Genomic DNA, 60,948 nt, shown 5'->3' on the forward strand with positions numbered 1-60,948 from the left:
TTTGCTGCAATATTGGAATAGCCAGGCTTCACTTAAAATATGATAAATCACCCTATGATCCTTGAATTGCATTGTCTCCAAGCTACTTTGCACAACCTTTGTAACACTTTCTGACTCTGCTACCATTTAGTAATACATTTGTTAGAAATAGCGCATTATTATTTCCTTCTACTTTGGGAGGAACCAAATGAAAACTATGCACAGTCCCAAAATAGGTTTATATAGTTTTGAAAGGGAATCCGATCCAATCCCTTGATGACCAAAGATGAAACCCAGAAACTCCCTATTTGGTCCATGTCTCTAAAATGTCTCCGTTCCTTCTGAATCTTTCACACAACCACAGTAGTCCTTAGCCTTCACTGGCTACAACCTAGGGCCTGCCTCCCCCAAAAGCTTGCTCACTGCTTGTTTAAATAGAAATACAAGTTAAGAAAATAAGAATGTTAGAGCTATGCCAGCACAGGTAAAAGACTTATTTAGCCTAGCCTGTCCTAAACTTATCCAAACAAGAGGCTTATGAAGTAGAATAATCCGCTCCTATCGTATTCTCCAGGAACTGATATTAAAAGGTGCCCAACAAAAGCATGACATACTAAACGCAGAGCTAATATCACTACAGAGATTCCCACTCAACTGTTAGGAACAGAGACGGCAGGTCTGTGTCCTTTGTCCATGTCTCTCTTCCATAGCTTCCTAATTTTTTTTTTAATTAAAAGTTTTTAAAATTTTACAATAAAATACTCCCCACCCCACCCCCCGCCCCCCTGGTTCCCAGAGCTGAATACAGTGTTAAAAATAACAAAAAACATACAACTTAGATGAACATCAAACAATTATACATACATCCAAAAAACAAAATTTAAATACTTTAACTCCAATACATAAAAGCCAAGATTCTAACCATTACCCTTAAACATAGATTATTCAAAAGGTCTGTGTCCTTTGTCCATGTCTCTCTTCCACAGCTTCCTAATTTTTTTTTTAATTAAAAGTTTTTAAAATTTTACAATAAAATACTCCCCCCCTCCCACCCCCCTGGTTCCCAGAGCTGAATACAGTGTTAAAAATAACAAAAAACATACAACTTAGATGAACATCAAACAATTATACATACATCCAAAAAACAAAATTTAAATACTTTAACTCCAATACATAAAAGCCAAGATTCTAACCATCACCCTTAAACATAGATTATTCAAAAGGTCTGTGTCCTTTGTCCATGTCTCTCTTCCATAGCTTCCTAATTTTAACATCTATTCATTGATCTCGGCCAGATACATGGGCCTATTACATTACTGAAGTTGAGCCAGTTATCAGCCAAGTGTCCTTCAGAAGAGTTGGAAGCAGAGTTCCCCAAATCCCAATAGATATACCAGCTATGCTCTCTGCGACAATTTGTTCCAACATATCTGAAGGGCTGTTTGTTGGGGGAAGGCTGGACTGAATAAATGATAAGCAGCTCAGAGTAAGGATGGGTAAAGAGGTTCTCTCCTTGATTAGTTTCCATCCATTGCTTCCTGTCCTGCCTTCAGGTGCTTTGGAGAATAGGTTGACCTCCTCTTCTAAGGGGCTGCCACAAAGGGGAGGGGGGGGCAACCTATTTTCCAAAGCACCAGAAAGCAGGACAGGAAGCAACGGATGGAAACTAATGCAGGAGAGAAGCAACCTGGAACCCAAGAGAAATTTCTTGACAGTGAGAACAGTTAACCAGTGGAGCAGCTTTCCTTCAGAAGCTGTGGGCGCTCCATCACTGGAGGTTTTGCAGATGAGACTGGACAGCCCTTTGTCTGAAATGGTATAGGGTCTTCTGCTTGAGCAGGGGGTTGACTAGAAGACCTCCAAGGTCCCTTCCAACTCTGTTATTCTGTTAGATCAGTGGTTCTCAACCTGTGGGTCGGGACCCCATTTGGGGTCGAACGACCATTTCACGGGGGTCACCAAACAATGCAGTCCACCATTTTTCCCCCTTTTTCTTAGCTGTGCTCCTCCCTTTTATTCTACTGGCTTTTGAAAGCCAATAGAATAGACTCTCTTGAATAGAGTCTAATTCTATTGGCTTTCAAAAGCCAATGGGAATTGTCCAGGCTGTCTCTGCCCTGCTGAGCCCGCCAAAAGTCCCATTCTGCAAACGGTGCTGCACCAGTTGAGTAGTCCTCGACTTACGACCGGTTGAGTAGTCCTCAACTTACGACCGGTTGGGGGTCGCGGCATTAAAAAGGTTGAGAACCACTGTGTTAGATGGATGACAGTTGTTCTCAGTCCTTTCCAACTCTGTTATTCTATAATTCAATTTAAGCTTTAAACCTTATTCAAGGAAGAGCAGGATGGAACCTCAGAAAATAATAATGTCTCGTTTATTTTCCTGTCAATCAACAATCAAGTCTTGAACAATGCGGTGCTGGTTTCTAATTGCTCCAACGCTGAGCTATGTTCCAGCAGGATGGCAGGAGTGCTTAATGTCTCCTCTCAAAGTTATTTGCCTCCTTCTGCTGTTTCCACTGCAGCTACCCTAGAGACAAGCAGTGGCGTTAATTAAGACATCACAATCTTAATGTTCACCCACCGGCTTCACTATATATTCAATTCCCAAAATAGATAAGCAGTTGCAAAAATTTCCATGCATTTACATGATGTCTTTCCAAGCTGTTCACTTTCCATTATTATCGTTTACATGGCCATAATTTAAGGTATCCTCCAGGAAAATAATGCTTTTTTATTTTATTTTATTTTTGATGCAAGGAAAAACATCCATGTTACTAGAGAAGGTAGACTATTGACACTTGACAGAAAAAGCTCAGGAATCAAAGAAACGCCATTATTCTGGGTGGGGATAAAGTCAGAATGTTGAATCTTTTACAATCTCAAAGTATCCAGGTAATCCTTGATTTATGACCACAATTAGCAGCATTTCTGTGGCTAAACAAGGCGGTGCTTAAGTGAGTTTTGCTCCATTTTACAACTTCTCTTGCCACAGTTGTGAATCACTGCAGTTGTTAAGCTAATATCAGGGTTCTGAAGTTAATCTGGATTTTACAATCTTTTTTGCCATGTCTGGTTAAGCAAACCACTCTGGGGGTTTGGTCACAAAATGAAATCCAGCTTCTCGTATTGACTTTGCTTGTCAGAAGCCAGCTGGGGAGGTCTAAAATGGTGATTGGCGCAACTGTCACAAATATATGCTGGTTGCCGAGTGTCTGAATTTTAATCAGCTGACGGTAGGATGTGATCATGGTTGTAAGTCGAGGATCACTTGTAAGTCCCTTTTTTAAGAGTTGTTGCAACTTTGTTGTTGCAAATGGTTGTGAGTCAAGGGCTACCTCTAAAAGCAGAGAAGATCTGCACTTGTTCTCCCTAGCTTCGTCTTTTAAATGGGCCTTTTTGATTCAGACCACAGAAGGGGACACTGAGCCTATTAAGATACCGTAGCAATAGCACTTAGACTTATATACCGCTTCACAGTCCTCCCTAACTGGTTTAGCGTATTTGCCCCCAACAATCTGGGTCCTCATTTTACCCACTTCGGAAAGGATGGAAGGCTGAGTCACTCTTGAGTTGGTCAGGATCAAACTCCAGGCTGTGGACAAAATCAGTCAGCAATATTGCATTTTAACTGGAAGGAAGGAAGGAAGGAAGGAAGGAAGGAAGGAAGGAAGGAAGGAAGGAAGGAAGGAAGGAAGGAAGGAAGGAAGAACAATAACACTAGCATTTAGACTCATATACCACTTCACAGTGTTTTACAGCCCTCTCTAAGCAGTTTACAGAGTCAGAATATTTGCCCCCAACAATCTGGGTCCTCATTTTGCCCACCTCAGAAGGATGGAAGGCTGAGTCAACCTTGAGCTGGTCAGGATCGAACTGCTGACAGTGAACAGTGATACTGCATTCTAACCACTGTGCCATCACGGCTCTTAATTCTTTGTATCTCATTCAAGGAATCCTAAATTGCAATTGGTGAGTCCATACTTCAGGACCTTCCTCCAGCACCTCATCCCATTTCTGAACCAGGAAAAAAAAAATCCTCTTTCTTTCCTTTACAATAAAGTTTATGACATGTTCAATGTATCAAGTGCGATATTAAACAGAATTCAGCATGGTTTGAATTGTGCTTTTTTTTTCATGAATGATGGCTGGATGAATGGACTCACGGAAACAAATCCAGAGCCAGAAATGTATAGCGCGACTATATATAGCTCAGTGCAAAATATTATGACTACCTTTAGATAAAATGTACACCTGCTGTTTTATGCCATACGCGTTTCATATACACTGAGTACTGCAGTCCAAACTCTGCAGGTGGAAAGAACTGAGGGAGAGAAAAGAAATCAAAAGCAGCTCAGTTTTTTTTACAGTTGCTGTAAAACTATACAGTAACTGAAGAGCATAACAAAAAACTTCGGAACTGACCTTATCTGGACGTAGCCCGGGTGCAGACAACCTGCTGCCCTTATAACATTCATTTGCAAGTTATAATCAAGTCTCTAGTAAAAGTAATTTGCTGTTTCTTCAGCCACCTGCTGGGGATGAGGCAGGGCAGAGACATCAAAAAGGATAACAAGAATGAAATAATCAAGGACAACAGAATGCTAGAGATAAAATAGATCTCTCCACCTGCCAGTCTTCCCAGGTAGGCCATATCAGATTAAACTAGTTCTAGCTTGTTATAAGACTACATTAACAGATGCTTGATAATACAAATTTCCCATCCTCTCTTTTACAGCCTGAGAAATTGGGAAGTTTCCTTTCTGAGTTGCTTTCTCTGCCCATTATGCAGCTGTGGGCTATGTTGTCCCTTATCCGACCACTGACTGACTTTTCCACCCCCCACCCCACTTCCAAGGTCGTTCCCACACCCTGTAGGAGATGACCAGGCTGAGCCCTGAGGGAGAGGTCAAATGTGTCATTAGTCTCGAATCCCTTCGTGCCCACAAAAGATCGAAGTCCAGCCTACTTTGAATTCTATTGACTCTTTTTATCTACTGCCAATTTGCTTTGACCATTAGTAGTTCAGATTCTTGTTGGGAGCTTTAGAGTACAATAAATCTATATATTCATTTGAACCGCCTGGATTCCTGATTTCCTGTGCTTGATGCATCCCATTACATCTCCCACCTGTTTCAGCACCACAATTGTCAGCTCTAGTAGCCTTTGAAAATCTATTTCTGCGGGAGTATTGTTTATTCTTAATTAAGTCTAGCAGTCCCTTATCAATAGTCCCTGAGATATCTCTCAGAATCTCAGGAGGATGACATGAACAACGTAGCTTTTTCCCATGGCTTGTCCCTCATAGCTAAGATTCAAAGGCGGCTTGCCTTTGTACATAGAGAACTTGGGGCCACTTGGTGTTAATTAGTTATTCTTCCTTGAATTTTTCTAATCTTTTCTTTAAAAAAAAAAAACACCACTCATAGCCAAGATCATCAGTAGAACTTTTGGCAGTGTATTCTGAAAGTCAAGTAGATATCATACAAGCATTCATTGAATCAAATCACAGAATATTTCATTAAAATGAAAAGAACTGCACCATCATCAGTTTCCTGGGGACCAAAAAGCAGGCGAGAGATTTAAAAAAAATCGATAGGGAAGAAACCGCTTTCTCTTGAAAATAAAGATGGAACTCGTCTAACATTAGGTGCTATTATGTTTGGTTATTGTGTTTCTAGAGCCAAACTTTTCACCGATATGGAAGAAAAATCTCTCTCTCTCTCTCTCTCTCTCTCTCTCTCTCTCTCTGTGTGTGTGTGTGTGTGTGTCTTGCATAGAGAGATAGAGATAGAGAGAGATAGAGATACAGATACAGATACAGATACAGATAGAGAGACAGCAGGATCACTATATACAGAGATAGATACAGAGTGAGAAAGCAACAGAAAGAGAGAAAGATGATAGATAGATAGATAGATAGATAGATAGATAGATAGATAGATAGATAGATAGATAGATAGATAGATAGATAGATAGATAGAAGATAGATGGGTGGGTGGGTGGGTGGGTGGATGGATAGATAGATGGATGGATGGACGGACGGACGGACGGACGGACAGACCGACGGAAGGACAGACAGACAGACAGACAGATAGATAGATGTCCCATCACATCGGTTTGGCTTTGATTGGAGTTGAAATCCAGATGGAAATTGGGAATATAATGCAGAGACTGTAATGCAAAGAATGCAACGAAACCTCCTCGGTTTGTGTTCAGCCATCAGAATAAGGAAGAGAAGAGAGGAGAGGGAGAGGGAGCTGGGGAGAGGGAGGTGGGGAGAGGGAAAAGGGGAGGAAAGGAGGAAGTAGGAAAAGGAGGAAAAGGGGAAGGGGAGGGGGAGAGGAAAGGAAAGGAAAGGAAAGGAAAGGAAAGGAAAGGAAAGGAACATCACCACCAATATTTTCTTTATACGTCTAAAAGATTGGCTGATAGAAAAAAGGTGATAACTTGCTTGCCATTCCTCTGGAATTTTACCTTGAACTTTCCCTACATCCAATTTTCCACGCCAACGTTCTGGGTTGAGATCTTTGAGAACTAGCAAGCCAGAGCGTGCCTCCACATGCAGCTGCCGCCTGCATGCTGACTCCCAGCTGAGCACGGAGGCACCTCACCTTTTAAAACCCACTGAAGCAAGATTGCTGGCCACAAACCCATATCTCAGCATTTTCCCACTTGACAGCCAGGCTCTGATATTTATGAAGAGGCTCTTGGTTGGCGGATGTTTCTCTCCTGCTGCAGGATGCTTGGATGGTTATTTTTTGCATAGCAGCTAGTCAATATGTTTCCCTTTAAGTGATATAGTAAGTATTAGGAAGCAAATAACTGCAGGCAACTCTCTATAATAACTTGGGTAATAACAATATTGTCGGCTTGAAAAAAAACACTTTGAGCCTGGAGCTGATTGTTTAATCATAACAAAAGGCGGGGGGGGGAAGGGGACATAGATTTGCCAGGGTCTGGAGCTCGCTTCCCCATTTCTAATTAAATTGCTAGTCGCAGAAACAGATGACCGCAAAGACGGGTTGCAGAAACGCTACTGTTCAGAGGAGCATGCTAAGCCTGACAATATGGGAGTCGTCCTAATTTCACTTTTCAGACCCTCCCATCAGAACAGGGCTCAGTCTGGGTCTGAGTTTTGCAGAGAAGGTGCAAATTGCCCGGCTGAAGCCCCTCCAATTTTTCCTCTGCCTCCCGTTAGCGCTGAGAAGAAAGATTCTCCAGTTGTGCCCTTCTTTGAATTGGTAGGTAAACAAAATAAAGCCCTCAAGTTATCGCTTGCCCTACACATCTCTTCCTAGTTTTGCACGCCAACTTTGGAGTCTCAGATTGCTCGGGAAAGGTTCCCAAATCTTGGCAGATTTAAGGCATCTGGACTCTCAGAATTGCTCACCCAGGCTGAGAAACAAGGTTCTAGATTACTGTTTCCCAACCCTGACAATTTCCAAACGTGTGGACTTCAAATCCCAGAATTCCACAGCTGGCCTGGCCATTGATGAGAATTTGGGGAGTTGAAGTCCACATATATGGACATTTCCAAGGATGGGAAACACTATTCTAGAGAGTTCCTTTTCTCTGCAACAGAGCCATCCCTCTGCAGTTTTTCTGGATGCTTGTTGTGGTGCCTTTGTTCTAGAGTGAGATCTATCCATGCATCTTCTCAGTTATTTTGCCAGCCAGGCTGAAGGTAAGCGACCACCCAGTGGTGGGATTCAAATATGTGAACAACTGGTTCTCTGTGTGGATGCCACTTCTGGAAGTCCATTCTGGGCCTGGGCAACAAAAAATTAGCTACCGGTTCTGCCAAACTGGTGCGAACTGGTTGAATCCCACCACTGTGGCCAACCAATTGGCCTTCTATCCCTTGATAGTGTGCATCTACCATCCTGTCCAGTCTCTTCTTAAAAACCTCCAGTGATGGAGCACCCACAACTTCTGAAAGCAAGCCATCAGTTAATTGTTGTCACCGTTAGGAAGTTCTAGGCTGCTAAAGGCATTTTGGCACAGCATTATTTTAAATACAGTGCAGCATTCCAGACACTCTCCCTGACAATTTTATCAAGTCCCTCTCAGCTGGATCTGAATGAGGAATTATACAGATATTTAATGCATACATTAGGCATAAAGTACGGAATCTTGGAACCTGAGAGAGATTCCAGTCTTCATTTACTAGTCAGTTCATTTAGGCACTGAATTATTTGAATCTCTTCTTTCCAGCCTGGGCTGAAAAAGCTTTAGAAGGTAAATCACTAAGAAACTTCTCTCTTATCTTTGGATTGTATTACATCCCTTTCCCAGTCCCTCTCAAATTTCTCACAAACTTAGATGCTTCTGATAAAACACCCCGGCTTTCTAAACAGAGGTTCCTCCACTATTTTATCTCATGCATCTCAATGCTACCTCATTCATAGCTTTTCTGTTGGCAATTAGGAATCTTCAGCATTACTATAACCATTGCTCAAGGTCTTTCTGGCTCTCCAGTAGGACAAAGACCTTGTTGATGTCCAGAGAACTGCACAGAATCCCTGTAGATGTACCTCATATGATTGGCTCCTAAAGGCTGCAGTCAAAATCACAGAATTTGAAAATAGTGTGTAATCTCTCCTCTTGAAGCCGTGTCCGATGTAGTCCCATCACACAAGGAAAGTAGCTCCTGATACTTTACTATAATGAGCACAAGATGACTATGTAGCTGTACTGCCTAATCACATCCCAAGTCATTCATGTGCAAGAAGCCATGTTGTACTTGTAATCCTTAAAACATATTCCAAGCATGATATGAAATCAGGAGATAGTTGTCTTTGTCACAAGAACAGAACAGAATAGAATAACAGAGTTGGAAGGGGGGTCTTCTAGTCCAACCCCCTGCTCAGGCAGGAGAACCTATACTATTTCAGATAAATGGTTGTCCAGTCTCTTCTTAAAAACCTCCAGTGATGGAGCACCCACAACTTCTGGTGGCAAGCCGTACCACTGGTTAATTGTTCCAACTGTCAGGAATTTCTCATTGGTTCTAGGTTGCTTCTCTCCTTGATTAGTTTCCACCCATTGCTTCAGGTGCCTTGGAGAATAGGTCAACTCCCTCCTCTTTGTGGCAGCCCCTTAGATATTGGAACACCTCTATCATGTCACCCCTAGGTGACACCCCCTTGTCAAATAGTCTTAGGTGACACCCCTTTGTCAAACAGCTGAATATCACAAGGACCAGTGTTTTACTACTAAACAACTGAGGATGGGACACAACACAGCCCAGGGCTTGAGGAAGGGAAAGAAATGATGCTTGGGCATAGATGTACGGGTTCTATCCTGATTCACCCATGTGCCTATTTGTCATACGAGACTCCCTGATTATCAACTAGCAGATTGGAGGTGAAAACTCATATTCTTCCTCCTCTTCCACAAAGGTGCAAAGTTTGAGGAAGCAGGATGCACAAGCTGTTTACAGCTACAAAATGTGATCCAAACCAAGAAGAAGGAAATCCCTCCCTGGAGAAAAAAAAAATCTACAACAGGAAGAATGATTTGACTGTCCCTCAACCAGTGGTCTACAAAGGTCTCCTGCTTCTCTTTCTGCACCTGGAAGATGCATAGTTGCTGAAACATAACTAACACTCAATAAAAGGCAGCAGGGAGGCGCTAGTTGATTAAAAGCGAGGCTTTCCGTTCCCCATCATCAGCATCCTATGTTTTAATTTATCTGCCCCTGGGCCAGGGAAATACGCGCTTGTGTAGACAGAGGTGCCCAGGATACTGACAATGTTGATACGGGAGATGACATAATGGGCCATAGGGGAACCGGTAGAAAGAAAACTATCAAGAGTCTATTTCCTCCATGTGAAGTAGCCATCCATTCTGAGAGTTAATGAAAACTCCCACTCAGATCCAGCCTTGCATCAGCAGAGCCATTTATTTTCAGATTCCCAAACAGTCAGGGGCAGTCCTATTTTTGTTGCTGGCTCAGCTCCAAAAGTGATCCATTACTGAGGGGGGGAGGAGGGGGAGGAGGGGGAGGAGGAGGGGGAGGAGGACATCCTTGGTGCTCTCTGAGCTTGGCTGTTTTCTTGCAGATGTTTCATTACCCAAACTAGGGAGGAGGAGGAGGAGGAGGAGGAAAGGAAGGAAGGAAGGAAGGAAGGAAGGAAGGAAGGAAGGAAGGAAGGAAGGAAGGAAGGAAGGAAGGAAGGAAGGAGGTCACATGAGCTGAGATATTATACCTATTATTTAGGAATTGAAAGGAATTCTAGAAGCCATGTTTGGCATGCTTTAACTGTGTCCTTCCTTGCTTCTTTCTTTCTTTCTTTCTTTCTTTCTTTCTTTCTTTCTTTCTTTCTTTCTTTCTTTCTTTCTTTCTTTCCTTCCTTTCTTTCTTCCTTCCTTCCATCCTTCCTTCCTTTTCAAAAAAGACATGAGATCATGTGAAGTCATCATGCATGGCTCCGAACACGCTATTCATCAAGTGACTTTTTTCCCCCAAGCACTTGATCATGGAACACAAAATCTCTGGGACGGATCAGTCATGCAAACGTTGTGGTCCCCATGCAATATTACTGTTAAATAGAAAGAATGGTGACTTCGTACTGTGATAACCCAGCCTACGCCTAAGGCCTGATTTCAGCAGACAGATAGCCTGAGAGCTGGACTGTAGCATTCAGCCTCCTGGAGAAATCTCATTATATAACACTTATAGAATACATGAAGTGCATATCCTAATCCCAGGAAAATAGGATGTGAGAGAAAAGATGATAAGTCAGTTTCTGGAGACCTCCAAAGTTTCCATAAAACAGTTGTAGGAGAAGAGCAGACAGAGTTGGAGGGCGGCGTTAAATGGGTCATCAGCTTAGAGTCATTGCGGTCCCACAAGCGCTCTAAGTTCAACTGTTCCCGAATTCCCTTGACTTTTATCTGGCACCAGTTTAGTGCTGAACTTTAGTTGACCAGATTCTTGTGTATAGACTTGGACTAAATCTTCTATGCTGCAATCTTATAAGTGGCCTTGATTCTTTGCTCCTAACAGAAACTTCTGCTGTCTTGATTGCAAGTGAAGGTCATGGGAAGAGCTACCAATAATTTGCAACCTAACAGTCTTCCGCCCTCACCGTCTGATGTTGCCTAATTCCTGAAGAGTTACATGTTGCCCAGATAGGATTAATCCAAGTCAAGTTGCCACAGCCTGTTCTTCTCCTCTCTACAAAAGCTAACTGCATCCACAGTTGAGTCTGTCTTCAGCACCAGGGATGAGAGAGCAGCCTACATCATAGTTGAAAGCAGAGCTGCTGGACAGACGCAGGTCTTTCCCTTCTCCAATCCTATTCTGCCTGATCCATGAGAAAGGTATTGTAGCAGTGAGCCCACCTGTGTACCCAGAAACTCAGAAGTGGACTCAATAAAGGACACTCAGCCACTGCAAGGCAGCAATAGTGCTGATCTCACTGATGGTTGCAAAACTCAGAAACAGTTCCCGAGTGGACCACCTTCCTTTCAAGGTTTATGTCCTACCACCACTGTCCTCAAGATTTACTTTCAACTGGCAAGCTGCAGATAGCCATCCTGACATGATACGCAGGAACCGACTGAACCCATTTTAAAGATTGCCCTTCACCAGAAATCAGTGAGGCTAACTGTAGGGCCTTTTTAAAAAGAGGCAGATTCTCAGCCTCACCCACTGCAACGATAAGCACAGATGCAGAATAATGGACGGAGAGCAGTTACGTCTGACTTCACCAACATCTGCAACTTTACTAGAAGCTTTTCACCCAACAAAACTGGCATCTGCTTTTCTTCTGTACTCCTTGGGTGCTTAAACTTTCTTTCATGGCTCTTTTTAGCTTCCTTTATTCTTGGAAGTGGCAGATGCCCTCGGTGCTGCTATTTGCTGTTGCAGAGTTTCTGCAGCCTCTTTAGCTGTCTACACTTCCAGACCTGAAAAAGTCTCTCAGGGAGAATTCCCTCCAGATCTGTTGCCTTGAGATTTAATTGCTGCATTGGAAGCCAGAGATCCTGCAGACCACTGGAGAGATGATGGTAACAATGAGGGGGGGGAAAGCCTTCACACACAGCCTTCAGCCTCTTGCAACTAAAACTCTACAAGAACACTATTTTATATCTATTTCTCATTGCCTTCCCACCCAATTTGAAAAAATAACCGCAATTGCAATAGCACAGACTTATATACAGCTTCACAGTGCTTTACAGCCCTCTCTAAATGGTTTACAGAGTCAGTATATTGTCCCGAACAATTTGGGACCTCATTTTATCGATTTTGGAAGGATGGAAAGCTGAGTCAATCTTGAACCAGTCAAGAGCAAACTGTTAGTGGTGAGCAAAGTTAGCCTGCAATGCTGCATTCTAACCACTGCGCCACCACAGCTCTCACAAGTAAGGAAGTTGTGAAGTGCTCATAGAAATGCACTTAAGATCTCCACTAAAAACAAGATTAAAATGTCGGCTAAGGGATGCATCCCATCAGTCTTAGCAATAGCACTTAGATTTATATACTGTTCCATAATGCTGTACAGCATTCTCTGAGCAGTTTTCAGTGTCAGCATATTTGCCCCCAACAATCTGGGTCCTCATTTTACCAAGCTCAGAAGGATGGAAGGCTTAAGAAGAACTGAAACAATATCGGCCACTAAATGTGGATCCTCATGGATGGAGGAATTCCAGGTGCTGAGTGTCCATTGAATGATGAGGTTGGATCACAGTTATGTTCTGTGCTCCAGCCACATTGTTATAGAGCAGAGGTCCCCAACCTTTTGGGCATCAGGGAGCGGTTCCATGGAGAAAGAGTGTGTGGTTTTGTGTGCTGCTTGCATCCCACGGATGGCGCTTTGTTTGTGCGGACTGGTTGCTGGCATGCCGCGGCCCAGTATCGGTCCACAGCCGGGGGTTGGGGACCCCTGTTATAGAGTTCCCTCCAGTCCAGATTAGAGCCTGTTTTCTCTTGAGCCATCATCCTTTCTTTCTGCATGGCCAGATTTTATTTTCCTGCTATTTTGTGATGGGAACCTGTACATCTGAAAGATTACTCTTCCACGCAGTGAGGACCCACTAAATCCAGAAAGTGTCTGTCCAATCAAATTTGTAGCAGTGACCCTCTCTCCCCATATCCCCCCAAACCACCAAGCATGGGGTTTATTTGTTCAAGAGCTGCCTAGCTATGCCCAGTGGATTAACCCCACCCCCCCCACCCCCACCCCCGCCAAGGCTTCCAAGGTTTTTCAGGATGCAGCTGGAGTTTGCAACCCCTCCCATGCGTAGAGTGAATGTGTGCAACACTCTTCAATTAGCAAGTGGATTGATCAGTTTTCTGCATTCAAACAATACACAGAATGTTAAAGAAATGCAACGTGCTGGTTTGCACCAGGTGCTAATGCAGAGACAGACGGAAGGACTTCTACCCAAAGTCCAGCTTAATCATGCCTGGCCTAATGGGGGGCTAGCATAATGTTGTGGCAAGGGGCTTTTTGCCTCCAAATCCTAGATCCAGAGTATTGTGATGTATTTCTTAGGAGCAATCATGACATCAAAACAAGAGAGGTTATGAGTTTTTGAGCCCTTTGGGCTTATCCTGCTATCCTAGTCCTTCCGCCTTTCCTTTCCTTTCCTCCTTCCATCTATCTATCTATCTATCTATCTATCTATCTATCTATCTATCTATCTATCTATCTATCTATCTATCTATCATCTATCCCTTCCTTCCTTCCTCTTTCTTTCTTTCTTTCTTTCTTTCTTTCTTTCTTTCTTTCTTTCTTTCTGATATCCTAGTCCTTCCTCCTTTCCTTTCCTTTCCTCTATCTATCTATCTATCTATCTATCTATCTATCTATCTATCTATCTATCTATCACCTATCCCTTCCTTCCTTTCTCTTTCTTTCTTTCTTTCTTTCTTTCTTTCTTTCTTTCTTTCTTTCTTTCTGATATCCTAATCCTTCCTCCTTTCCTTTCCTTTCCTCCTTCCCTCTATCTATCTATCTATCTATCTATCTATCTATCTATCTATCTATCTATCTATCATCTTTCTTTCTTTCTTTCTTTCTTTCTTTCTTTCTTTCTTTCTTTCTTTCTTTCTTTCTTTCTTTCTTTCTTTCTTTCTTTCTTTCCCCACCTTCTCCTTGAAGCATCCACAGGGACTGAGCAACAACAGGAGGGGGAGATAAGACCGGTTAGTTCTCTGAGAAAGAAGGAAAGAGAGATTCCAAACGCCCCCTGCCCACATTCCGCAATTCAAGAGGAGGGCACCGGGTGAGTATCCCGTCCCCCCCCCCTCCCACGCCCCCGCGCCCTCTCCAAATTCCCTTTATGGAGGATGGAGAAACGGAGACGCAAACATCCCCCTTCGCTCTCCAGGCCCAGCAGCAGCAGCAGCCCTTCACCCAAAGCCGGAAATCGATCTTGAACTGAATCAACTAGTCTTTCTCCCGTTCGCTCCCCGCTCCGCCATCACCCCCCCCCCCGGCAGCATCACTCACTCACCACCGCCTCCTGTCTTCTCGGCCTCAGTGCCAGCTCCGGCACCCCTTCTCCGGCCTTTCCAATGCAGACTTGCAGCTGGGGGGGGGGGGGGACTGGGAGAGGGTTTCTCCCCTTCCCTCTATCTCCCCCTCCCTTTCTTGCTTCCTCAGCTGCTCTAGACTAGAAGACCCCGCTTCCTGCCTTTGAACCATAGGGGCAATATTTGGGTTTTGGGGGAGGGCGGGGGGGGCATCTGATTGACCGCCGGACCACCTAAATCTCCCTCCTTTCTCCCCTCCCTGTTTCCCCCCCACACACACACACACGCCGGTTCATTTTCCTTTCCTTTTAAAATCCCTTCCCCCCCCCTTTATTTTTTTTCCCCGGGGTCTCTCCGGGTCATGAATGGCTTTATATATATATAAAAAAAAGCAGGCAGGAGAAAGGGAAAGTGACGGCCACTATTGCTGGGGGACGGAGGGGGGGGTGGATGGGTTGTGGGGGGGGGGCATCTCGCCCTGCAGCCGGGATGCCAGTGCGTTTGCAAGAAGTGGGGGGGGGGAGGTCCACGCGTCGGAGGCTCCCTGGCATGTAGAAAAAAGGGGGCGGGATTTGAGAGAAGGGTCTTAGCTTGAGAATAACAAACACACACACACACACACACACACACGCTCACGCTCACGCCCCGTTTATTTCTTGTTTTGCACAAACTTGAAGCCCAGTTGCGCTTTGCGGGGGGGGGAAAGCAGGGGGATCCACCCAAAGACCCGCCGCCGCCGCCGCCGCCCCCCCACTAGGATGTTAGCCCGGCTCGCTCGGGAAAAGCTTTGCAAAAAGGAAGGGGGCTCCGTTGCACAGCCGACGCCCCCCCCTCCCCAGCCCCTTGCTCCCCAGTTGGGACAAGGCTGGCGCGAGACGAACGTGGGGAAGCGCACTTCGGGGACGCTGGTGTCTCGCGGGAGGCGCTTCCCCACCGGCTACTCTCCCCCCCCTTCACACACACACACACACACACACACACACACACAGGTTCCCTCTTCCTCCGACCCCCACCCCCACCCCCAGCCTCTTCCCTCCAGCTTCCTCTAAGCCTTTTCGACCAGACGACCGAGCAGGCAAGCAAAAAACGCCTCCGTGGCGGACAGTTCGGGTCTGCCTTTCCTTTTACCCCACCCCCACCTCCCACCAACCCCCTCCCCACTTTGGATGGCGCGAGGGGATGCTGGGGTGTCTGTGGTGGGGGGGGCGTGTCGCTTTCAAACGCGATCCTTTGGTTTCGGGGAGCCACAGTTTTCATTTTCTTTCCTTCCTTCCTTCCTTCCTTCTTTCCTTCCTTCCTTCCCTCCCTCCCTCCCTCCCTCTCTCTCTTCCTCCCCCCTAACCCCACCCCCGCCGCCTTCTTTTCGGAACCGGCCTCGCTCCGGAACGTCAGCTGGCCAAGTCACCCCGCCTGGATTGAGCAGTGTGTTCGTTGGAGACCCGAAGCGAGGGGGTTAAAAGAAAAAAGAAGAAGAAGAAGAAGAAGGAATCCAGCCCTTTGATTTCTGCTTTTAATTCGGACCTTGCATCGCTAAGGAGGTGGGGGGGGAGAGAGAGAGAGAGAGAGAGAGAGAGAGAGAGAGAGAGAGAGAGAGAGAGAGAGAGAGAGGTTTCAGATCTGACTGCTGGCAGGCGCAAAGCAGAGCGGAAGAGAAAGAGGAATATTGCAGAGATAACGCGTCTCCTTTGGAAGAAAAAAAAAAAACCCTAGAGAGGGCGGAGGGGGGGGGGAAGCCAAAGCATCTTAGGTCTCCCTCGAAGATACGACCTCAGATGGGTCTAGCCAGCCGCTTCTGGCTTTCTTCCTTCTCTTTGGACGCCAGGAAACCCCATCCGACACAAGGAAGTTGAAGCGGGGGCTTCGCCCTAGGCAAAGCGGAGACGGGAGAAAGAAGCCGATCAGATTTACCCTTCTGTTCTCGGGATCCAAGCTTCCAGACCTCATGACCATTGGATTTCCTTGGGGCCACCTGGATGTGGATTTAATTCGAGCTTCCAGAAGCAAAGGAGGGGGGAGGCGAACACCACACTGTTGAGCCGGCTGGACTTGGAAGGGGGTCTTCATTTTTATTTTTAGAAGCCGTCTCTGGTTTTGTTTTGATGATGATGATGATGATGATGATGATTTAACAAAATCCCGGACCGGTTCGGTCGCCACCTCTCCGTCTAGCTCTACAGTTTGCCATGGGATTGAAGATTTCCTAGCCTGGCGGTGAGGACCACTCCTCCAATTTTTTTCCCCTCTTGTTCATTTGCACCTTAAAGGATACATATATGAGATGGAAAATCGAGGGCTGTTCAGTGCCCTGTGTTACTTGATGCTCCATGCTCCCTTGATGGTCCTAGTCCAGGGTAAGTGGCCAACTTCTCACCTTTGTGTGTGTGTGTGTGTGTGTGTGTGTGTGTGTGTTTTGCTCTAGGTTGCAAAATAAGGCAGCCAGTTGGAGGAGGGGGCGAATGTCAGAGAGCCTACCCTTTTTGTACGTTGCCACAGTTGTTGTTTTGTTTTTGAAAATAAAAAGAAGGAGAAAAATCAGTGCAATGTTTATTAACACATCTGTTTTCTGAAAGGCAAACACCGGGTGAAATTGCTACGCACCGTTTTGCAGATGGAGGATCAGAGAGGGAGAGACGGAGGAACAGAGGGAGATTGACTGAGTCCCCCTTTGGGGCAGCTCTGGCTCGTATGCAGCCCCCCCCCCCGGGGTTGCAAATGCAAGGATCCGAGGCTGAAGCCAACGGGTGCATGCAGAAAAACACAGCCAAAGCTGCAGGGTTCGGGGGCCAGCTGCGCTACTGCTGCAGAGAGCGAGGAACCCAAAGCTAAACGGAGACGGTGGGAAATGGGGTGGGGGGAGAGAGAAGCAGGACACCATCCCCAAAGCCTCACAGCTGCCGTAGGGGGGCAAAGCGTGGGTGCTGGCTGGCAAGAGCCGACGACCTGGGCATCGGAGGGAAGGGAAGGAGGGCTTTCCGCAAACTTTTAGCTGCTCCTTAGCCACTTCTCTGACATGGATGGGTGCCGAGACTGCAGTGATCGGGAGGGAGGTCTACCTGGCGTTGGGGAAGGGGGTCTCCCAGCCGCCCCCCCCCCATTCACAAGGAGGGACTGGCGTGGACTTGCTTGCTGGCACGCGCAGGGGAGAATTTGAAGAATGACTTGGAAGAAGGGCTTTGGCATTCAGAGGGTGTGCTTAGATATCCTTCAGGTTTCCCCCTTTTTTTCTTTTCTTTTTTTCCTTTCTTCATCTTCTTTCTCAGTGTTTGTGATTATGTATGTCCAGGGAAGCTGTTTGTAGCAAAATCTCCGTGGGCTGAGAAACTGCTCTGGTGCAATGTTTTGGCTTGCCTTTCCGATTTTAGCAAAAGTGCTTGGGAATGTCCGTCTTTCCTTCGTTTCTTCCCTTCTTTCTTCCTTCCTTTCCTTCCCTCCCATCCTCCCTCCTTCATTTCTCCCTCTCTTCCTCTCTCTTTCCTCCCTCCCTCTATTCTAGCTCTCTCTCCCTCCTCCCACTCTTCCCCCCTTCCCTTCCTTTGTCTTTCCCTCTCTCTTTCCTCCCTTCCTCCCTTTCGCCCTCCCTTTTTTCCTTTTTCTACTCTCTCTCCTTCCTTCCTTCCTTCCTTCCTTCTTTCCTTCCTTTCTTCCTTCTTTCTTTCTTTCTTCTTTTTTCTTTTCTTCTTTCTTTCTTTCTTTCTCTTTCTTTCTTTCTTTCTTTCTTTCTGTCTTTCTTTCCTTCCTCTCTGCTACCCTCTAGTTTCCTTGTCTTTTTTATTTCCAGCTACCTTTACCGAAGTTCCTAAAGATGTGACGGTTAGGGAGGGAGATGATATTGAGATGCCTTGTGCATTCCGGGCCAGTGGATCTGCCTCTTATTCCTTGGAAATCCAATGGTGGTACCTTAAGGAACCAGCACGAGAGCTTGCACACGAATTAGCCATCAATGGTCCTGGCAGCAGAAGCAAGGTAATGAAAGAAAAAAAAAACCAAAAAAAACACCAACCCACTTCCCAAGGATGCAATTACATTCTCCCACTATTAATTAACATGATTTGCCACAGTCTGTCTGGTTGGTAGGAACAGAGAAGCAGCATTTTAGCAACCTAAGGAGAAAACTGCATTTTTGGGGGGGGGTTCTTTCTGCCTCGGGAGCTAATTCAGATACTCAGGTGAAGTAGAGAACCAACCCAGAGCGACCCTTTATGCAGTCATTTCCATAGGTGCTCAAAATAATTTTGGATCTGTGTCTGGTTTTTGAATGTTGAGTAGTGCCTGAAGGGTCCAAGGGTGTGTGAGATATCAAAGTTCAGAGGCCATATCCAGGACATGAGGTCACCAGCTAGACTCTTGTGCGCCTCTGGCTCTGCATTCAGACATTTCTGCTTATTCTGTATGTTACGGTTCCCGACAACCAGCGAAGGATATCACTGCAACATACGGTATTAGGAAGCCAATGATTTGCACCCTTGAGTGGACGGTCATTTCAATTTGTCCAGCCGAGATTCGTGGTTTCAGTTTTCAGAAGAGTTCGGGGAAAAGGTAAGCCATAGGCTAATGCTTCAAGCTGGATGCATCCACGGTAAAGTTTGCCAATCAGATTACAAATCACGCCAGGGGTGTCTTCACCATCCTTCCTGGCCCTGTGAATCCTCTCCAGTGTAGAAGGGTTTGACCCAGCCTCTAGTTTAAACATCTTTGGTACTGATGTGGTGAACGGGTAAGCTTCTAGAGATCGAGTGGGGTGTCACAGATTGACCGTGCTACTGATAACTAATGTTATTTCAGTGTCGTTCTGCTTAGGGTGGAGGCAGTCCAGCCATCTCATACACAGACACCACGTACTGTGAGATGCAAGCAATCTCTCTCAGTGAACGAGACCTAGGTTTTGTTTAGTGGTTAAGGCACCAGGCTTGAAACAGGAGACTGTGAGTTCTAGTCCTGCCTTAGGCGTGGAAGCTGGTTGGGTAACTTCGGTCCAATCATTCGGTAGACTGTGCGTTCTAGTCCCGCCTCAGGCATGGAAGCCGGTTGGGTGACTTTGGACCAATTATTCGGTAGACTGTGCGTTCTAGTCCCGCCTTAGGCATGGAAGCCGGTTGGGTGACTTTAGGCCAATCATTAGGTAGACTGTGCGTTCTAGTCCCGCCTTAGGCATGGAAGTCAGTTGGGTGACTTTAGGCCAATCATTAGGTAGACTGTGCGTTCTAGTCCCGCCTTAGGCATGGAAGCCAATTGGATGAATTTAGGCCAATCATTAGGTAGATTGTGCGTTCTAGTCCCACCTTAGGCATGGAAGCCGGTTGGGTGACTTCGGGCCAATCATTCGGTAGACTGTGCATTCTAGTCCCGCCTTAGGCATGGAAGCTGGTTGGGTGACTTTAGGCCAATCATTCGATAGACTGTGCGTTCTAATCCCATCTTAGGCGTGGAAGCCGGTTGGGTGATTTGGGGCCAGTCACACACTCTCAGCCCAACCCACCTCACAAGATTGTTGTAGGGAAAATAGAAGGAAGGAGTACTAGGTACGGTATATTCGCTTGAAAGTAGGATATAAAAATTAAAAAATAAAATAATTCAGGGGGATCCACTTTGATCATTTCTAAACTACACTGGGAAAGAACAGATGGAAAATAAAATGAATTCCTTGCACTATAGCATAAACACTGATTTCCGTCCATTCTCAGCTTCAGAATGAGAACATGATCCCATGCAAGAGACGATGCTCCAGAAAAATAGTATTCCAGAAATTCTTAATATTATTTCCACTGGCACATTTTACCTTCCTTGCTCTTTTTAGGGTTATTGTAGCTCTTTACTAAGAAAAAAAATTAGGGAAACGTTTTGGCGACATTTGGGTTGGTCCTAATGCCTTGTTTGTCCATTGTCTTGCCTTTCATCTAATCTAGATAGATGAAAGACAGACAGACAAACAGATATTAGATGAGAGATGAGATGGGTGGATAGATGGACAGACAGACAGATGGACAGACAAACAGAACTACTGTATATAGGCTACAATTAAATATTAAACGTTTAATTTAAATATCAATGCAAAATTAAAGCTGGGAAAATTCATAAGGTTATTGATGGTCCAAAATATGGAATATTAAAATAAATAAGACATATAAAATTATTGACAAATGTAAGAAAGCTATTAAGTAGCTGATGGATAGAATTATACTAATTTAAACAAGAGACAGTATATATTAAGGGAAAAAAGAGAGGAAATATTGGCTGTAATAGTTGGAAATTTGTATTAATAATATTTGTATGTAATGGAATTATTGTAACTCAGACACCATGTTGCTTTTCAAAGATACAATTGTAACATTGGAAAATTAGGAAAGTTTTAAACAAAAGAACTATATAGGCTACAAGTTCAATAAAGAGTAATAAAAATATGATTGAACTAGGCTAACATAATACGGTTGGAGTAGAGAGCTCCATTTGGTTACAAACTGCCCTTTGAATTATAAAAATATAATAAAGTGGGCAGTCGTTTTTTGTGTGCTGATCTTCATTCTTTCATAAAATGGGAATTACTTCAATACGGTAAGGGAGTGAGATGCAATCATCCAAATAGGCCTACACATTTTTCTTATTGTAGTGGTCCAGATATTGGATCAGGATTGGAAAGATCAAGTCTACTCTCATTCATGAAAATTCCTGGGGTGACTTGGGCCCAGTTAATATCTCTCAGCCCAATCCAAGCTACATGGTTGTTCTTGCAGGAAAGAAAAGAAAAGATATCCAGTATGTACCACCATTTGCTCCTGGAAGAAAGACAGGCTATAAACCTAACAAAAGTAACCAATAACAATTATTTAGTAAATGGCCTGGTGCTTTTTAAGAGGACATGTTTTTTCCCAAGACAGCATACTTTGGACCCTGAAATCAACTGAAGTCATAAAACAATGAATCAACAGCACGAAGTTGAACAGGAACAACATCAGAAATAATTTCATTCAAGCTCAGCCAGTCAGGATACAAAACTAAGAGCGAACTCATACATGTCGTATTCTTTCAGTGCCAAGGGTCCAGAACAAAATCTTATTTAGGGCGTATCTGAAGATCAACTAACCAATCAAACAGAAAAGGAGCTGATTTTATTTCCTGAAGAGGACATTTCATAATCAAAGGCCTATCTCTTCAAAGATTCTTCCCCATAACCAAAGAGAGCATCTACCAGGTCAAAAAAGCCAAGACGGTGACACGAAGCCTTCATAATCTATAAGGTGTCTGGCGCAAGCAGGGAGTTGGACTAGAAGATCTCTAAGGACCCTTCCAACTTTATGATTCTATGATTATTTTAAAACTGTAACACACACACAAACACACAAACTCATGGCCGCCTCTGCAGCCAAATCTTTCCTCCTCCTACAGGCCAAGGTAGTAATTTTTCTCAAACCTCCGTAAGCTTTAAAGGTTGACAGCAGCATTTTTGAATTGAGCCCAGATGTGAGCAGTCACCATGTCCAATGCAAAATTGTTTTAATGAAATCCAAATAATAAAAGATGACTAATAGGTCCTCCAAGGTAGTCATTATCTTAAAAGTCATATGCTTCTTTTTCAGAGCTTCCATTTCTAAAATGGGTGTTTTGCAAGCCTTTTTAAAAATGTGTGTGTGTGAATACATATACAGACAGATTTTATTATGATCAATTGAATATTGCAGCCCTTTCAACTGCTACTCTCACTACCAAAATGAGTCAAATGGATTTTTTGTTTGTTTGCCAGGGAACCTATATAAAGTTGACGAATAATAATTAAACAGATTTAAGTGAAAGACAGATATAGAAAGTTTTGTTTTTGTTTTCTTTTTAAGACGATGTTTGAATGGAATCTCATACTGCATGTATTTAACCATTATCAGTGTCTGTCCATCCATCCGTCCGTCTGTCCATCCATCACCCATCCATTTCTATCCGCAACATTTGTATTTAAGTTCTCATTAACTGAGAGGTTGGTTCTCAGACTGAACCCTATGTGGTTCTCCATTGTGTGGGAAGCAGATGTTGTCTTCTTTGCAAAGCCAATAAGCCAGAGATCTTAAAACTGCATTGCTGTTAGGCATGCATTAAATCCTTCCTTCCTTCCTCCTTCTTCCTTCTTCCTTCCTTCCTTCCTTCCTTCCTTCCTTCCTTCCTTCCTTCCTTCCTTCCTTCCTTCCTTCCTTCCTTCCTTCCTTCTTTCCCTCCCTCCCAAAATAAATCAGACCTAAAGGATTGGTTGTTGTTTGGAAAAAAAATATTCAATATGCAGATGATTCATTCTAGATATTAAAGAGTTGTGGGTTTTTTTCTCCCACTCTAAACTCAGTTGGGACTGTGCAAGTCCACCCTCCACCGGAGACATTGCGGGAGATCTCTGCAGAGGGATGATTTATGTCTTCTCTTGACATGTGATAATTAAATGTGTAGTCCAAGGGAAGCAGGTGAAGACTTCAGAGGCTTTTTCTTTGCAGCACTTGGAAGCAAAGCTCTGAGCTCAGCTAGGGTTTGAAGGGGCTCACTTGCCTTTAATAAATGAGCACCAGTCACAGCAAGGACTGATCAAGCAAAATCATCCATCAGCTCAATGCGAATCACTCACAAGAATGGATCTATCAGGAGTCAAACAGGGGTGTCCAGTGGGGTAGGGCAAGGAGACAGAAAAGTAAAGAGGGCAGTTCTGAGCTGCTGCCATTTTGGCATTTATTAACCCTCCCCCTGCCACTAGGACCCCCTGTAGAAGGGATATTAAAAAAAAATCTCTGAACAAAAATCTATCGATCCTTTAGATTCCCCCCAATATTAGAATATTGGGAGGTTTTGCACAAACACACACCCTGGACCCCAAAATGCATTCCAAAGGCAATGATCACTGTTCCAGGCGAAGAAGGGAAAAAAAGAAATTTTATGGAGGTGGGAATTCTTATTTGTCTTTGTGACTGGTGTACAAATTCACCGCCCCTCCGGCTGGCTCCAGCTGGTTCTCAGAAAATTGCATTCAGCATCCCCGCCTGGGTAAGATGCCATGAGAATTATACTGAACAGGTTCCGAGGGCTGCACTTCATTTGCATAGCTCCGCCCTGGCACCTATTCCTTGCTCATAGTACCTTGGGAGGCTCTGGCCTTGCAAATCAAGCTGTAGCCCTGGGCTGAGAATTCCACTCTATGCCAGTCTCCATAATCCTGCCACTCTAGGCTTTCTACTTGTCTCCTGCCAGATAGCAGAGAAGAGCAACAAAGATGATTAGGGGACTGGAGGCTAAAATGTATAAGGAACGGTTGCTGGAATTGGGTATGTCTAGTTTAACGAAGAGAAGGATGAGGGGGGGGGCATGATGGCAGTGTTCCAATGTCTCAGGGGCTGCCCCAAAGAAGAGGGAGTCAAGCTATTCTCCAAAGTGCCTGAAGGCAAGGAGCAATGGATGGAAACTAACCAAAGAGAGAAGCAACCTAGAACTAAGGAGAAACTTCCTGACAGTTAGAACAATTAACCAGTGGAACAACCTGCCTCCAGAAGCGGTGAATGCTCAGACACTGGAAGTTTTTAAGAAGAGACTGGACAGCCATTTGTCTGAAATGGTGTAGGATTCCTGCCTGAGCAGGGGGTTGGACTCGATGACCTCCATGGTCCCTTCCAACTTTATTATTATTATTATTATTATTATTATTATTATTATTATTATTATTATTATTATTATTATTATTATAATGGAGATACACCACCTTCATTGGGCAGTTCTTCAGATGCCTTTCCCTCTTCCCCCCTCTCCCCCCAGCCTTCTTCCTCAAACTTAGGGTTCCACCAGCCTTGGTGATTTCTCAAATTGTGCCTCAAATCTGACAGGGATGGGCTCTCCTTTACAAGTCTTGAAACCCAAGTCAAGTGGAAATCATGGCAGTTCCTCTCCCAACCCAACAGGAAGGCATCCAATCATGACTTTCGACTACTTCAGCAATGGGACTGGCAGTCTGAACATGAGAAAGATTGGTACATAACGCTGCAGCATCAACCTAGCATGGAAAGCGGAGGCAAGATGGGTCAGAATGCAAATGAGTGTTTCAGCTTTGAAACCCCATGCACCCCACAAAGTCTCTGACTGAAAGGTAATCCTCTGGAGCCTTCGACCACCCTTGAGATTCCAGTTTTGCTCAGGTTGATTTGCAAAGCATACAAGCGCCCAGCCACCAGCTGCTCTTCGAGTGGGGTGGCATGTTAAGAGAATGGAATCGGCAAGGAAAATAACAACTCCACATTGTTGCGAGACCTTCTTGGGATGCATAGAACGCGCTGAGCCAAGTCAAGCTTGACTGACTCTCTGTAGTAGAGTCAAATCTGACAGGGATGGGCTCTGCTTGTCTAGTCTTGAAGCCCAACGCAAGTGGAAATCATGCGAGTTACTTTCCCAACACATCTGGAAGGCATCCAATTGGAAAAAAGTTGTCCTAAATGTTAAGATCTAAAAGGAATCACGTGAAAAGGATTATTGAATGGAGATTGCATTGAACTGTGGGGCTGAGAGGTATAGCTTGTTGTTCATATCTGTGGCCCAGTTCAGAGTTAACAACAGCAATAGCACTTAAACTGACATGCTGCTCCATCGTGCTTTACAGCACTCTCTGAGCAGTTTACAATGTAAGCATTATTTGCACATTGCCCCCGACAATCTGGGTCCTCACTTTACAGACAGCAGAAGGATGGAAAGCTGAATCAACCTTGAACCCCGTCAGGATCGAACTCCTGACTGTGAATAGAGTTAGCTTGTAATGCTGCATTCTAACCACAGCTCTTAGTACAATCTTATTAGTTTGGCTTTGGTACCTCCTTAAGGCACCAGCTATGAAGGGGGAAAGGGAGGAACACAACATGTTTTTCCCCTCTGTTGCAACTTTGGACTGCTAGAAAGGAAGGTAGATCATATCTAAGTTCTCAGAGCATCTCAAGGGAAAGAAATAGTGAATATCCAACCCACTTAATCAAAACCACTTCCCTTCCTTTTTTTTTACATGTGTCACATATAAAAAAGAGGTGGGGTCTTGAACTCAGCGCTGCAGCTGCCATCTTGACTTTTTTGACCCTGCTCCTGATAAATTTGGACCAGCTAGACAGTCTCTCTCTCTCTCTTAAGCCTGCTCCAAATTTGGATCCTGCTCCAAATTTCTGCACTATTTCAAGCCAGAAAAAGAAATACCATGACAGATTTATTTTATTGGAAAATAATGTAATTCTTCTGGAAAAATTACAAGAAATGTATCAGCCATTTATACTTGGATGCTGCTGTGAAGCCTTTTTTTTATTATTAAGAAACACTGACACCGACTTGCAGCTGATTGAAACTGACTTCACCGAGAATGATGCTCTTAGTCTGAATTAGCTTTGCCCTCTGCCAATACAATTGTAGCACAGCCAGTTGCGATCAAGGAAAATTGCATGCTTAATGCAGTGTCCATGTTTTTTTCGGATCAAAACAATATCTCCAAACATTAAGTACAAATTTATTATAGGATGCAGAATATCTGAACTGTGTGCATTTTGGCATAATTTCTTCAGTGTTCATGCTTTTCTCATTGCAGTAGTTACATTGGTGCAATTTTTTTTTTAAAGACTCACACCACTGTAGCTTAAATGAGCCTATGCTTTCACGTTCACTGATCATACTGGGTGGTTTTCTCTACTAACCTATTGCTGTTTGTCTCTGTGTTTGTTAAATATGCTGCCTGTCCTCTTAAAACATCCCCAGATGGTATACAAAACTATACATGTATAGCTTTGCTGCACAATAATTTTTAATCATCCAATAAGAAACTCCACGGAAAATTCATCTATCAGCCAGAAACTAAAATGCTTCCAGCATCAATTCAAGGGACTGTTTCATCTTAGATTTAGTATTATGCCTTCAGTGAGATGGGTGGCATACAAGTTTGATAAATAAATTATTCCACAAAATCTGCTTAATTGTCGCAGCAATTGGCTGATCTTGTCTGAACATACAAAGTAAGTGAGGTTGCACCTGGTTAGGATTAGATGAGAAACTACTAAGAAGTACCCAGGTTGATTAAAAAGTCATAAAACACCCTAAAAGAAAGTGGTAGGACAATTTCTAAGATAGCCAAGGGTCTCCCACTCGTGCAGAAGATTGGACTAGATTATTCTATGTTCTAAGCTTCAGCATCCTATGGATTTTGTAGCTTTTCTCAGCATGACAAAAACAATGTTGTGACGATGAACCACAAACCTGGAGGGTGAGCAATTTTGTAACCCATGTGGAAAAGGGGCCCCGGCTTGTATTATGATGCCACAATGTTGCTTTCCTCAACCTTGCCCCCTTTGTGGATGCCCCTACCTGGAAAGGTCCATGAAATCTCCAGGAGCTGAGCTTGACCTGAACAGGCTTTTGTCTTCAACAATGCGAGAAACAATTCCATAGTTGAGGCATCTCCACTGAGAAGGACCTACCTGGATTCACATCCTATGGGCCAGAATCAAGATGGGACCACAAACAGGGCTTCCACTGGCAGGTCTCAGCCCAACAGTTGGTTGACAGTAGAGAAAACGGGGACACTTGTGACTGTGATTGAAGGCCCTGCCTTTGTTTTGACACGTTGCCTTCACTCCTCCGCATATTTTTAAAGCTTATTTCGATGGGTTAGCTCAGTGCTTGAAAGAGCCTATTTTCGATGGCTTTGACAACAGACCTGCAGGGTGGGAAGGAAAGCTAAATAATGTATAAAGACATTAAAATGATTGCATGGTAGGAAAATTGATTTTCAAAGCTAATATTTGAATGCCGGGTCTTCCCCAGCTCCTGCCATGGCAATTTCACATGCCTGTTGGAATTGTATTTGCTTGAAATATAATAAACTAAGGAATTGCTAGTTCTTCTTGCCCCCAGTCGCTGCTTTCTGGTAGCAAAAACTATATCTACATGACAGGAATCTCCTCAAGTCAGCTGTGGTTCACCCAGTGCGTTAAGAGTGTACTCTCAGTCAAAATGAAGTAGTCTGTCATTAACCTTGATAAAAGGATTCTGAAAAGTATTATCCACTCCATCTTTGTGGAGAGGGAAAAAAGTGTTCTTCTTGGTCTTTAGAAATCTCCTGTTTCATTTTTCTCCTTTCTTCCTTTTTTTTTTCTCTTTCTTTTTCAGGCAACCAGTAAAGACGCAACGAAGATCAGCGTAAGTACCTGTCAAAATGCATGCGTGGCGTCGTCTGTCTAAAATATTGAAGTGGTTCCTCCAGGTTAGCTTTCTACCTGCCTGGAAACAGACAAAGAGGCATCAGGAGTCATTTAACACATTTAGAAATGACTGCCTTTCTATCAAATTCATTGCACGCTCATGATCAATTAAGGGTGAGGCCGTTATAATCAGCTAATTGTCCTGCTGATTGAGCAGAGTCTATCTTTGGCATGTAGATAGGGGGCAGTTTGGAAAAGTCCACCTTCCTCCTGGAGCAGTGGTTCTCAACCTGTGGGTCGGGACCCCATTTGGGGTCAAACGACCATTTCACGGGGGTTGCCAAACAAGGCTGTCCGCCATTTTTTCCCCTTTTCTTTGGCCACGCCCCTGGCACCTGGTGATGTATAAGTGGTTGGGGGTCACCACAACGTGGGGAACTGTATTATGGGGTCACGGCATTAGAAAGGTTGAGAACCACTGTCCTGAAGTCTGTTGGTCCTCAGCTAGTAGAGAGTCTGTTGGTCCTCAGCTAGTAGTCTGTTGGTCCTCAGGGTTTCTCAGCATGTAACAGACAAAGCCAATGGACAGTTTAGGAGGCCACATCTCCCAGGAGAACTTCAAATGGAGGTGGAGATAAGTCATTGTCAGGAGGAGCCAGGGTCAAAAGAAAGCATGGGTCTGTCTCACCATTCTCTCTTTCTCTCCAGTCAGTTGGAAAAGGGTAGATCATTTTGCCACAAGCTTGCATGAATGACTTGTGGAGAACATCTGAAACCAAACCGAGAGCCATATGAATTTAGATCAAAGGGTTTCATATGCAGGTAGGGCCACAGGCTGCCCACCTTCTGGCCTGAGAGGCAGGTTACCATTCGGAAGAATGAAATACTCTCTTCTTTCCGAGCTTTTACCACTTCGAGATGCAGCTGGGAATTCTACACGTTTGGATGAAAACGCTTAGGTTTTGTTTCAATGGCAAAACATCTCCCCATTCATGGAGAAGACTCCAAAGGGGAACATTAAGGACAAATGGCCCCACTGTTTTTACTCACATCCAAAGGCATTTTAAGAGTTTGCTAAGGTTCCATTTTGTACTTAGAGTCTGAAGCAGATGGTTGGAGAGCTGGTAGGACAGGTATGGAACACCACAGAGCTAAGGTGTAGCCTACAAGGATTTGTAGTTTGGAGGGGCTAGGTTTAATGGACATTCTTAGTATCTCCATCAAGCAATTCTTTTATTCTCTCTCCTTCCTTCCTTCCTTCCTTCCTTCCTTCCTTCCTTCCTTCCTTCCTTCCATCCATCCATCCTGCCTTCCTCCTTTCCTTTCCTTTCCTTTCCTTTCCTTTCCTTTCCTTTCCTTTCCTTCGGTCTTTCTGTCTTTTCTCTCTCACACACATGACAGCTAAATAATTGATATAATGTCAACTTTAAGTTTGTGGTATTTGTCATGGTGTGGAAAAGCTTCCAAACTGGTTTTCTAACAAAATGACCGCATTCTCTTTTGGACATGCTGGGTGAGCTAGCATGGTTTTGTCCCATGGCTGATTGCACCTTAGATTTCAGAGGCTAATCCATCATTCACCCACCTCGGTCAAGTTCATTCAGACTATATTACAATGGAACTACGCTTGTTGATTTGAAACAGCCTTCTGTCATGTATGGCCTCTTTGTCCTACTCTAAGGTGCAGCTTAGTCGTGCTAGCTACACCCTTCCAGATCCTGCTTGTGAAGTTATGATCTATTCAAATGATGATGATGATGATGATGGTGATGGTGATGCCTTCAAAATTGAGGTCTCCCATTTTTTTTTCATCTAAAGACAACCATAACTACTTAAAATCCAGGTTTAAGTGGACAGCAGTTAAACAAAAACTAGATTTTATTTTATTTTACATTTACATTAAATTAACCAGATGCAGTTGATAGGTTACCGACTGAATAGGGTGAAGACGTGACTGAATTGGTCTCTTCTAGCTGTGTGATACTATAATTCTGTGATTTCCCACAAGGAATTTCAATTTTCCCTTATTTTCTTTTTTCTTTCCATCTCTTTCTCCTTTTCTTTCCTTTTCTTTTATTTTTGGAGGGGGAAAATGTTGTGTGTGTGTGTAAGAGGGGTTGGCTGGCTGAGATTGTTATGAGCTTTGCAGAGGATTAAATGCAGACAGTGTATTGGTGTTTTAACGAGGAGAAAGGAGCCCTGGATTTAGTCTGTGGAGCAGAAGCACAGAATGAGTGTCTGGATGTGATTGGAACCCTTTCTTTCTACAAAAGGATGAAGACAGGATTAAGAAAGCCCAGCACGTTGGGGCTGATATTTTGACAGGTGATATATTTTAAATGCATTGTTGCTGGAAAGGGGGAATGGCTAGGATTAACGGCCCCGGCTGTTGACTGTAGTGGAGAGATGCATTTAATTAAGGGAAGAAGGAAATGGAATTAGTAGCTGATTTTGGACGAGAGAACCCGTGCTTAGAAATAGTCACTGTGGGCTGGAGAAATAGAAATGGACAGAAGCAAAAGACGAACAATGGCGAGCCATTTCATTTGGGAGAAGGCCAATTCAATTTGGAAGACGAAGAGCACCACCAAAAGGCATCATACATTCACTTAAACCAGAACAATCAAAGGATGATTTGATTTTTCAAGGCATTGCTTTAGAAACTCCATCATGAACATTGCTTGGCGTTTGTTTTTTGGCCTCTGTAAGCCTGTCATTGCCATTTTCAAATCTTGATTCTGTGCCTTAAAGGCCACATGGGAATATATTTGTCATCTGTTTCATAAATCACAATTAAACAAGCCATGGCTTAGCAATAATATGTAAAGCTAAAATGTAACCAAGAGAAATAAAGTTCAGGCGCCTTCAGAATCTTTGTCTTCTCCTTGCAAGTCCTGATCCAGGTTCTTTCCTGGGCTGGGACCATTTATGATCCTGTGAGAGGGGAAAAAAAGAGCTTTTCTACTAGATATGGGGTGTTTTGTGGAATGCATTAGGGTTTTCAACTTTTCTGATACTCAAACAGATTCTGAGATTGCGAAGCTATTTGTTATAGCTTTCAGCGAAAATTCAGGTTAGTGCTACAAATCCTTCTCTGATTTATCCATCCAGGAAGGCGCATTTAGATCTTCATCCACTGAAAACCAAACCTCCTTGAAACCATAATCATTTGCTGTTATCAGAAGGAGGAAAAGAGGCTTTAAAATTGGGGAGCAGATCCGAATGCAAGATGAAGGTTGAAACGTTTAAGAACAATCCACAATTACATAGAATGGATGGCAGAGTTCTCAGTCAGGTTTCCTGGAGAGACTCATACATTGAATTGGATCCTATGAACAAAATGCCAGAAAGGCTATTGGAGTGTGATTTGAGATGCATTGCTAGAAGCTAGCTTATTTTCAAATCATGTGATTACAGAATGCGGATCAGAGGGTGGATTTTGCAGAGGGATTTACCGTATCGCTCCATAAAAATGGCTGGGAATTTGAGAATTAGAGTGCCAATCAAACCAGAAGGCAGGAGGGTAGAACTAGAAAGAGGCATAGCCTTATGGAAACAACTACCTGTGTAGAAATCTACTATATTAGCAAGACTAACTTTTTTTTCTTGCTACCTCTTCCAGCCCTTGAGACCAACCTACTGTACGATTAGTTGATCTTTGGTCTATGAAATGGACTTTGAATTGCACAACATGTTGCCTGACTGCTTAATTGTCTCGCCTCATTAAATCTTCCTTAGATTTGACTGCACAGAGCAATTTATAACTAAAAAGAAAGCTATGGGGAAATAAGGCCATCTCCCCCTCTCAGCCACAAAAAGTAGAACATGTACTAGGACAGATGCATTGTGGGATCAGCTGCAAAAGGGAGTAGGGTCACGACACAGAAGAGGAGGGGCAAGTGACAACTTGATACAAGATGTCATGCCTGGGAGATTCCATGGGAGTTCTGGCTGTGCACCCAGCAGGTCCGATGCTCAACACGTGATAGCTTCAAAAAGATTTAACAACCAATGGAAGATCAGAAGCCCATCAGAAGCCCATCAATGGGGTTCCCACTAGAATGGTTTGGATTCAAAGGTCCATAATATCTGGAGGGTGCTGGATGGAGGAGGGTTACTAGGGAACTGGGTTCATGGTTAGAACTGAATCATGTAGGCATGGGACAAACTGGGAGAAGAGGCTTCTGTCCTTCTCTCTCTGCTTTGCTTGTTGCACTGCTGGGAAGATGACCTTACTCTCCACACCCCACAAGCTTTGTTCTGCCTCTCCCTAAAGCAGTGGTTCTCAACCTGTGGGTCGGGACCCCATTTGGGGTCGAACGACCATTTCACGGGGGTCGCCAAACAAGGCTGTCCGCCATTTTCCCCCCTTTTCTTTGGCCAAGCCCCTGGCACCCAGTGATGTATAAGTGGTTGGGGGTCACCACAACATGGGGAACTGTATTATGGGGTCGCGGCATTAGAAAGGTTGAGAACCACTGCCCTAAAGAAAGTGTTTTTTATCTGTTGTCTACCACGAAGCAAGTTCGAGTTCAAGCAGGCATAGGCGAGAGCACCTTTGGGTGTTAGCTATGAACATCAAGGGGTCTTGCTTTGCCTCCGGTGGCTTCCCCTTGGCTTCAGGATGGAGCCTCCAGAGAGGATGAGAGTCAGCCCTGTTGTTGCCTTTCCCCTTTCCTAATCTGTCGTTCTTAGCCCACAAACCCAACAGGGCAGGGTAGAAAATCTCCAAGGAGGAGATAACCCAAGGGTGTGTTGCCCTCTGATGGCTGCAGAGGCTTCGCCACGCTTGCTACCCTCCCGCTCGCCGCCCCGACGACACCCCACAGCGGGCCCACCACGCCTAAGTAACCTCTTCTTTCCCCTCTTTTCCAGACGGTGCGCGTCCAGGGCAACGACATTTCGCACCGGCTGCGGCTGTCAGGGGTCCGGCGCCAGGACGAGGGGGTCTACGAGTGCCGGGTATCGGACTACGGCGACGAAGACACTCAGGAGCATAAAGCCCAAGCGGCGTTGCGGGTCGTGGCGCGCTTCTCGCCTCCCGACGTGCAGGCGGCCGAGGCCGTCTCGCACATCCAGAGCAGCGGCCCGCGGAGAAGCAGCCCGTCCGGGCGAGCCACCGCCGAGCCCGGCCTGGGAGACAAGCGCCTCCTACCGGCGCAGGGCGAAACCGCCGCTGCGGCCGCCGCTTCCTCTTCTCTCTCCTCCTCCTCCTCTTCTTCTTCTTCCTCGGCGTCTTCGGCGTCCTCCGCCGCCTCTTCCTCCGCCTCTTCTTCCAGCCCCGCAACTGTGGCGGCGGCGGCGGCGGCAGCAGCAGCCTCGTCGGCCTCGCCTCGGCCGGGCTCCGCGATCGTCCTCCCGCAGCAACGAGGATCAGGTAGGTGGAGGCGCAGCGGCACCCGGTGGGGAGTGGCGGAAGCGCAGGGAGCTGTCCGTGGTGCTGAGCGCCGGCATTGACTTGGCTGCCCACAAAGACGCGTCCGGACGCCCCTTGCTCTGGGTCAGTTCAGCCGGCAGGCTAATAGTTCCTCTTCTGCTCCGTTGGGTTTCTACTTGAGCTCGTCTTTGGCGACGTGTAAAATCCTCCTCTGAGGGTTCAGCTGAACGTTCATATTGTTTTTATGCACTTCTAGCGACGCACAGGGCATTGCCTGCCACCACAATCTTGGGGAATGGGTTAAGCTGGGAAGAGAGCAACTGGCCCCAAAGTCATCCTATGAGTTTTGGTGGATTTGGGTGGAATCTGGGTCTTCTAGTCCAACACTGTAACCCTAATTCACCTTGGCCCTCCATGTGGACTGAATACATTTTCCCAATAGTCTCCCGTTCAAATAGGTAGCCTAAAATAATTCTCAATGCACGTTTTCTTCCAGAGGTTGTATTGCATTCAATTTCAAAGAATTTAGCCTGATGTAGACTGAAAATATTTAAAGGACAAAAATTGGGCATTGCTTCTGATAAATTGTCTTTGGGACAAATGCTCTTTTGAGAGAAAATTGAAAGCAAATGTTCTTTTTGAGGAAAAAATATGATTCTTTGAAGAATGAAAACATTTTTATGTGATTGGATAGTGTTTTAATACTTAGAGTATATTTCTGAGTATTTCTTTCAATGAAGCTCTTATGCCATGAATATTGCCATTGAAAACCTCTTAGTTGATCCAAGAGAAAGCTTTGTATTTCTCCCAGCAGGGCAGTAAGTGAATGTAATGCTTTAAAAGGTCAACTGAATACTTGCCTCCCTAGGATTCACTATAGAAATAATATAGACTCATTGTACGAAGAAAACTCTATTACAAATTATTATATAAAGCATTTCTCCAAAGCACTATGTAGCATTAATCAGTAATAGTAATTATAGCAGAGAAGCCACCTTGTTCTCTCACAGAAGCTATTGCAACAGTTCTATGGATTTATTTTCAAATATCAGCAAGATCATAATTATATGACATCACTCTATTTGAATGTATCTTTAGATTGTTCGTCATTCTTCCTCCTCCATATTTATAATACAGGTAGTCCTTGACTTACAACAGTTCATTTAGTTACCGCTCAAAGTCACAACCGCACTGAAAAATGATCATCTGATCAAAATTCAGATGCTTTGACAACTGGTTCATATTTATGACCTTTGCTGTGCCCAAGATCATGGGATCCCCTTCTGTGACCTTCTGACAAGAAAATCAAGGGGGAAGCCAGGTTCAACTAACAACCAGCTTACCAACTTATCAACTGCAGTGATTCACTTAATAATGGTGGCAAAAAAGTCATAAAATGGGACAAAACTCACTTAATGGAAATGTTGGGCTTAATTGCGGTCATAAGTCAAGGACTACCTGTATGAGTAATGCTATATTTTAGGTCCATTACAAATATTGCAAGGAGGAAAATGTCTTCTTGTTAAGGCATTCAAAAGCTGTGGTGACACAGTGGTTAGACTGCAGTATTGCAGGCTAACTCTGCTCAATGCCAGCAGTTCAATCCTGACTGGCTCATGGTTGACTCAGCCTTCCATCCTTCCAAGGCCGATAAAAAGAGGACCCAGATTACTGGGGGCAAGATGCTGACTCTGTAAACTGTTTAGATAGAGCTGTAAACCACTGTGAAGTGGTATATAAGTCTAAGGCTATTGCTATTGCTATTCATTTAGCTGTGCTTCTAGTGATAAGCATGTTTTATTGGGGGAAATAAATTTCATAAGTCTTCAAAGAGGTTTATTCTGAAGTGTGATTAGGATTGGAATGTAAAATTTAGACTGAGATTTCAGAATAATAGAAGAGAAATAGGCACAAGGTAGAAATGTTTAGAAAAGAAAACATTGTTGTTACTGGCTGCGTTGGATCTATATCCTTAGCTTATGTGCTCTAAAAACGAAAGGTGAGATTTGTAAGGATCGGGTTATCTCTTCATTTCTCTCACTAGAGGGATGCAATCTATGTATTTTTTGTGTCTATTTGATTGTTTGTCATCTTCAGCTGGTGAAACAGTGCATCATAGGGAAACAACTTTTAAAACAATATATCTCAATAGGGCTAACTTACAGAATGCAACCAAAATCAAGTCGGCAATAAGCATTGGAACTAGAAATCACATGACTAGTTGTCTACGGAAGTTGTCACACTTCTGTGCAATTGAAATTTAGGAAAGTTGTGATGGCTTCAGTGGACAGTCACAGCCAGGTGAATGCCAACTGTCACAAGGAAGGTCAATGGGGAAGCCAGCGGAAAGTTGGAAGTTGCTTCCATTCCCACTACTTTTTGCCTCCCCTTAGTTATCTGTTTAGGCATGGAAATATCTCTGAAACTACGAGCTAGATCATGAGTTGTCTAGCAGCTTATAAAAGTGTTGAGTGTTCTAATAGCAAGTCCTAAGAGTGGGACCCACCGTCCGTGTCAGCACAAAGTGTGTAGAGCAGAGATGGACCTTCATCTTGTAGTTGAAGAACACACATTTTTGAGGTGGGAGGAGAATATTTAGAAGATAATGGTATATACCTCATGACCTACAAAAGGCTTAGGCCTTTAGGATAGTTGCTCCAGATAGAATCTACCCACCCAAAGAGAGGGTGCCATGAATACCCACTCCCTGAAAAATCATGTCAGATATGAAAGTCCGGGTCCACACATGAAGGTTCAATTAAATTAAATTAAAATGATTTGTCACTGTAGCCTAGGCACAAGAATCTTCTCAACTAACAGTCACCACCTGGTTAGAGTTAGATAAGGGTCAATGGCACTCAAGGATTGTTGGCTTTAGTTTGCTTGTGGCTATATAGGGATTCTAGGCTGATCCCTCTTTTCACCCTGCCCCCAGGTTCTGCCACTCTTTCTTCCACATCATAGGAGTAGGACAGCAACAGCAATAACAACAGCTCCCTTTTTTATTTTTTGCAATATTCAGCCTTCCCAGGTCTAAATGAGCCCACCATTTTATCATTCCTAAAAGAATGTGGTACTTGTTCTTTTCTGAAAACACAGTAAATGTGATATGTTCTTTTATCTGGTCCTCCCACACGTATTTATTTAGAATATCGTAAGCCACCTAGAATCTAGTAAGTAGTGTTTACTGAGAGGGGAGGAATTTATGCAAATAAATAAATCTATAAAATAAAAGTGAACAACTAGAGACACCCTCCCTCCCCCAAAGGTTTACATTTAGGCAGCCTAGCCTAACCTGAGGATGTATTAAAGCTGAGGTTTTCATTACCCAAAGTAAAGGTGTGTTTCCTTCCTTGTGGCATTATCACCTCTGCTTTTTTTATTTTTCCATCCCATCCATCAATTTCCAAGTCATCCATTTTCTGGGACAGATCTGCCATTTCAATACTATGGGGCATGGATATGCATGACTGACAGTTCTTGAAGAAGATGTTTCTATCAAAAAAGTGAAGTGGGCTGTTGAAAATAGAAGTTGCATGCAGAATATGAGAGTGAGTAGTGGTGGAACAGTGGAAGTGGGATTTTCGGTAACTTGACAGACTACAGGCACAACCATAAATACAATATCTCCATTGGAAAAATATTTGTAAAAGTTGAAATAGTCCTCCATATAGGCCTCTTGGTAGAAACCATGGCAACAACACAGGCATCCCAACATGTTTGCCAGAATGCTACAGATTTAGTCATTTGCATCGGTCACATCCTGATGCAAATACGGGACATTATTTCTATCAGTTACATAATGATGTCATGACTGGCATGATGTCACTTGCCTTCTCTGCAAATGCCCTTGTTTCTCAGGGTCAAATATTAGAATAACAAGAGTTGGAAGGAACTGTGGACATTTTCTAATCCAACCCCCTGCTCAAGCAGGAGATCTACCATTTCAGACAAAATGGCTGTCCAATCTCTTCTTAAAAATGTCCAATGTTGGAGCACCCACAACATCTGGAGTCAGGCTACTCTATTAATTCATTGTTGTAGCTGTCAGGAAATTTCTCGTTAGTTCTTGGTTGGTTCTCTCCTTGATTAGTTTCCATCCATTGTTTTTTGTCCTGCCTTCTGGTGCTTTGGAGAACAGTTTGACCCCCATCTTGTTTGTGGCAGCCTCTTATATTCTAGATGAGTAGCAACCTTCAAGAAACTCTTTAAAGGGACTTTTGGATGCTTTGGCTCAGCCTCCAGATCAGGTGTATCAAACTGCCAGCCCATGGGCCGGACACATCACATGGAAGCCGTGCCCACTCTGTTGCTGGCAATGGCAAAACAGCTCCAATATGTTGCATGACATTGCGAGTTTGACATGTCTGCTCCAGATATTCAATACGGCACATATTGAGATTCCAACTCAGCTGGCAGCCAAGGGGTGTTTGTCTGCAAAGGTATAAGGTCTTGTTCACCTGCAGGCCTTTTGGACAGACAATTTCTGAGGGCTTCTAGATGGAAGTATGTTCAGAGGTGTGTTCTGGAGACATAGCATAACTACCTGCCGTTTATAGCAGATGGTGCAACACAGTGCCTTGCATGCACTGGTGCATCCTGATTACCTTGTTTCTGACTTTCCCAAGTTATGCTTCTTAACTTAGAAAATATATTCACCAGCTGTTTCTTAAACTGTAATTAGGAAGTCTCTGATGATTGCTTATTCCAGTGGAAAACAGTGGAAAATCCCAAAGAGAGCAAAACCCATTATTTGCTGTTGGTATTAGTCCTAGCCATGGTAAGACATGGAGGAGAGGACCTTCTGGAAGATCTGATAGACAGGGGTGAAGAAGAGATAGTCCTGGAGGTAACTTGGGTTCAAACTATATACAGAAAAGATGCTGAGACCCTAGAAAGTACGCAGAGAAGAGCAACCAAGATCACCATCTTTGTTGCTCTTCTCTGCACACTTTCCAGGGTCTCGGCATCTAGCTTGCGGGATCCAAGCTAGGCTGGTCACCAGAGGTTTAATCTTCCAAGCTTTCAGACTCATGCCCATCTTCAGAGAACTTCTCTCCACCAGAATATGTGCTTTGGGCATAGAACCCCAGTCAAAACCTAAAAAGCCACGCACAACTAGGTACCATATAAATACCACACAGAGAGTAGCCCGAAGCACACACTGCGCTAGAGAGACATTCCCCAAGGATGGGGTCCAGCACGAGTCCAAAAACTTAACCTCTGGTCCTGGGGACCAACCCAGATTGGTTCCTGCAAGAAGGATTTTACTCCAAATTTCTGTTTAATCATGAAGCTTCCTGAATACCTTTGATTCGGTAGCTATTTGTCATGATTTGAAAGGATAGTTCATCAGGACAGCAATTAGAGTATAATTATCTCTTAAGAGATATGCATGAGTCTGTGTAACATCATTATTTCTTGAAGAGCCTGCATTTCCAGAAACTTTTCAGTTTATGATACATTAGCATCGTTTGATACACATATTGTTTCTTTGGTAAACGCTAAAGTGCAGTGAGCACCTCTGGAATTATTTGATTTAGCAAATATATCTATCTATCCCTTTTCCCCCCTGGGGTTAGCAGAATGCATGCAGTTGGCAGCAAGTCTATGAATAATGTATTTAGAAGGCAGTTGCACAATAAATATATGCCCAGAATTCAATTCATTAAATGTTTTAATGCATTTATCCAAGATGGGTTTCATTACTTAGATTCAACCCAGCTTTTATTATTGGTATGGATTTTGAAAAGAGAATATTTACTACCCTTTAGACAGGAAGCCCTTATTGATGGCATAATGTATCCCTGGAATCTACTGTTTTTGAAAAGAAAACCTATTGAACAGCCATTGAATGTGAGATTTTTACCAGTTTCTGCCATTTGGTTTCCAGCAAAACTATTGGGGAAAATGGATTTGCTTAATAACAGCCTCATTCACCTAACAACTATGGTTAAAAATGGCTGCAATTGCAAATCTGGTCACATTGTGCCTCAATTTATGACTCCACACCACTTATGACTGTAATCCTGGGCTCAATTACATCATACGTCAAGGACTACCTATAGTTGAATTGTGGGATACTATCAAAAGATCTTACTCTCAGAATCCTTCCACCAGATTCAGATAAATGCATCTCAAATTCGGGGGGGGGGGAAATAGCCCCTGCTGATCCCAATCTCTAAATGCTTAAGATGACCTAGACAGAAAAAAAATAAATGCATGGTGGGAAAATGACATCACCTGGGATGGACTGGTTAATTAATTAACCGAACTGTCAATTCAATGACATTTAGCATTCAAGCTGGATCATCCCTGGTTTTTAATCTCTGACTTTTTTTTAGGGCAGCCACAGGTCATACACTGTGAGGCTCAATCCCATTAAGGAGACAGCAAGTTCCAATCAAGTCCAGTCCTTAATTTTGTTTGCACCGAATAGACAGAATCTTGCCAAACTAAAGTTATAACTTTCTAAGCTGCTAGATACATCCTGAAAGATTGTAGGGTGTGACTACCCTGAACCTCTTCCCCTCCCCCCCTCCAGCCTGGAATTGTGCAGTCTCTTAATCCAGGGCCCTCTCTAGGAAAGCTCTGTGTTGGCAAAGCTCTTCCCCCCATTGCTCCTGCAGAGGCACATTCCTTCACATACGTGCTTCCTTCTGGCTGAAAAACATCCCACAGTCCTGATAGAACAATAAAATTCCAATAAAAAGAGACATGTATGCCAATTAGCTCACTCAACTAATCGGTGGAGGAATCTTACAAATACAGAATCTCTGAAAGACAGCAATATGTACTGAGGATGCACCAATGATGTTACCTAGTTTGGTAATGAAACGTCTACAAGAAATTCACCAAGCTCAGAGAACACCAAGGACCCCAAACAGCAATATCTTATTCAGGGGCATTCATAAGGCCAAATGTCCATTAAAAAATAGTTGGAGTTTTGATCCTGCCTTGGTGACTGCCATCTTGATGTTTGCAACCATGCCATTATCCCTGTTCTTCAATGCAGGAGAACCACTGCCTCAACAGAATTTTGCTTTGTTAATTTTAGCAATTAAAACACCAAGGGTGCTATGCAGTTTCCATGGTACAAATGGTTCCAGCAGTTATTCTACTTTCACTAAGTCATAAAATACCAGAAAGAGCGTTCAGCATAAATGAAATCAGAATCCGGTTTTTAAATGTCACAAGGTAATAAACATGCAAAAGACATTTTAAACACATCCCTAGTGTTTTAAAAGCCAGAACTATTAAGGGCTGCCTTAGACCTCAATAAGGTCAAATGAGGGAACAAGCTTTTTTGTTATGGGATGTTGATTAATTCCCAGACTGAAGAATATAAAAATGTCATTGGAGTCTACAAGGTAAAGAGTCTAAAAGACATGGCTACAGGACTTCTTGATTTGAAAAGTTAGTGCCAATCAGGAACTATGTTCCCCAGTTCTAAAGTGAGAAAAATACAGATTGAGCTGTGCTTGAATTGATATATGCAAGAGAGGGGGGAGAGGGAGAGAGAGAAAGAGATGGGGGAGAGGAGAGAGAAGAGAGAGAGGAGAGAGGGAGTGAGAGGGAGAGAGAGGAAAGAGAGAGGAGAGGGAGAGGAGAGGGAGAGAGAGGAAGAGAGAGAGAATAACACAGGCATGCCTCTCTCAGTTGATGCAAAAAAAAATGCATACACTGATGCTTACAGGAACAAGACAAAATTGTAAAATGCTTTATCGTCCAACGATACTTTTATTTTTGTAACTCTGCGTCAGAGATCAGGAGAGAGCCAGTTTGGTGTAGTGGTTAAGGTGCCAGGCTAGAAACTGGGAGGCTGTGAGTTCTAGTCCTGCCTGGGACACAAAGCCAGCCGAGCATTCTCTCGGCCCTAGGAAGAAGGCAATGGTAAACAAACCACTTCCCAAATCTTGGAAAACTGCAGCCATCAGGAGTGAAGACTAACTCTAAGGCACCCTGCCCCCCACCCCCAAATTATATTCTTCCAGTGACAAATAAAGTACCTTATTTTGAAGTGGGTTCAAAGTCTATTTTGATTTCTCTTTGAAAGAACCAGAACTAGAATTGTTCCTGACAAAAAGAGTTTAAGTGCTTTATGTCTATTGAGTAAAGGATGACACGTTTGGGATTGCTCCACATTTACTTCTGTAATATTTTTTCTCTTCTTTGTGTCCTTTCCCCATCACACCGCCTACCAGCGGATGTATAAAAAAATATATATATTGTAAATTGTGATGTTGCAAATGTGTTTTACAGATGGAACGTCTTGCTTTTCATAACCTGAATCCCACTGTTGTGATTTTACATCCATTTGTGCCTGAGTAGCAGAGCTTGAAAGCTACAAAGTGGAAGAAAGATAACTTCCCCTATTTCCAAATGCCAAGAACGAATGCCAATCAAATGGTTGCCAAAACAGGCCCCCGAGAATCAGCTCACAGCACATACAGAAGTGCAGAAAAATTACTTGAGTAAAAGGGATACAGTTATCCAAAGTCAACCTGCTGAACATGCTGTTGAACATATCTTTGGAGAATCAAAACTGAACATTGTAGTGGAAGCAGCCAGTTAAAAATAATAATGTTGGAAGGGACCTTGGAGATCAACTAGTCCAATCTCCTGCTCAGGCAGGAAACCCTATACTATTTCCAACAAATAGCTGTCCAGTCTCTTCTTTAACACTTCCAGTGTTGGAGCATTCACTGCTTCTGGAGGCAGGTTGTTCCACTGGTTAATTGTTCTAACTGTCAGGAAGTTTCTCCTTAGTTCTAGGTTGCTTCTCTCCTTGATTAGTTTTCATCCATTGCTTCTTGTCCTGCCTTCAGGCGCTTTGGAGAATAGCTTGACTCCCTCTTCTTTGTGGCAGCCCCTGAGATATTGGAAGGCTGCTATCATGTCCCCCCTCGTCCTTCTCTTCATTAAACTAGACATACCCAATTCCAGCAACCATTCCTTATAAGTTTTACTCACCAGTCCCCTAATCATCTTTGTTGCTCTTCTCTGTACTTGTATACCAAAGCAGAGTGTGGATGGTTCCACACACTTTAAGCAACAGCCTTTTGCTGCAACTTCACTTTGGGGTTTTGTCTGTGCATCTGTTGGCTAGACCAGTGGTTCCCAGCCTTTTCTTCACCATGGACCTCCTTTAAATACCTTTTATGGCCACAGACCTTGGCCACGGACCCCCGAGACTTAATTCAAGGTTTAAATCATAACATTTCTTCAAGCCTACACAGGGTCTGACGACATCGTGCACTCCCCAGAGGTCCGTGGACCACAGGTTGAGATCCACTGGGCTAGGCAATTGCTGAAAAGAACATCTCACTCCCATCCATACAACTTGGCACCATTATGTAATGTTCATAAACTCGTATCTGTCAAGATTTTGCCAGGGTAGAATAAGTTACCCCTGTGCACTCATCACACTAATCCAGATGTGCGTAGAATAGAATAGGCTTACAAACATTATAATTATGCAGTGACTGGAGTGGGAGGGACTGCCTAAAGATTTCTTTCTTCAAAAAAAATGAAATGAAATGAAACAGATACACCCAAGCCAAGCCAACAATGGCAACAGTACAAATATCTGAAGTATCTATTAATACAGGAATAAAAAGTACCAGAGTTTGGAAAGGAACAGATCTCAACGACTTCATTTCAAATGCACGCCGAGAGAAATAATTGCTTCCAAGGCTGTTGGTATGTCCTAGAAAGCGGTTTTATTGCAGAAAGAGTTTTACTAATGCAGTTTTCAGCAGAGCGAATGTGGTTAAACCAGGGAAGGACAGCAGAGATAGTCTCTCTTTATACATTCAATGGAGAAATGAACACTAAAGAGGATTAAATTGGCAAACGCAATTCAGAGTTAGCAACCGGTGGCACCGTATATTAGAAGGGTGAAGGGATCCTAATATGTGAATCCAATGGGCAGGGGAAAAAATTACCTAGAAAAGCAACTGAAGATAAGACTGCTGATATAATCATGTTTTTATAGAAATCTCTAGGTGTGGCTGCGGTCACCTCATTGTGTATAGCTGTAGTGGCCTCATCTTGAAGAGAATGTAGATTGGTGAACATTTGGCAGAACGCTGCTAATAAATTTATCAAGAGCTCGGGGTGATTTCTACAAGAGTAAAAATTCTCAGGCTTGCCACTTTCTGGTTGAAGGGCGACAGGTAAAATTATGCAGGGAATGTGGCAGGGATGTGCAAAGTCATGCATTTGTGGGAAAGACGTTAAGGCAAGTGTGGCTCTCTTAACTTCCTCATAATTTATTTCTCATATTCAACTACCGGTGCAATTTGCGCTGATGCCCAACAGTTTACATCCATTAAAACACATTAAAATGATGACAAGCAGGAAGATGCTGACAACCAAATTGTTCTGGAGTAGATTCTAATAAGCCAGGGAAATTAGCCATCGTTTATTTTTATCTTAAGGTTCTTTCTTCCCCTTATTTTTAATCTTGATTTGTTTGGACCTTATGCTGTATTTTCCTTTCTTTTCCATTTTTGTTGCATTTTAAGGTTTAACCATGGGTGTGTTCCTGTTTCTACAGTACTCGTATGCAAGCTGGCAAGAGTCATTTGGCAGTCAGACAGAGAAGGAATGAGGGAGGGAGGGAGGGAGGAGAGGGAAAAAGTGAGGAGGAGGAAGAGGAAGAAGAAGAGGAGGAGGAGGAGGAGGAGGAGGAGGAGGAGGAGGAGGAGGAAGGAGGGGTAGCATTCTTGCGTTGAGGTTGTGTTTGCGGTCTTCCCAAAGAATATCCCATCGTGATATGGATCTTTAGATCCAGACCCATCTTCCACTTATTTTTGGATTAAGAGAATTCATGCTTGGACAACAGCCTTGGGAACTCTGAATATTTAGCTGAACAATCATGTACCTAGTTAAGCAGAATGATGCATGCTCACATTTTTATTCATAAGATTATCCAACGTTTGCATAGCGGCTTCTGGATGTTAGTAGGTATTTCGGTAGTTTCCCCAAAGAGATACCTTGGGCTCCTCTCATTACTACCTCATCCTTGTACTGTAAATATAAGTTGAGCTGATTATGGGTTCTTCATGAGTGATTCGGGTGGGAGGTTCACAATGAGCGCATCCCACTGCATGTCTGCAAGTGTGACAGTGACAAAACAATTGTGTGTTTCTATTTTCAATGACTCCAGTACAGTTTGCACTGATGAAGAAAAAAAAAGTGTCAGGGCGATGGAGTTGTTGTTGAGACAACTCTTAGTTACAGCTATTTTTGCATTGTGGGCTGGTTCTCACTGGAAGGCAAATGATTGTCATTTGGGAAGGGAGACGTTAGGCAGACTAAGGTCTGTGTTTTATCATGCTATTTTTGGGTAATAGAAGGCTTCCTTATGTAGATGGTTGACCACTTTGAGAATAGACTGCTAGACTAGATGGCCAGTGGTCTGATCCAGCAGGACACTCCTTATGTTCTTTTATTAAGAACATCACCTTTTCCTGTGCCGACTTTTATACATGAAAAGCGAAGCAACAGTCTGGATTCACACATCATGCAAATTCCATAACGCATTTTATTGGCGTCTGATAGAGCATGTTGTGTGAATCCAGCCATTTGTATACTAGACTCTATGGCACAGTGTGTTGTACAACTTCAACTTGGTTTGCTCAGTAAATTGGGACTGAGCAAACCATGCTTGGTTTGAAGCAAGCATCATGCCATCGATCAGGGGTCTTCAAACTCGGCCCTTTTATGGCTTGTGAACTTCAACTTCCAGAATTCCTCAGCCAGCGTGCACGCTGGCTGAGGAATTCTGGAAGTTGAAGTTCACAAGTCATAAAAGGGCTGACTTTGAAGACCCCTGCGACAGATTGAAGACCGTCTTGGACATCTGGGAAGGAGATGTAGAGCGAACTATCTGAAAACATAGTATGCACCTAAGTCAAATTCCACACTGAAGAGGAAGCAGGTTCACAGCCCATATTTAAAGTCTGAAAAGTCATTAGACAAATGTTGAAAGAATAAAGTTATCTATAGCCATTAACCAACATGGTTGTATATTTACTTTCAGTATAAGAGACAGAACGCTGCAGGAATAAGCAGAAAGGTGCATTTCAAAAGAAAGCTGCTGTTCCTTCATTGTGTTCAGAAAACTTTAGGAAGGCTCTGGATGGCCATTATGGGTACAAAACAGAACTTGGAACAAATCCAGCCGGAGTTTTCATGTTTTTCTGCATTAGATCAAAGCTATCTAAACAAGTACAGCTTAAATCTAGATCTTTAATCCAACTCAAACCAAACCACTGGCCAAAAGCTAACTTGTCTGAAACCTGTTGTTGTTAGTTGTGAAGTCGTGTCCGACCCATCGCGACCCCATGGACAATGTTCCTCCAGGCCTTCCTGTCCTCTACCATCTTCTGGAGTCCATTTAAGCTCACGCCTACTGCTTCAGTGACTCCATCCAGTCACCTCCTTCTCTGTCGTCCCCTTCTTCTATTGCCTTCAATCTTTCCCAGCATTAGGCTCTTCTCCAGTGAGTCTTTCCTTCTCATTAGGTGGCCAAAGTACTTGAGTTTCAACTTCAGGATCTGGCCTTCTAAAGAGCAGTCAGGGTTGTTCTCCTCTAGGACTGACCAGTTTGATCGTCTTGCAGTCCAGGGGACTCGCAGGAGTCTTCTCCAGCACCTCAATTCTTTTGTGCTCAGCCTTTCATTGCAACTGGGAAAACCATGGCCTTGATTACACATACTTTTCTTGGCAAGGTGATGTCTCTGCTTTTGTCTGAAATTATCATGCTTCATAAAATCCTTTCTAGGCTCAGCAAGGTCCCAATCTGACATATTTAAAAATGACACAGCAAGTTCTTTGTTTGTGAATTGGCAAGGCAGATAGCACATTGTGCCCCAAGAAGGGGAAATACTACTGGAGATTCTTTGTACCATCTGTACAAACCAACATTTGTTTCCCCATGTTTTATAACATTCATAGTCTGCATGGAATGCATTCATAGCTGTGTGGGTGGGGAAAAGCACATACTGATGAGAGGGTTAGAATTGTTTTGACAATTCAGAAAACTGTCTTGCATCCTCGTAAAATTAATTTCCTACTAGTATCTAGAGAAGAATATCAAGATCTGAGGAGAGGGTTTTTAGAGGGGGGGGTAAGAAGCAGTGACATAAGCTATTAAAGGTAGCCATCCATAATGATAAAGCTTCTGCTAATAGCTAATTTTCTAGAGTCACTTATCAAGATTAGGGGATGAGATCTGTCTCTAATGAGAATATTTGTATATTGGCTGGATATATATTGGGTTAAACTACTGGGAAGCATAATTATCAAATTCCTTCCAGTTGGGTTGACTCAGGATGTATTTGGGTAGATTGCTTGGCAACGGTACAGATGTGATATGCTGTGGTTTTCATCCCAGATGGTTTTTCAACTTCCTTGTCTAGCCTACAGTCCTGAAGTTTTGTTATGGTGTGGACATCTGAGTACTAACCAGTGGTAGTGGTGGTGGTGATTACTACCGGCTCCCCCTCCTCAAGAATACATTCTCAGTAAAGATGCCAAGAGAAGAAAACAAAATATCAAGCAAGCTCATGAATGGAATGAAAGGACAATTAAGAACACAAGTTAACGCACCTCATACTTGCGGGAAGCATGAAACACTGAATAAGGAACATACACTAAAATCCACAATGAAAGCAGCATCCAAGGCCACCTGGTCAAGTGGAATGCACCAATGGCTCCATTCCCGTTTTCAAAAATTTATTGCGTTGGGCTTATTTGCCTCTCTGATCCTAACCAACTTTGAGGTGTTTGACGTTCAGGCAGCAACCAGGGTTTGACTGTGCAAAACCGATGTGACAGACTTCCTGCAAGAATGAGAGTTATTATCCTTCCCAAGATCAGATAAGATCAGACAGAGGGAATAGACACACCCAGAAGAAGGCAGCAAAACAAGGTCAATGACAGTAGCATAAGAAAACTTTAATGAAAGGTGTGGATCTTGAACCAGGTGATGGACTAGGACAGTGGTGGCAAACCTATGCCGTTACCACCGCAGCCACGCCCACCCAATGGGTCACACCCAGTCAATGGGCCATACCCACCCGGCACCCAACGATGTGTAAGTGGGTTTTAGGTTGCAGTTTGGGCACTCGGTCTCTAAAAGGTTCGCCATCACTGGACTAGGATGGTAGAATAGAAAGATGGATGTAACATGCTCACACTTAATTTTGGTTTTAATCCAGAGGAGCAATGCCAAAGCCTCAAAAGCTATAGAGTCCCCCCTCTCTGTGATTGAGCTTGCAAGTATTTCTACAATGTGCCAGAGAAATACATTTGTTGTGTGACAGGATAAAGTACACCTTATTAAGTACCTACTTGCATGGATAGACTGCCTCTAATTAATTTGATTTCATTTTGTTTATATTTGTGAAAGGGAATCATAGTTTTGCTTTCCTCTGCTCTAGCCCGGCCAATATGTTGAAGCTTGAGCACAGCACTCAAAATCAAATCTTCAGTCTTTAGACTGGAAAAAAAAGGACCGTGCACTCATAAGATTATTAATGAAAGCAAAAGGACTTTCTAAGCTTCTGTAATTCCCAATACCTCTGAGCTACTGATGGTGAACAGAGATCTGTAACAGGTTCCGTACACACAGCGGCATCAGCACAAATAAATTGCCTGCATCTTCAACTGTTCTGCAATGGTCAGGATCGCTAACTGCATGAGGGTATCACATTCAAGCAAGTGTTAATGTGCTCTTGTGAGTCTCCAATAGAGAAAGTCAGAGATGTTGTTTGCAACCCACTCCTTTACTCGTGTTGGTAAATCCTGACTCAGGTCTAGGTGAAATCTCCAGGCAAGTTGAAATGATACATCCACGCCGCAAATATGAACGAGTTTTTAATCACAGCTGGGGAATCTGTGGCAATGAGGTCTTTCAGATCAAGGAAACAGTCTGGAACATTTTATATTGAGCCATGCTCACTTAATGAACAATATTGTCCTCAACTACTGAGTGGGCAGAAAGCTGTCATTTAAACGAGATCCAAGAATAATTAAGTAAAGCTGTTGTGTCAAGGTACCCACAGAGAGACTGAGAGGAGAGGCCGAATTGTACTGAACAGATGGGACAAAGGTAATTGCTTCAATTCCCTGTCTCTTTGGTCAATACATCACATAGATTAGTTCTTAAAAAGCAGAAAAGGCTGTGTGGTGTTCTTCTGTCCATTTCTTTATAATATGCCATCTAGTGAAGGTTCATGATGAGGGATTCAGGAGGACGCGCTTTTGCTAATGTTGGTCTTTATCTAATTTGGCCAAGCTAGGAAGTTCATGATGTCAACGCTGATTGGCAGTTGCTTCCCCAGACTTGACCTGAGATCTCCCAAGAGCTGGGCTAGGACACACCATGAGTCTTTCCCAGCTGTGAACTATTTGTGGTCATCCTAGGAGAGCCTCAGCTGGTTCCTTTTTACCTATGTGAAATTTTGCAGAGTGGTTAGAGCAAGGGTCTTCAAACTTGGCCCTTTTACGACTTGTGGACTTCAACTCCCAGAATTCTGAGGAATTCTGGGAACTGAAGTCCACATGTTATAAAAGGGCCAAGTTTGAAGACCCCTGGGCAAGAGAAAGATGGCTTGGGACTGGTGAACTGATGGCTCAATTCATCAAAAGAAATGCCATAAATTATTCAAATTCCAATATACTAGGTCCACCAGTCACTATGGGGTTTGCAGCATGTGCCTTGTTCTTGTTGTTAGTTGAGAAGTCGTGTCTGACCCATCGCAACCCCATGGACAACGTTCCTCCAGGCCTTCCTGTCCTCTACCATCTTCTGGAGTCCATTTAAGCTCACGCCTACTGCTTCAGTGACTCCATCCAGCCACCTCATTCTCTGTCGTCCCATTCTTCTATTGCCCTCCATCTTTCCCAGCATTAGGCTCTCCTCCAGTGAGTCCTTCCTTCTCATTAGGTGGCCAAAGAACTTGAGTTTCAACTTCAGGATGTGGCCTTCTAAAGAGCAGTCAGGGTTGATCTCCTCTAGGACCAACTGGTTTGATTGCCTTGCAGTCCAGGGGACTCGCAGGAGTCTTCTCCAGCACCAGAGTTCAAAGGCCTCCATTCTTTGGCACTCAGCATTCCTTATGGTCTAACTTTCACAGGCATATGTTGCAACTGGGAAAACCATAGCTTTGACTATACGCACTTTTGTTGGCAGGGTGACATCTCTGCTTTTTAGTGTGCTGTCTAGATTTGCCATAGCTGATGCAAACCTTTTGAAGTTCAGTGACACTGCAGTTCCTCAAGTGTGCATTAGATCTGGCCTTATCAGTCAGGTAATACAAATCTATGGAGGGTGCTGAGATGAACAAAGCACTTTTCTGTGAAGCATTGAAACAAGGTGCATGCTTTGAGGGCCCTTCCAGCTTCTCTCAGTGGGTATCTGAGTGCAGGCACAGACAGCAATTCCACTGGGATGGCTAGTCAATTGAAAATGCTTTACATGGGCTGAGACACCTTGGGAAACCCTTCAGAGTACTTATGGGAGAGAAAAAGGATGCCTCAACACTTCAAGTATGAAACATGTTGTTCTTTGCAATGTGCTTTGAAGCACCCCCTTGGCGTGCTTTGCACGCTGTACTAGACAAGGATGGTTATGATGCTACTTCTTTACTAACTTCTTTACCTACGATGCGTTATTACTATTTGCATAATGAAGAACACATTACCTATTTCTCTCCCCCCAACTGGCTTTAGTCAATGTGAGCAGCTGTCATCCTGTAATTTTTGATAAAATCTTCAGGTGCCCCCAGTGTCACATCTGAGATGTTTACTGGAAAGCAAGAATCTTTGCATAAAGGCAGAGAATAAAATTCTGCTGAGTTCTTGGAAGTAAGCCCCAGCATGTATGCATGCAGGCATTAGCCTTGTAAGAATTCAGGCTTGGCTAGGCGTAGGAGGATCCCTTGGAGATAACTGACATCATGCCCACTGTGACAACATTGGCCAAGGGAGAGGAATGACATCACTGATGTCATTTGTGATTGATGCAAATGACACAATTTGTATGACGTGTGCAATGACACTGTGAACAGCATAGCAATAGCACTCAGATCTTATATACAGCTGTATAGTGCTTTACAGCCCTCTCTAAGTGGTTTACAGAGTCAGCCCATTGCTCCCCCAACAAGCTGGGTCCTCATTTTACTGACCTCAGAAGGATGGAAGGCTGAGTCAACCGTGAGCCCATCAGGATCGAACTCCTGACAGTGGACAGAGTCAGCCTGCAATACTGTATTCTAAGCACTGGGAAGGAAGGAAGGAAGGAAGGAAGGAAGGAAGGAAGGAAGGAAGGAAGGAAGGAAGGAAGGAAGGAAGGAAGGAAGGAAGGAAGGGAGGGAGGGAGGGAGGGAGGGCAATAGCACCTAGATTTATATACCGCTTCATAGTGCTTTACAGCCCTCTCTAAGCAGTTTACAGTCAGCCTATTGCCGCCAACAATCTGGATCCTCATTTTACTAACCTCAGAAGGATGGGAGGCTTGAGCCAGTCAGAATCTAACTCCTGGCAGTGGGCAGTGATACCAATACCACAGGTTAATTGCAACACTGCATTCTAATCACTGCGCCACCATGACTCCTGCATGACATCACTCTGACTTCTACTGGACACACCTGGATAGAAGTCACATCCTTTTCCTGGGTTCACATTTATTCATTCACGACTTGCTTAATCACGTCTTCTGGAGCAAGCCACTATTAGTTAATTTAACCAGAATTTGTAGCCATAACTCCTACTTTAGAAACCCTAGCGGCTAGGTTCCTGTAGCCTCCTAAGCCAAAATGGAATCAAATAATGTTTTCTCACGATGTGTACAGCAGCACATGAAGAGTCCCACTGCAGACATCCATCTTCCTATTTTTACGGTAACAGCAAGGAAGGTTTCCCTACGCTGCTTACCCGGTGAATCTGAATCCGCAATATTGCTGTAATTTCTGTCTGTAGGGATGAGGTTTTCTGTAGAAATGTACTCTGATAGAAATGTACTCTCTCGCTTGATCTGCCTTTTAGAGGTGACTTATTTTTAGTGAGTAGCTTGGACAGGTTCTTGGAAGTTAGATCCTTCACTCATGTTCCAGCCTTTGACAATGTGCAGCACGAATCTCCATCATAACAGTCTTTTTTTTTTTACAAAATTTTATTTATAATACAGTTAAAAACAAACCAACATTGGATTTAACGTGACATTCCAGTATATACATTCTTATCAGATTATTCCACTTTTTACAATCAATTCTTCATCTCTACATATACATCTAAGTTTTATATACAATACTTGTTCTAAAATAACATATATTTCTATCTTAACCTTCATCTTTAATCCCGACTGTCCTCTTCAAATTCCTCCAGTGGTAAAATTTATCCCAGGTTTCATAATAAACTGATCCACATTTGTCTTTTAATATAATTGTGAGCCTGTCCATTTCCGCACATGCTAATATTTTATGTATTAACTCTTCCTCTGTGGGAATTTCCTTGCTCTTCCATTTTTGCGCTAAAGCAAGCCTAGCTGCAGTCAGGATGTGTAGCAGCAGGTAGATTGTTCCCTTGTCGTATTTTTCTGCATCATAACAGTCTTGACCCTTGTGGCAAAGCACTGAAATGGCTTTAGACCACAGCCAACTAACCATTCTCATTGGTTCTGGTTGATCTTCATGGCAGCGCTCAGCTATTTATTTTACAATCAGTCTGGCTCTTGTTGAGGAATAAACGCTGTGAGAAAAATTCCAATTTGACCTTGGAGGTCATTTCATTTTTTTTTTTTTCCTCCTTCCATTCCAGTCAAAATTTAGTTAGTCTCTCCCTTTAGGCCTAATGCAAAATCCATCTTAAATGTTTGCTGGGTGCAAAAAGCTGCTTGTATTTCTCCAATTTTGACATTGCTTATAACCCAGAGGCCGGTGGACTTCTGAAAAACCCAGAAATAGTATAAAAAAGCAAAGAGTTTGCCATCTAGTGATCAACTTGATCTTTGCAAACCAGACTGTCAAACTTTTCTCCCCAGAGAGATTCCAGAGAGCCAGTCTAACCTTTCCAGGAACCAGATTTAATTTGACTCTGTATTCTAATTTATATTATTATGATGCCTATTGCTATTCATATTAGCTCTCAGATAAGGCATCTGTCACATAATTTTGACAGGCTGTAAATCAATATGGAATCTTAAAAAAAGCAATACAGGTAGTCCTCAACTGACATTTAGTGACTGATCAAAGGTACAACGTCACTGAAAAAAGTGATTTATGACTATTTTTCACGCTGATCACCGTTGCAGCCTCCCCAGGGTCACGTGATCAAAATTGAGACGCTTAGCAACTAACTCGTATTTATGACGGTTAGTGTCCTGAAGTCATTTTGTGACCTTCTCTCAAGCAAAATCAATGGAGAAGTTAGATTCCCTTAACAACCATGTTACTAACAACTGCAGTGATTCACTTAACAGCTGTGGCAAGTGAGGTCATAAAATGGGGCAAAACTCACTTAACAAATGTCTCAGTTGTGGTGGTAAGTTAAGGATTACCTCTATATCATCAGAAATGGGTGGTTTGTTGTTGTTAGTTGCGTAGTCATGTCCGACCCATCGCGACCCCACGGACAATGTTCCTCCAGGTCTTCTTGTCCTCTACCATCTTCTGGAGTCCATTTAAGTTCACACCTACTGCTTCAGTGACTCCATCCAGCCACCTCCTTCTCTGTCGTACCTTTCTTCTCTTGCCCTCCATCTTTCCCAGCATTAGGCTCTTCTCCAGTGAATCCTTCCTTCTCATTAGGTGGCCAAAGTACTTGAGTTTCAACTTCAGGATCTGGCCTTCTAAAGAGCAGTCGGGTTGATCTCCTCTAGGACTGACTGGTTTGATCGCCTTGCAGTCCAGGGGACTTGCAGGAGTCTTCTCCAGCACCATAATTCAAAGGCCTCCATTCTTTTGCGCTCAGCCTTTCTTATGGTCCAACATTCACAGCCATACATTGCAACTGGGAAAACCATGGCCTTGACTATACGATTTAGAGTTATCTTTTTTTTTTTTCCACTTTCTGGCTTCAGGAAGCAATAGGTGAGGATCTACGCAGGTGCTGGTTAGTTTTTCTTTAAAAAAAAACAAACCCAAGAAACAAGATCTGGGGGTTGAGGCAAATCCTCCGATTCTCTTGGTAACACAGCCAAGCCACCGAAGGGCAACCGGTACCAAAAATTATGCAAAGCTTTTAATTAAAAATTGCCCACGAGCAAAGGAGGTTAGCTGTTTTCCTGCCAGGGGCTTCTTGGAAAACTTTCCAAAGTGCTGCAAATTGGATTGCACTGAAATCTAATAAGAGAGCAGCACACTTGAGGCTGAGTGATATCGATTGACAGATTTTTTTTTAATAAAAACATTCAAAGACAGCACCAAGAGGGAAGAGTGTATTTTTTTCCTGTTTTTTTCTCTCTCCCTTTTTGCTTCCCTTGAGCTGAGCTGAACGATCAACCAAGGCAAAGCCGGAACTTAGCAATAGCAATAGTATTTAGCAATAGTGATGGCACTTAGACTTATATACCACTTCACAGTGCTTTACAGCCCTCTCTGAGTGGCTTACAGAGTCAGCCTGTTGCCCCCCAGCAATCTGAGTCTTCATTTTACCGACCTCGGAAGGCTGGAAGGCTGGAAGGCTGAGTCAATCTTGAGCCGGTCAGGATCGAACTGCTGGCAGTGAACAATGTGTTAGTCTGCAACAGTGCTTCACAGCATTTTCTGCGTGGTTTACAATGTCAGCATATTAGCCCCAATAATCTGGGTCCTCATTTTACCAACCTCAGAAGGCTAGACGACCGAGTCAACCTTGAGCCAGTCAGAATCAAACTATTCGCTGTGGGCAGAGACAGCCTGCAATACAGCCATTTGAATCACCACCAGGGCTCCTAGGTCTTAATTACAGTCTTAATCCTAAATTCATTCATGTACTGGGCTACAAAATACTGCTTTGCGCTGGAATAGCGCAATGGGTCACCAACTAGTAAAGGGGTTGACAAGACTCCAGATGTTTGAGGCTACAGATTCCCCTACAGACAAGAGGCAATGGTGGAAGCTCGTCAGAGGGAGATGCAACCTGGAATTAGGGAGGAATTTCTTGACAGTAAGAAGGATTAATTAATGGAACAATTTGCCTCCTGAAGTTGTGGATGCTCCATCGCTGGAGGTTTTCAAGAAAAGATTGGGCAACTCTATGTCTGGAATGGTTTAGGGCAGTGGTTCTCAACCTGTGGGTCGGGACCCCATTTGGGGTCGAACGACCATTTCACGGGGGTCACCAAACAACGCAGTCCGCCATTCCCCCCCTTTTCCTTAGCTGTGCTACTCCCTTTTATTCCATTGGCTTTTGAAAGCCAATAGAATAGACTCTCTTGAATAGAGTCTAATTCTATTGGCTTTCAAAAGCCAATAGGAATTGTCCAGGCTGTCTCTGCCCTGCTGAGCCCGCCAAAAGTCCCATTCTGCAAACGGTGCTGCACCAGTTGAGTAGTCCTTGACTTACGACCGGTTGGGGGTCGTGGCATTAAAAAGGTTGAGAACCACTGGTTTAGGGTCTCTGGTTTGAGCAGAAAGTTGGACTAGAAGACTTCCAAGGGCTCTTCAAGCCCTATGCTTCTATCCCATGAGCCCTGGCAAACTGAGTCAATGGAGCAGGGATTGACAAGTTAAGGTCCAGAAGATCTGAAGAACATCAGGTTTCCAGTCCAGAGTTTGTCCATCAAATATTATGATTCATCCTCAGGACCATCTCTGGGCTGCAAAAACATCAAGAACTACAAGATGGTAGCAAAGAGATATAGAAAACTGAAAGCTTTGACTTATATCTAAAAGCTATCTAGATGCTTGCATCCCATGACATGATTAATCTTGCTAGCCATTTGGTCACCCCCCAAAAAAGCTGCCATGTTCCTGTCTTTTCCAGACATAACCACTAGGCAACTTCATCTAAGAGATGAATGGGATGGAAAAGCAGAAACTATGGAAAGAACAGCTTGAATTAAGACTGGAAAGTTCTGGGTTCAAACCTTTACCCAGTGATGAAATTCATGGTGCAGTTGAGATTAATCATATTTTCACAGTCTTGACTTCAGAGGAGTGCAGAGCGTAAAATCTGGCAAGGAAGAGAAATATGTATGTTGCCCCAAGGAACATAATCAATAAAGAAGTCGGACCACATCAGCCAAAGGCTTATCTTCTCCAGCATTCTGTATTTTGTGCTTACTGACTCGCACATTCTTTAATTGTCCTTCAGGCCCTTGGTCTAGATTTATTTATCCCGTATGGGTTTATTTGTTTTTAACTTGGTATATGTATAGCCTATCCAGAAAATGTATTATCTTCCTATAATGGAAATTGTCAAGGTGAATCTTGCTCCCCTTGGCCAAAGACAACATTGGTTCACATCCTATTAATCAAGAAATGCTGGAATCAAGCCACATTGTCTTTTAGTTTCCTGGAAGCTCGGTGCCAACCCAGTGCTATATATTTTAAAAAGAGACAGTCCTATCAGCTATTTTGGGGGCTAATTCATTTGCAAGAATTAGCTGTTTAAAAATAGCCAATTGTTTTATTTTATGCATATGTCATCTATCTATCTATCTATCTATCTATCTATCTATCTATCTATCTATCTATCTATTTATCTATCCATCTTGCTTTTTTTGGCTTTATTTATTCTTTATCATTCAGAATTTTAAGGACAGGAGTAAGAATCAGAAGCTCCTAGGTCCTAGGAATTGATTTTCTACCGCACTGGATTTATTACTGTCGGCTAAAAAAAAAAAAAAAAAAAATCAGGAGAACTCACAATGTTGGAGGTTTTGTCTGTCTTTTCTGCCATCTAGAGGTCATGTATGTTTTTGCAGACTATATATTGTAGATCTAAGCTCCAGCTCTCTAGCGCCATCATCAGGTAGCCTGCCACTCTCCTTTTGCAGAAAGTTTTTGAGATCTCAGATTTCACCTACTTGTTTTCTATTAGATGCAGCAGCAGGCAATGCCATCCACGTTGGGTTACCTGGCTTCCGTTCTTGCTTTTAAAAGATTGATTTAATTAGAAATAAAAATTAAAAGGGAAGCTGGCACGCTGCAAAGCAGGATGCCTCTCATATTATCTTGATCTGAAGAATCTTTTTGAACTCTGCATCTGACATGGAGGCATTCTCAAAAATCAAAAATGAGCCCTTGCGGCAGCAATTTTGTGAATACATGTAATCCTTGTTTAGCGACTGCCTCATTTAAGCAACCATTTGCAGATTCAGCAGTGATGAAGGAGTAACTTGGCAAACAACCCTCTCATTTTGTAGGCCTGTAAAGCAAAGCAAAGCTGAAGTCAATCATAAACAGTCATGGTTTCATTAAGCCACTGCTTCGCTTAACAAGTTGCTGGTCCTCAGTGTAGTTGCTAAGCAAGGACTACCTATAATCAAAGCCCCTGAATATACAGACAGACAGGTAATTTACGAATGGGTGGAGCTATCTGAAATTCTTACCATTCCAGCTCTGTTCTTTGACCCTTCCTGGATCTCTACACAATTCTTCATTTTGAAATATCTCCATCTCTAGACTCCAAATTATGAGATGGGGAATGGATGCACATACTGTATATAACTTTATTTTTAGGCTGAATACACTATCTTGCCATGTCTGTTTTTTACTGTGTGGGTTTCCCTCACACACACACACATCCCATCACTCTCTATCTCTACCTCTACCATCTTTGTCCCTATCCCTCTCTATTCCTATCTTTTGCCTCTGTCTCTGTTTATCTCAGTATCTCTATATCTATCTATGATTAGGGGACTGTAGGCTAAAACATATGAAGAACGGTTGCAGGAATTGGACATGTCTAGTTTAATGAAAAGAAAGACTAGGGGAGAAATAATAGCAGTCTTCCAATATCTAAGGGGTTGCCACAAAGAAGAGGGGGTCAACCTATTTTCTAAAGCCCCTGAAGGCAGGCTAAGAAGCAATGGATGGAAACTAATCAAGGAGAGATCCATCCTAGAATTAAAGAGAAATGTCCTTCTGCTGAGGACAACTAACCAGTGGAACAGCTTGCCTTCAGAAGTTGTGGGTGCTCCATCACTGGGGGTTTTTAAGAGGAGATTGGACAACCATTTGTCTAAAAGGATATGGGATCTCCTGCTTGAGCAGGGGGTTGGACTAGAAGATCTCCAAGGTCCCTTCCAACTCTGCTGTTCTGTTATCTCTTTTTCTATCTGTATCTCTTATCATTTCCATGACTTTCTCTTCCAGATCGCAACAAGGTCATCGACCAATAATTCTGTCCTAAATGCTATGCCAATAACCTCCTAACTTTTGCCCAAATTAAAGTTTATTTTTCCCTGCTTCCCTCCTCTGGTATTTTACTTTTCCTTCGTTCTCTTTTTCCTTAGGTACAGAACCTATTTATGCTACTCACTCATTCTTCTGTACGTTCCTCTTCATGCTGCATAAGCTTGTACACTTGTTATTAAACCACTGATGGACTTCTTTATCCAATAATCCTCGGCCAAATGGATGAGACCACGATTAGAACAAAGTGAAGAATGCAACGACCCTCAACAAGAACTACAATCTTAAAAGATGGACAGAGATGGAGAGGAAGCATGACACATCCTACAGGGGAAGGGTAAAGCATATTTTTGGGGACATTATATGAAAGGTTTGCCACCTGACATGATAAATTTAGTTTTAAGATCCTGTGGCATCAATGCCCTATTTCACACAAGGTAGCTATAATTTTCTCTTTTCCTTTTTTTTTTAACAACTGTTTCCTTTTTTTAAAAAACCTGTCCTCTGATAATTGATTTTGCACGAACTGTTGAACAGGAAGAGACAAAGCTCTTCTAAAGAAAGGTTCTTTTTGAATAGAAACTTGTGGTTAGAATTATTATTATTATTATTATCATTGCCGCCCCCTCCGCTCTCCTCTTTTTAAATTATTTCTTTTGAAAACATTGGTTTTAAAAAAAGGCACATCTTAACGTGATGAATATTCACTGTCAATAATATTTATTTTTAAATAGAAAAAAAAATAAAAGATTGGAAACAAGGTAAGACATTTGTTTATAAACTGTATTGTATATTGCTGAATAACAGTTGAATAATAAAAAAGGAGATTTTGAAATAAGTTTTTTTTTTTAACCAAGATCTGAAATTCCATCTTTTCACCCGGTAATAGTGGGTTTTCTAAAAGAACAAGAATTACTAAAGGATTTTTCCTCCTTTTATAGAAAAAAAAAAAAAGCAGTTTGGGCGAAGTGTAATAAATCAGTGATTGTGGGTCAGGACCATGGAGAGCTCCTACGATTGCAGGCTGAATATAGCTCAATAACAAGGCAGGAATTTGGTCCAACATCTGGATTGGTTATTACAGAAATAGATGATATCTCTCAAGAAGTGGTTTTTGACCCATAACAACTAGTTTATGAACTGCAATAGCTTGCTATTTGCATTTTCTATTAGCTTGGACTTCCTTTCATATTTGCCTGCAGCTAATACATTTGATCTTCCTATAAGGCAGACATGTCAAACACAAGGCCCGGGGGCCGGATGCGGCCCGCGAAGTGGTTTCATGTGGCCCGCGAAGCCATCCTGGAAACAGTGAGGGAATGGCCCCCCGCTGCCTTGGCCCTGGCCCAGGCCGGACGGGAGCCAATGTACAATTTTGTGGTGGCCATCTATGCTGAAACGCATTCAGTCTTAGCTCCATAAGCCCACCCCACTCCCCCGCATGGCCTGAGAGGAACAGCGAGGCTCCTCCAGTGGACCTTGCCCTGGTTCCACCCCCTTCTGCCAGAGATCCTCAGATCTATCCCACTCCTGCCCAGGCCCCCACAGGCACCCTTGATGCGAACAATGTAGAGCGGGCCACACCCACCCAGCCCCGACGGCAACCGCAATGCTGATGCGCCCTCAATGAAATTGAGTTTGACACCCCTGCTATAAGGTATGTAACTGTTCTCCATTTGATTGCTGCATTGTGAAGACTGAGTGAACAGATTTCACCCAGCTGATAGAGTGGCCTCAATTTCAAAAACTTGGTTTTTACTCTTTTGTTAAAGACATCCAGTACTCCCAGCCATTGACAAGTCATTACATTGCTGAGTGCACTTTGAACAAACTGTGTTTGAAACCAAAGAAAAAGTCACTGCTTTAAACCACTTCTGTCCTTTGAATCCTTCTAATGTTCCTTGACAATGCCTTTGATTGAGGAATTGTGAAGGCTACTAACCCACAATGCTTCAGCTCTTGGATTGTGGCTAAAACCAAAGTGATTTGGAGGTGGCAGTAACTGTGAAACTGGCTCCCACAAAAGACACTGTGTTTAGACTCACCGACTAAGCCCCATCTAATTCACACTGTGAACTCAACCCTCGAATAAAACCTTAATAAGACCACACCTGGAATACAGCATCCAGTTTTGGTCACCACAGTACAAAAAAGATGTTAAGACTTTTGAATAAATGCAGAGAACAGCAACTAAGAGGATTAAAGGCCTAGAGAGTAAAACATATGAAGAATGGCTGCAGGATTTGGGTATGGCTATTCTAATGAAAAGAAAGATTACGGGTGCCATGATGGCACTCTTCCGACATCTAAGGGGCTGCCACAAAGAAGAGGGGGGTCAACTTATTTTCCAAAGCACCAGAGGGCAGGACAAGAAACAACAAAGGGAAACTAATCAAGGAGAGAAGCAACCTGGAATGAAAGAGAAACTTCCTAACAGTGAGGACAATTAACCAGTGGAACAGCTTGCCTTCAGAAGTTGGGGGTGCTTCATCACTGGAGATTTTTAAGAAGAAATGGGACAGTCATTTGTCTGAGATGGTATAGGGTCTCCTGTTGAGCAGGGGGTTTGACTAGAAGACCTCCAAGATCCCTTCCTGATCTACTCTACTCTACTACTCTACTCTACTACTCTACTCTACTACTCTATTCTATTCTATTCTATTCTATTCTATTCTATTCTATTCTATTCTATTCTATTCTATTCTATTCTGTCCCTATTTTCATATTCTATTCTATTCTTATTTCTAATTCTACTCTATTCTATTTCTTATTCTATTCCATTCCTTATTCTATTCTGTTCCTTATTCTGTTCCCTATTCTATTCTATTCTATTCTATTCTATTCTATTCCCATTTTCATATGCTATTCTATTTCTTATTCTATTCTATTCTATTCTATTCTATTCTATTCTATTCTATTCTATTCTATTCTATTCTATTCTATTCTATTCTAATATGGGGCAAATGTAGAACCTGGAAAGTCACATCAGAACTCTGTGCCCCCCCCCCGCACATAATAAATGACTATTAGCTTGCAAGCATTGTCCTTTAGCCAAAAGGTGAGGGGTGATATGAAGACAAACCCTTTGCTATGTTCTTAAAATCTTAGCAGAAAAGATTTGGGGGGGGGGTTGTTTGTTTATTTCTAGCAACCAAATGGTCTCCCGAGGCCCTTAGTCCTCTGAATCCAATCTACCCTTTCAAATTACAGGTTCTGGATGAATGCCAATTTGATCCACCTTTTCTGAAAAGAATCACATGGCTTGATCTAAATAAATTGTCCTTGACTTTCTATTTTCTCTCTGCATTTACATTCTACATGTTAGTCACAGACTCAATTATCTGCGTAAGGAGTTGACATCAATTAAAAAGGTTTTTTGTGTGCACTGGAAAACCATATGTAATAATTGGGGGGGGCTCTATCCTAGTCCTGCCCTCACGCCCCACTGCAGTTTTTAATCATATTAGTAGAGCAGAAGAACACAGAAGTATAAATCCAAGGCAATGAGGGCATGTGTGTTTGTATGTGCATGCGTGGAAAAAATCAACAATAATCACATCAGAATTCAACTGTAATGTGGAG

At 43.2% G+C, this 60,948-nt stretch overlaps 1 protein-coding gene across 1 annotated transcript; it reads left to right on the forward strand.

Annotated features, from left to right (window-relative positions):
• The first annotated feature begins 16,097 nt into the window (after positions 1–16,097).
• On the forward strand, positions 16,098–58,188 carry VSTM2B (V-set and transmembrane domain containing 2B). Its single transcript, XM_039327535.1, has 5 exons — positions 16,098–16,821; positions 18,249–18,433; positions 27,605–27,634; positions 32,512–33,013; positions 57,468–58,188. Exons 1-5 carry the CDS (start codon positions 16,749–16,751, stop codon positions 57,554–57,556), a joined length of 879 nt encoding a protein of 292 aa, XP_039183469.1. The 5' UTR covers positions 16,098–16,748; the 3' UTR covers positions 57,557–58,188.
• Positions 58,189–60,948: the final 2,760 nt, after the last annotated feature.

This window comes from Crotalus tigris, unplaced genomic scaffold (assembly GCF_016545835.1).
Source record: "Crotalus tigris isolate CLP2741 ecotype Arizona unplaced genomic scaffold, ASM1654583v1 scf7180000024362.2655971311:6658466, whole genome shotgun sequence".
Classification (NCBI taxonomy): domain Eukaryota; kingdom Metazoa; phylum Chordata; class Lepidosauria; order Squamata; family Viperidae; genus Crotalus; species Crotalus tigris.

Bases quoted from the DNA above. Each gene is read 5' to 3' on its own strand.
- VSTM2B (XM_039327535.1), top strand. From the start codon at position 16,749: ATGGAAAATCGAGGGCTGTTCAGTGCCCTGTGTTACTTGATGCTCCAT. The intron at 27,635-32,511 runs GTAAGTACCTGT...CCTCTTTTCCAG, and splicing joins AAGACGCAACGAAGATCAGC to ACGGTGCGCGTCCAGGGCAA. The intron at 33,014-57,467 runs GTAGGTGGAGGC...CTTTTTCCTTAG, and splicing joins CCCGCAGCAACGAGGATCAG to GTACAGAACCTATTTATGCT.